Source organism: Panthera pardus, unplaced genomic scaffold (assembly GCF_024362965.1).
Source record: "Panthera pardus isolate Hobbes unplaced genomic scaffold, ASM2436296v1 HiC_scaffold_13, whole genome shotgun sequence".
Classification (NCBI taxonomy): Eukaryota; Metazoa; Chordata; class Mammalia; order Carnivora; family Felidae; genus Panthera; species Panthera pardus.
This window is the reverse complement of record NW_026526688.1, coordinates 91039298-91111386: the sequence shown is the minus strand read 5'-3', so window position 1 is coordinate 91111386 and position 72089 is coordinate 91039298. Positions and strand designations below refer to the sequence as shown.

General features: G+C 34.4%; 1 pseudogene; it reads left to right on the top strand.

The window, feature by feature from the left end:
• Nucleotides 1-35644: 35644 nt before the first annotated feature.
• Nucleotides 35645-67422, top strand: LOC128776454 (exportin-4-like; annotated as a pseudogene).
• Nucleotides 67423-72089: the final 4667 nt, after the last annotated feature.

Below are 72089 nucleotides of genomic sequence, written 5' to 3'. Positions count from 1 at the left end.
GGTTTTCAAAATAAAGATACCTCTTCTTTATCATGATGAGCCAATACCCATTTTCCAGGAAATTGTCAGTTCAGCAGTGGCCTTGAAACTTCATTCTGTTCCATTATTTCTATATGCCCATCATGTACTAGTAAACATCTATTAATAATAAAAATCTCCCCATTTTCCCACATTGAATTCTTGTTAACTTACACTTATACTACTGTTATATATTAAACTCGCTGGGTATTAATTCTATATATACCATACAATATGCAGCACAGTTATTACTACTGCAGATCTGGTGGAAAGTAGGTTAAAGATTTATCAACTTGAGCCAGTGATATCTCATTTAGGCTTCCCACTGTTTACATATTGAAATCAATCTTTGTATTAAGATGATAGGGTAAATCAAGTCTAGATCCAGACTCTGAGTAACATGTTGTTTTTTAGGGGTATCATTATAGGGCAAATAGGATCTACTTGAAATTCTTTTTTGGTAAAGTTATTAACTATGGAAAAGACCAAAACCATTAACTAACTGAAAAGACTCAACATTGTCATACATCAAATGATATCATACCAGGAGCGTCTTTCAATAATCCCTTGATAATTTCACTGAAAAAAATTGAAAATTGAAATGTGATAGTGTTTATGAATGGAGATTAAGTTTCCACATCTTGCTGTTCATCCTGTGTATCATACCCATCATGACTCAGATGGTCTTCCATTTCTTTTTTGCCCCATCCAAGAGATGTACCTGATGCTAAGTCTCCTTGAGGACTTTAGGAGCAAAAGAAGAATTTTCTTTCCCCTACTGCCATACATTAAAACAAGAAGTGAAGGCAGCCAACAGGGGTGGAGTTTGGAAAGGGAGTATTTCACTAAAATAGGAAACACCAAAAAGAAAATATTGAAAATATCCAATAATGGGTTAAAGATCATGAAACCAGCACTATATTCTAATGAATTCAAGGTAACTTGAGACAGTGAAATGTAAATGTTGACTAACCAGTTACATATAGGAGCTGGAAGTTACATAATAGTGTTTTTACTTGAAAAATAAAGTTTAGCATCCTCATAGTTATTACCATCCATGGGACACTGCAGTCAGAGAGCTATTAAGTATCAGGATCATATTCTTACAACAAGCTCATTGAGAAATCCTGTGCAAATGCCTCCAATATATCTCCTATATATCAACTTCTCTTTCCTCCTTCAAAGCACTATCTCAATTCGAGTCACCAGAAATAGCCTCATAGGCTTCTAATTTACACTCATGTCTCCTTTTCCAAGCATAGCTTCATAGTCCTCAAAAAATATGGTTTCTCCAGAAATGGGACCTTATTTATCAAAATCACTGTTTTGATCCAGTCATCTTAAATGCTGTATTTAAAATGCATTGCTACTGTTCGTATGGTATTGCCCAGGCCTTGCATGGGGTGGCCTCAGCCTATATTTTCCACCTCACCTAGTTATACATCCTCCTGTGCTCCATCAATATTGTTTTCAGTGCTTTCTTTGCACCGATCTCCTTCCTCTGCAGGGATTTCTGTGTATCTTGCATACATTAGTCACTCTACCTCCTTCCCATAAAATATGCCCCAGTATAGTTTCATCAAATCAATCATTTTGAGTTACTACTGCATACTCGAAAGTGAATTATACACAGGAAGAAAAAAAGAAGAATAACTAAGATGTAAGTAGCCATTCAAATATGAATAAAAGAGATCGAGTGTAGCCATAAAACAACAACAGCAACAACAACAACAACGAAAACACTTTGGAAAGATATTTCTAATAGTCTAACAAGAAATTATTACATAAGCTATATTTTGGGAGTATTTATTTTTCCACTAAGAAGACATCCGGGAATTAGTGTTTGGTTCTTTCATTTATTTATTTTTGGCTCCCTTATCCAGTTTTATTAATCTCTTAGTCTTTAAGGGGGTGTTATGTATCATATACTATTTTTATTATTATACCTTAATTAAAGATGATCTCTATTTCATCTGATTTACGGCAATCTTTTTTTAAGAGAAATAAAGTGACTGTTACTTTTATAATTATGCCCTTTGTCTGTAGGTAGACAAGTAAAATGATTTCTAGATTACTGTAATCCGCAAAACTAGATGCAACTGAAGAGATTAGATATTTTTTTAAAAATTTGAGCTACTAGTGTGTGTTTCATGAATTTTATCTGTCTAAATGGACACGCGGATTCTTGAACCATTTATGGTTTGCCAATTTGGGAGATTTACAGTTTTCTGAGCTTTTTTGTTAAGTACTAAACGTCTATGCTAATAAGCATTATGAATATGGCCAATTTTCAAGCTAACAGTTCCAGGTATTAAGGCTGAATATATGGAATATAATTCCAGTATACTAGATAGATTAATAATATACAAGTACATGGTAGGGTTCATGGGAGAATTTGTTCAGAAAATTTAAAATATATATCAATTATGATAATATTATATTTAAAATATATACTGATTATAATAATTGGATAGTTTTTATCTATCCCAGAAAAAGCAATATTAGTTATTTACGGCTTCTCCTATACTTTTCTCTATTTTACTATGTATGACCAAAAGCGATAATGTCAAATTTAGTCACTGAAAACAGAAACCACTTATAAGAACTCTAATACATCACTACTCTATATGGTGTTTCTGAGTCTCCTGAGAGTCTAATTATATCTGCCATTTCCATGGTAATTTATAATTGATCGAAATTTTTTTCTATTCTCCAAAGCTGCTCTGCACCATTAAGTGCAGACTTTACAAGATACTGGAGAGACCAGATCTGCTTTTGCTCAGCGTTGCATCCACAGTAACTTGCCTACTAGCCAAAAACATTAAAAATAAGTGGAATTATTTATTTTGCTAATAAATTGCCTATCTGTGATGTACCTATGCAGGCAATCAACAATAGGATAAAAATAAAGTCTAAAAATTATTTATATCTGTACTTCACTACGGATTAATTTTGAACAAAATTTAAAGAAACACCTCTTAATCTTATTGAGCGAAGAAAATTATTGTATAATTTTTATATTTACTTTAGAGATAAATAAATGCTGAAAATATACTTGAAAGTAGCCACTGATTGCCCTTAATAATGATCTTAACCTGTGAATAGGAAAATAATGCCTTCTCAGTCCCAGATTCATGTTTTATGTGAGCTCTTTGTACATTAATCTTTGTTGATGATTTAAAAACTCATAGCTTCATATATATCAGAAATTAGTAATGTATATGTTTATAGACTATTTTGTGATCTCATGTGATAATAAATAGAGTGTCTTTTTTCCAATCACCAAGTATTCAACAGCGTGAACACAGTTTATGAGTCCATTAATAAACATCTCAAGATACTTCTAAATGTCTGAGATAGCCTTGGGCCTTTTATAAATCAACCCATAACACACAGTCTAAAGCACCTTTAGGATATTTAATATGACCATTTAATTAAACATTTAAAAAAAAGAAAGCAAAAAATTTAAACTTATTTCCGTGATAAATATGAGTAAATGAATATACGTATATAAAAATAAAGAAAAAGGAGTTCCAACTACTTTTCCTAATAATCCTGTCCATTGGATATACTAGCTGTCTTTTCAAATAGCATAATACATCTAATTTTCCATTTATATAAGTGGACGTATTATTTTTTAAATTTTTTATTTTTTTAATATTCATTTATTTTTGAGAGAGAGGGCACCAGCAGGGGAGAGGCAGAGAGAGAGAGGGACAGAGAATCTGAAGCGAGGTCTGTGCTGACAGCAGCCAGCCTGATGCAGGGCTTAAATTTAGGAACTGCGAGATCATGACCTGAACTGAAGTCAGACACTTAACTGTCTGAACTACCCAGGCGCCCCTGGACATATTTTTAAAATAAGCTTTGGGTTTCCTTTAAAATGTGAAACCTTATTTCATTGGCATGGCTGTTCTTTTCTACTGCCCTTTACTAACACCAAAGCTTTTTTCAAATTTTATTTTGTATCGGAAAAACTCAGTTCAGACTGGCAGTGATAAATATCCCATTAAAATCTCTAAGCCACGTAAAGATTTTGTTTTGTTTGTTTGTTTTACGTGAAAATTACACAATATAAATCTTCTGCTTAAAATCCTCTAATAGCTTTCCATTGTCTAACAGACTAAATTCCTAATTACTTAAGCTAGCTCTTAAGTATATCTGAACCTCGCCTGCCTTTCATTCTTCCTCCTTTTCCTCTAGCTACATTGGTTTTCATTTAGTCACATTTCAGAGCTTTCCACATACATTTCCCCCTTCTGCCATACTTCATCTGGAGTTTTAAGGTTAATCTGTCATGATGCCATCCAATACTGTCTCTATCTTGCCATTTAATCATTGCCATCAACTGAAAGGGTTAGCATCATGAAGACAAAGACTATCTCTTCTGTTCACCATAATATAGCCAGTGCTTAGCACAATACTAGGAGATAAATATCTATCTATTAAATGAATGAATGTACTAATCTGTAATGTTCGCAGTACACTTAACCTGGTAGCAGCCATGGCAACTTAATTAGCATCTTCATTGCTCTCACAGGTCTAATTCTCTTTTGTGGTCATTTGATAAAGTTCACAAAATCCCTTTGCATATGCTGCCCTGTTTTGATCCTGATAATAGCCTTTGTGAGATCAGTAGTGTTTTCCTTAGTTTTTCAACGTTAGAGTTAAGATCTGAGGGAAGAAGGAGAGGTAAAATGCAATCCCACAGGAAAAGCTAACACCCAAGCATTGTGAGCCTAAATACAGCCATAGTTTCAGTTAACCAACAGAAAATGTGTTTACTATTAGCTTCCTGAATTTGCTTAACATCTGAGACTGAGATATATAGACAGTGACAACTATTTGTAGATTTTGGATTAAATATTTCATAAACTCAACAAAATCAGTTTTCTCGATACACTACTAAATCTATCATTTATTTATTTTTTTTTTTATAAAACTTGCCTGAGCTTCCTCTCCTTTTATTCATGTTACTCTTTTCCCCTAACCATTGCTAATGGCTTGCTAAATTTAATACTGAGAAAAATTATTTTCAGTGATAAGAAGACACTAAAATGAAATTTTTACTGTATCACTTAGAAACTAGGCCATGTTTATTGGTTGTTTGATTGAACAGACTGTTACCACTTAGATATACATATAACTCCATCTTAAGCTCACATTTATTTAAATAAAATGAAATTTAGATGTTGAGATTTTAACTAAACTTCTCCACAAAGTTGCTGCCTTGACATCCATTTTCTGTGGCCAAGCTGCTTACTGGGGAGACTAAACTGACATTAGCCGCTCCTACAAGCACATGCCCTAGATAACAGCTTGAAGTCACAAGTAAATATACGTTCCTGATATGACTCCCTAGGTGCCCTTGTGATCAGCAGTCTCCCTTACAGGCTGAAGGTTTTTCCTTGGTATACCCCTTAGATAAGACCTTCCCCTAAGCTTAGCAAAAGCCCACTGTTTTGGGTTCGAAGTGAATCATTCAACCTTAGCTTGGAAACCCAAAGTACTCAGTCCTCAAACCCTAATAAAGGAATGTGTTCCCAGGTCCCATATTTCTCTTGGCCTACACTCTGCCTTGACTTCCCTGTGGGTGGCCCCTTGAGACCACTGTGTACTTCCTCCAGGACCTGTGAGTGATAAATTTCTCTATTTCAATTCCCTTGTGGTCTTTTGTTGAACATGGCCCACCATCTGACAGCCTGGCCTCTACTTAACACATGTTAATTTAACAAAGTTGAAACTATAGATTATATTAAATTTCTATTATATCTACCCTAATTTATTTCATGCCTATTTATATGGTTAAAATTATTTCCTTTACCAAGTATGACTAGACATGACATTTCACATTAAGAAATTAATGATTTGGGTACAGGCCAAGTTAAATAGAAATTAAAGAGAAAACACTGAATCAGTATTGGATTTATAAATATGTTATGCCAAGTGTACTCATAAGATGAGAGCAATAAATGGAGGTACTTAGAAATGCAATGTATAATGATGACCATACTTGTTCAAATCTAAGATACCCTCAATTGAAAGATGCACCACTTTCACATGTGGGACTACAAAATAGTAATAATAATAATAATAATAATAATAATGATAATGATAATAATGATACTATCAATTAAGCATTGACACCACACCTTAATGATGCATTCTCAAGATGTTTCTCCCTAGGCTAATGTTGCTTTGAAATTTCATTCAGAAGTTTTCAAGGAATTTGTTAGTATTTTCACCTTCAGTTTTATTGCCTAACGTGAGGTATGTCAGTAACAAAATAGACTATGGTTTCAACTACTATTTGTTATCTTCCTTTCTAAGTCAGTCCTATAATCATATTGTTGCTTTGCAAATAAATATGGAATGATAGTTATTGTCCATTGGGATGCATTTTCTTTACTGATACATCAAATTACATTCTACTGATTTTTTCTCATACTTTTACACATACCCAATAATCATTTTCTTGAATGCCCAGTGTCATTTTTTGTAAGACATATGAAGAGCAATTAAATCCAAAATTATGTTACAAAAATTGCTGGTAAAATAATTGAGGTGAAAGGGTATGAAAATATTCTGACTAATATCATATATGTAAAGGAAATTTCAACCGTTACATAATGGTTGCTCATCAAAAGCAATAGTTAGGTATCACCAATTGTACAGGTCCAAAATTCAGAAAATTCAGAGCTATGAGGTAAGGGTAGAGAAAAGAGGGGAAGAGAGACAAAGAGAGAGAGAAAAGTGGGGCTTGAAAAAATTAAACATTATATGATGCTGATGAGTGGACATAAAAGCCAGGGCAATAGTGTTATATTCATATCCCATGATGTTTTTTTTCCTTCTGTGCACTAATGCTTTTAAGTGAAATGTGAATAAAAAAATGGTAGAAATAAATATTTCAGATATTTCTTTTCGTTTTTTATCTACATATGTAGAATAAAAATTCCTTGAATTTGTTGAATACACATAATCACAGACTTATAAACAAATAAATACAAATTTTATAATTAGAGTAATAGCCATAAACAATTATATTACCTTTAGCTTCTGAACAAACTGTCTACATTATAGGTGTAAACACTTGCATAGATTAAAATTCCCATCAGGAAAGATTAGGTAAAAATGTACTATCCGACATGCTGACATATGTTTTTTTTTTCTGAAGGGCAAATATGGTCTTCAAATACGCAAATGCACATTGCTCTGATTACTCTGTTGCATGTTTATTGAAAGAATTTATGAAGCAATTAGGGTAACTTGTTTGTATTATTTAAAATTCAACACATGTGACTAAACTTGATCATATCTTTGATTCTAAACAGATTATTGCCTATTGATAGTGATGACTGTAGAGCTCTAGTTTATGAAGAAGAGTGAATGTTGCACACTATACTTGTTGATTACTTGTGTACATACGTACTTTTTTTTTAGCTTACAAAATCAACTGTTTCAAAAGAGAAGACTTCTTTCATCCTAACTCTGTCTCATAAGTTACACTTATGCATGTCTTTCTGAGAACTACTGACCTGAGTCTCTCTTTCATTAAGTCTTCAGCAACACAGAGTGACTCAAACTTAATATTTAATATCTCTGTCAAATAAGGTCATATCTTATTGCTTATTCTGAAACATGTTAAGTATATTCCATTGCCAAGAAAGGAAATAAAGTCCTGTCTATTAACACACAGGGCAAAATTGCTTTCCTAATGCTTCAAAAAAAATATGATAACACTTAACAAACACTTTAAAAAATAAACCCTTTAGTTCCAAAATACTTATCTTTTATTATTTCCTTTTACAGTATCAGCTTACATACACACTTGCAAAACAATTTTACTTGAATTTGTGTTCACCACCTACAACTATTATTTTGGGGGAAAATTATTCAAACTGTTCTACCCTGATCAGAAATATTAGCAAGCATTGAAAAATGATCCAAAATCAAATAATTTTTGAAAAATATTAACCACAACAGATGGATTCTTTATTGAAAAACTTCGCACATTTAATACTATAATATCAATTCTGAATATCTATAATGGGAATATAATGATGTAACATTTCTGAAAAACATTTGCCCATAAGATCTCTTTTTCACTGACAAACCTCACATACATTTTTTGTCTGTAATGTGGTGTGAAAATGTTAAATATAAGTTATTTCTGAAATATTAAAAATATTTAAAAGTAGATTATACCATTGATCATCTGTAAAATCTAGCCTGAAATTTACAAAGACATTTATAAGCACACTCTGAACAAGAAAGTCGTTTTTTTTTATTACTTTCAATGAGATATTTCCACAGTTCATTTTAAATCTTATTCATTAGTAGGATAAGTCATAATAAATTTCATAAATATTAAATATTTTTTAAAAAGTATGTATAGTAATAAAAACAGAAGAAAACCTGAGAAATTAAGTATATCTCTAAGAATGTTGAGCCAATAGAAAAGTGGCACAACAAAAAAATATAAAAGGACTAGAGAACAAAACTATAATATCCAACATATAAGTTAAAAGGATTTCCAAGAAGAGATAAGTGATAAAGTGAAAAATCATTAAACAAGCAATAATGAATATTTCTGAGTTATATAAAGATTTGAATCTTTACAACAAAAGACAGGCTGGTATCAGGCAGGGTGAATTGAACAAGACCACTATTTTCTGCATATTGCTGAATTTTCAGAAAATCCTCACATCTATCAGAGTTGGGAAAATATAATATACAAATGAAATAAGAATTGGAATGACATGAAACCAGTTATCACACAAACCAAACATTAGAAAAACAATGAACCAAAGATCTTAAAAAAATTATCTTGAACTTTTGAACTCAAAAGTCAATATCCATCAAAAAAAAAGAAAAAACTAAAAAACAACAAAACATGTAAGAATAAGTCAAGATTTCTTGACATGTAAGGCTCAAGTAATTTTAAGTTTATTGATTTATGATTTATTTATTTATTTATTTTTATTTATTTTGAGAGAAAGAGAGAGAGCATGTGAGCAGGAAAGGGACAGAGAGAGGGGGAAAGAGAGAGAGAGAGAAAGAGAGAGAGAGAGAGAGAGAATCCCAAGCGGGCTCTGCACTGTCAGTAGGGAGATCCAACTCTTAAGATCATGACCTGAGCAGAAATCCAGAATTGGATGCTTAACTGAATGAGCCACCAGGCGCTTCTCAAGTAATTAACTTCTAAAGAAGTATAGAGAAGTTGGGGGCGCCTGGGTGGCTCAATCAGTTGGGCGGCTGACTTCGGCTCAGGTCAAGATCTCACAGCTTGTGGGTGAGCCCCGTCGGGCTCTGTGCTGACAGCTGGGAGCCTGCTTCAGATTCTGTGTCTCCTTCTCTCTCTACCCCTCCCACGCTCACCCACTGTCTCTCTCTTTCCCTCTCAAAAATAAATAAATGTTAAAAAAATTTAAAAAAAAAGTATAGAGACATTGAATTACAATGTTGTAAACCTGCAAGTAATGTAACATTATTTGTTAATTATACTCCAAAAAAATTTAAAAATATATATATTTTTCCAACTTTAAATCATATAAAAGTAAATAAATAGGGGTGCCTAGGTGGCTCAGTCAGTTGAGCATCCAACTTTGGCTCAGGTCATAATCTCACAGTTCATGAGTTCGAGCCCCAAATCGGTCTCACTGCTGTCAACACAGAGCCAGTTTCAGATCCTCTGTCCCCCTCTACCCCTCCCCCCCACTTGAGTGCATGCGCACGCTCTCTCTCAAAAATAAACAAACATTTAAAAAATAATAAATAAATAAGGGACACTTTTCATAAGGAGAGAAAAATGGAAAGTAGAATATACATTACTATATAAGTTATAAAAGACAGAAGACATATAAAGAGAATGAAAAGAAAACCCAGGAGGATGACTTTGAAATAATCCTTACAGTAATCATTCTAAGTTAGAACAGGAATGTAATAGACAATTCTACTTTAAAATGAAATATACAATAAAATAAATTGCATTGACTAAATACCCTAGAGTTACATTCTAGAAGATCTTCATAATATGATAAAGAAAGCATGTCTCAGCAAGATAAAAGAAAAAAAAAAGTTAACTGGACTGTCAGTGGAAGGAAAAAGAAGTCATATGACCAAGTTATGGTCCAAATATAAATACTAAATAGCAAGGCTTTTTCAGTGTTGAACATTATAATAAATAAATTAGAATTTAAATTTTGAACTTTTAGATTCAGTTTCTAGAAAACTACAGTAACTGAATCAATTTATAAATAGGGTAATACTGACAATGTAAAAAATAAATAGTGCATTATTATACTTTTAGTCTTTGTCATTATTTCAAATTAACATGACCCACTGAGGGCAGTTGCCAATATTGCTTAAGTAACAATCTTTGTTTGGGGTGACTATTAAAACCACCAACCTAATAAACTTAAGTCCTCTCCAACCACCCCCTTGCCATCTTTCCCCAACCTCTCTGTAAACTCTCTTGGCTTTTGTGACCTACTATAATGTTCATCCATTGTACTAATAATGTACTAATATACTAAATACTTATGATATGCTAGGCAATAGAAAATTTTCATGGCACTTTTAAAACAGATAAAGATAAGTAACAGATTTTTCAATGCAGTGTTGTAAATCCTACAATAGATATAAGCCCATGTTTGACGGGTAGTTTATAGAAGTAGTCGATACCTCTATTCGACAACCTGTATAGAAGTGGTCAGAACTTCTGCTTATAGAAGTAGTCTATAATCGCCATAATCTCCATTAGCTCTCAATGGAAACTTAAATATCAACCCAATCATTTATATATTTCATCCTTATCAGCTTGTATATTCTCTGTGAGTCTCAATTCCCTTCTTTGGAATCCAGGTTAAGATAGCAATTATATAAAGTTTTTATAAAGATGTTATCAGAAAAATGGTACCTACCCTGGTGTCTGGCACAAAGTAGATAATTCAGCAAATACACATTTTTCCTCCACTGCAATCATTAAGCACTTATGATGTATAGGCATACATTGAAGAAAAGCATTATTTGGTATATTATACTATAAAAATAATATATTTTGAGTATGCTGCATTTTTCAAAAGAACACTTTAATATAATTTTGTATTTATTAGTGACAATAAAATTGTGGGGAAGATATTTTTATCCACAGATCTAAGTATAGCATGAGCAGGATGTTTAGAATAACATAAAATACTTTGACATGGTTGGTTAGATTTTTTTATACAATATCTGCATATTTCCAAGTACTAAAGAAAACCGTGACTTAAGTTTGATCATTTTTCGCTGATACAGCATCCTGGCAATTCTATCACTTTTTCAGATTCAGGTTTTTGTCTCCTCTGGGAGGTTAATGGGAGAATGTGTGCACTCCAGTGGTTCCCCTACTTCAGCTGTTTCTCCTGACTATATACTTAGCTCTGGTGCATCTCTGGCCACGAACAAACCAGAATGCCACTGAGTCTCTCTGCAAAAATTATTCAAAATGGAACAGCATTCTGAAACCTCATTTTTAACATATGTCAATAGCAAGTTTTATGAAACAAACTAAACAAAATGAGAAGGCATAATGTTCAAATCATGTTAAGATGTGTATTTATATACATTTTTTTAAATTTCCATAATATAGAAATAAATGATGTTTCTCTTAAGTATGTATCTTAAAACTGTGATGCTTCAACTTCTTCTGCGCCCGACGTGGGGTCAACCTCTTGGCACAGTTGACCTCAGAAGGTAATGACTATATTAGGGATGTCACTGTAATGTTTGGATACTGGTGGTGGAAGAGAAACAACAGAATGAATTCAGATGGGAATATAGACAAATATACAGCTTTCTTTCAGTAATATCTTCTTGTTTTACTTCATGAGAAAATATGCATTTTTATGTGAAAAGAAATAGGTTTTATGCATTTATTAAAACAGTGATGTTATTATTAATACAAAGAGCCTAAATAACTTGTTAGAGATCAAATATATAATATTGACACTTTAACAAATTAAATGTTAATAGGTAAATCCTATTAAGAGGGGGATTTAGGAAATGAGAATGAATGTGTAGGGGAGGACAAATTTTACGGTCCTTTGAGATTCTTCCACTAGACTAAGAATTAAATTGACATGAGACAGATTAACATGAGAAAATAAAATTTAATTTTGCACCAACTGGGAATTCACACAGACATGAAATTCCAAAGACAATCAGGCCAAATGAGGAATACGTTTCATTGTGAACAAAGAAAAGGGATAGGGGTCCAGGACTTCAAAGGGAAGGAATGCAATTCACAGAAAGATGTGAAAGAGTGCATGTTTGATAAACAAATGTTTGCTGAGATGTTCAAAGACAAAGAGACAGAGAAGATGATCAAACAGGCCCTGCTAGGTTCCTCACTATCTACCATAACTAGTTTATATTATAACATAGTTATCTGTGGTAACCTGGTGATGGCTCTCTTCAGGGAGTGGGTCTTTTATTTATATGTTGCTGTTGTGGTTTTGTAAACGTGCCCTCAGGAACAAATATTTCGTAACACTATCCTGTATGTCACACCAAAGCATGAGCAAGAAAAGAAAAAAAAAAAAAAATAGAAAGCAGATTTCTATCAGAATTAAAAATGTTTGTGTACCAAAAGATATTATCCAGAAAGAAAAAAAGACAAGTATACAACAGTTAAATTTTTAAGTTTTTATTTAAATTCCAGTTAGTTAACACACAGTGTAATATTAGCTTCAGGCATACAATACAGTGATTCAACACTTCCATACACCGCCTGGTGCTCATCAGAACAAGTGCTCCCCTTAATCCCCATCACTTATTTAACCCATCCCCCGACCCACATCCCTTCTGGTAAGCATCCGTTTGTTCTCTATAGGTAAGAGCCTATTTTTTATTTTGCCTCTCTTTCTCTCCACCCCCCCCCCCCTTTTTGCTCATCTGTTTGTTTCTTAGTTTTTTTTGGGTAGTTTTGGGGGAGATGTCAAAGTTTCTTTCTGAGCCTTTTAGGCCTTGATTATTTTCAGCTAAGCATAGTCTGCATGCCAGTGTGGCCCTTCTTGGGGCTGCCTGCCCTTGGCCCCCACAAATGGATTCAGAATTTCTTCATTTCTATGGTACACAAGCACAAAACACTCATTTTCCTTTCCTTTTCTGGTGGAGAAAATAATTTTTACATAAGAATAAATGAAGCTATTATTAAAAACATTGTCTGAAATGAGCACTCCAAAATACTATTTAATTATCTATAAACAAAAGAAAAAAAGTGTCAAAACACATCAGTACAAACTATCCCGACTGTGTACTAATGTCAGAATCTGGAAAGTATTTGCACTAAATATAAGACTGGCATGCCAAAAATGATACTTAAATTAAAGGATTTACACATATTTCTCTATAAAACAAAATATAACTTTAAGTCTAGAAAAAGATAAAAAAAAAAGGCCTTGTCATTTCAAATGCTAAAATATAGTGAAAGTAGACCAAAGGCCCTTAAAGATTTTAGGAAATGATGGACTCGCAAAATTCAAAGCTGTATTGAGACAACAATAATTTGAATTGACACAGTGCTGAAAAGTATACATTTTAGAATTTCAGAGCACAGAGAAATATTATACAGACTACTCTTAAGATTTTTCTGGGAAATTGATGTCACCCAGAATTTTATACCTAAATCTCCCTTATTGTTTGAAGGCCACTAAATTACACATTCAGCTATTTAAGACCAAGAGAAGTGAGCAACTTTTCTAACCTTTAAAAAAATGTTAAAATCCTAGAGACTGAGAGAAAATCGAGTCTATAGTAGGCAGTGCCTAAGAAGGTCCCCAATGATCCTTGCTTCCTGGTATTCGTGTCCTCATGCAATCTCTTCCCATTACGTGTATGCAGGTTTTACTGACACACTTCTAATGAAAAGCATATGACAGATATAATGTTATGTCATTTATCAAGATTGGGCTAAAAAAAAAAGACTGTGGCTTCCATATTGGCAATTCTCTAAATCTCCCTTGGAGCATTCATGCTAGGGGAAATAAGGGGTCATTTTGTGAGGATATCTCCAGCTATGGAGAGGCCCAGGATGTATAGTAAAGAAGTGGTGTCCTAAGTCCAAAAGCCTGTAAGGAACAGACACATGCCAATAGCCAAGGGAGTGACTTTGGAAGCCGATTCTTTGGCTACTGTCAGGCTTCCAAGGGTTGCAGCATTGGCCAACAGCTTGACTGCAAAATCATAAGAGATGTTGAGCTAAAGGTACCTGGCTAAGTTACATCCAGATTCCTTGTCCACACACAGTATAGACAATAAATACTTGTTTTAAGCTGTTAAATTTTGGAATAACTTGCTACTCGGCAATAGATGACTAATACAGGGTCCATGAGGGACTCATAACTGTGATTGGTTTTGATGAGAATATTTGGTAGTAAACATTAAAGCTAGTTAAATAACACTAAGTCTGATTTGCTGTTACAACTATAATTAAAGAATTAAGTTTAAATATTTCTCTTACTATACATACTATAATCTTGCCCTGCACCCTATGCTTACAGATTATATGTGGAGATACAGCTTTTAATTACTTAAAAGGTTCTCTCTAGCTTCTGATGATATGAAAATTGAATTCTTTCTACTTTAATGAGCAGTTTTCTTCTTTATACATGTGCTTTGTTCTTGAGAGATTTTCAACTTTACTACTTTTTTTTTTAACACTGTACAAACATATGGGCATATTTATATAACAAACAGGCACATACATATTTATAATGGGACAATACTTCTTATTTTGATTACCTAATCTGAACTTCAAATTTGAGGTTAGCAATAATGACCATTTCGAAAAGTACAGTCTCCATATCTTTTTAAATTAAGGTGTGGTGTAATCATTGAGTATTTTACATGGAAAGATATCAAGCATATTGAATTGCTGCTGTTCTCAGTATAACTCAGTATAATACCACGTTTGTTCAAGGTTATAAGATATACAGTATAAAAATCCAATGGATTTAAGAATTTGTGTGCCAGTGTTCGCCCATAAAATAATAAACTCAAGAAATATAGGCCTACCACAAAACATGTATGACAATAATTCAGCATTACATGGAGTTTCGTGTAATAGCTCAATTTTAGCTTTTTAGAGTGAATTGAGGACTATCATGCAGCACGTAATTATAAGCCTGCACCAAATTAAATTATTTGCTATTTTATAGCAGATAATCACTTGCATAAATGCATTTTTATTAATACCTTCTATGCTTGCTATTCTGTTTAGCATTAAAGAAATTAGAAAAATATTTACTCTTATATGCCTTCTTTGCTATTAAAGAATCACATACTATATAAACATCCATCAGAATTTAATTCATTTTAATTGCTGACATGCATTACATTATGTAAATATACACTAATTGTTTAGCCATTTTATCATTGATAGGCATTTCAGATTTTCCTAGTCTCTAGATATTATGAATAATGCTGCTTTGAAAACTCTTGTACATGAATTTTGGTACCCATTTATAAGCATTGTGCTGTGTGTAAGCCCAGGAGTAAAACCACTAAGTTATAAGATCAGCTTACGTAGTTACTGACAAAAAGATTTCCAAAGTCATTGTATTAATTTCCACTCCCACCAGCATTTATGACACCACTTGATTCTAACCCTTGTCAACATTTGGTGTTGTCAGTTTTATTAATTGTAGGCATTCTTTTGAATACAAGGTAGTGTCTTGTTTTGGTTTTAATTTACACTTACTTCATTATTAATGAGGTTGAAACACTTTCACTTAATTTGTAATTTATTGGGCACTAGGCTTTGTGTCTATGTATATATCTATGGGGTAAGTGGGGAGGAGTGTTATCTTCTTTTCCCAATTGATCTACAGAAATTCTATATGTAACCTTGTTATGTGTTCTTTCTTTTATATGTATTGTTAATACATTCTTTGATTTTGTAACTACTTTAGTCACTCACTTAGTGTTTTGTTGTTGTTGAACAGATTCTTTTAATTCAATGTACTATAGCTTAAAATTCTTTCCCATTATCAATTTTTTTTCCTGTATAAGAAAATTTTGCCTACTCTCAGGTCATGATTAATTTCCAATTTTATCTTTTAGAACAGTGGTTCTCGAAGAGGAATGATTTCACACATATACATACACACCCACCCCTCTGGGTACTTTTGGCAGTATCTGGAGACATTTTTTTACTATCACTACCAGGGATTTGTGCTATTGACATCTAATGTATAGAGCTCAGAGATGATACTATGTATTTATATATATGTATTATATATAATATATATGTATATATACATACATACACACACACATATATCTGGATTTTATGCTATGCTTGGATATTTTTGTTTCCCCTTATGAATATGTAGTCATTTAGTAAGAAGATCATCCTTTCTCCACTTGTCTGAAGTTTCAACTTTGTCTTAAATCAAATGTCTGTATACTAGAAGGGGGCTATCTCTGAACTCCCCAATTTTTTTCTATTTCTCCATTTTTTCCAAGCCTATATCAATGACACTGTCTTCATTTCAATAATTTTATAAAAATATTTTATATGTGGTAGTGTATGCCTCCAAACTTCTTTCACTCCTCCTCCTTCCTTTCTTCCTCCTTCTTTCTTTTCTTCTCCCTTCCTTTCCCCTTCTCCTGCCCCTTCCTTCCTTCTTCTTGTCTTTATTTCTTTGGCATTTTCCTATTACTTGAGTGTGATTGTAACATCAGTCTGTCACTTTGCTCCAAGAAAATTGGGATTGCAATTGGCCTTGCAATGATTTCATAGATCAAATAGGAGAATTTCATATATTTCACTAAGAATCTTTCCATGTATATGGTGTTTACCTTCATTTAAGTCTTCTTCAATGTCTCCCAGAAATGCTTTAGAGTTTTCTTTGTCATGGGCTTGCACTTCTGTTATTCCTATTTACAGATATTTGAAATTTAAAACATTATATTGTAAACATCATAATTTACCTTTGCAGCTATTATTTGTATTTTGTTAGGATATAAAAATATAAATCACTTTTATACTGATTTTATATCTAGTTATCTTAAAAAATACTTAATAATTCTGATAATTCACCTGTAGATTCTTTTTGGTTTTCTTGGTGTACAACCATCAAGACAAGATAGTTAATACTAAAAGTGCTATCCCTTCCTTTCTGAACATCGTCTCTTTTTCTCTTTATTATCTTGTTGTAGCTTTAAAGGTTCTGATCACCATTTCCCCATTTCATGTGGTTTCCCCACACGACCAAGCAATTTAGTTTGGGGAAAAGTGTGAAGTTTCCATGCCCTCTCCAAGCATACATTCTCCCAAAATCTCCACATGCTCACCAACTCACAAGTTCCGTGAACTCCATCCTATTTGATTTTTATGGAGATTTTATTACACAGGCATGGTGGATTAGATCATTGGTCATTGGTGATTGATTCAATGTCTTGCCACGGAAATGCCAAAATTTTAAGAGCTCTACACTAGAAATGGTGAGGAAGACTAAATATATATTTCTCTATATATAACAATATGACATAGCTCTAGTAGAATTCTGAATAGAAATAAGAATGGTCATCTTTGTCTTCTTCTTGCTATCAGGTAGATAGATTTAAGTATTTTTACCATCAATTTAGATATTTGTTAGATTTTCACATTTATTAAATTTTAATTTTTTTCTCTAATTATTATTTACTGTTTATTTTAAATTATAAGTAGATTTAGATTTTATCAATTTATTTAAAAATATCCACTAAAAAGAACATGAAGGATTTTTTTTTTCTATTTAATCTATTAAATGCAATGAACTACATTGAAGTTGTATATAATTAAATGATATTTCTGGACAAAATTGAACTCTTTCATATTATTCTTTTCATATATGATGGATGTCTTTGATAGCTTTAAAAGTATTTGTGAACCTATGTATATAGATTTTTTTTTTGATGTCACATTTGCTGTACAAATTATGCTAGTATGACAGAATGAGTTGAAAATGTTTCATTTTTTTTCTCTTCCATGGTAGGCTTTATGTATACTTGATCTTATTATTACTTCTTCATGTTTGTTTGAAATCATAAGTAAAATTATTTATGAATTCTTTATGAGAAGCTTTTGCTTTAAGTTTCACTTTCTTTGATAGGTATTGATTAACCATAGTATTTTTATTGTCCTGTTTCTCTAGGAATGAACAATTTTATCTAATTTTCAAATTGTAAGTGTTAAGTTGTTCAAAATATCAACTCAATTTTAATGACTATAGTATCTGTAGTAATCGCACTTGTCAGTTTATCAATTTTTTCAGTCTCTAAAGAAACTCTGTTATATATTTATCTTCTATTTTATACATTTCTGGATTTATCTTTATTATGCTCTTTTTCTTGTTTTTTTTTTTTTTGGTTTCATATATCTTTTGTACTTTAACTTATTCATAGAGACACTTAAACAGTGGGTTTTTACACTTTCTTCTTCTATGTATTTAAGGATATAAATTTCTTCTTAAGCACAGTTTATCCAATTTTACTAATTGTTATTGTTATATCTTCTTTGATCCAACAGTTATTTAGAAATGTGTAGCTTCATTTACAAACTTCTAAAAAATTATCATCTTGCGCTTCTTTTCTTCTAAAAATTTATGAACAGTGGGTATATTCTCAAATATTTCAACATAAAAATTGTTGAAATTTCCTATGTAGATTTGGGGGAAACAATATGCATTTGAGTTTAGTATTCTATACATGTCAATTAGGCTTTGAAAGCCAAGAGGAAAATCTAATTATAACTCTTTCTCTAAAATCGATTATGCTCTACACCAATATTTGAAGTGATGAGTACCATGCATAGTTTCTGTTATAACTATTCAATTCTGTCATTGTAGTGTGAAAGCAGGCATAGATGGTATATAAATAAATGAGCATAACTATGTTCCATAAACTTTTACAGAAAGCGCTTTACACAAACTGCTATTTGATTTTCATATACTTTTCATTTTCATAAAACATTATTATTTTGACTTTTTTCCAACATTTAATAATATAAATACCATTCTTGGGGCACCTGGGTAGCTCAGTTGGTTAAGCATCCAACTTCGGCTCAGGTCACGAACTTGCAGTTAGTGAGTTTGAGCTCCGTGTCAGGCTCTGTGCTTACAGCTCAGAGCCTGGAGCCTGATTCTGATTCTGTGTGTGTGTCCCTCTCTCTCTGCCCTCCCCCACTCATGCTCTGTCTTTGTCTCTCTCTCTCGAAAATGAATAAACATACAAAAATTTAAAAATATAAGTACCATTCTTAACTTGTGGGTCATACAAAAATAGATGTTGGCAAGAAAGACACATTGTTTGTAGTTTGCCAATTTCTGATCTATATCCTTACCTACTTTTGTCTGTTCTGTAAAGTACTAGAAAACCAATTTAAAACTTTTATTATGATTTTTGGTTTATCTATTCTTCCTTTAATTTTGTCAGATTTAGCTTCATAAATTTTAAGGCTATATTATAGATACCTAAAAATTTAGACTTATTATATCTTCTTGTTTGGTTGATCCTTTAACATTAGAAAATGCTTCTGTTTAACTTCACTAATGCTTTTGCCTTGTTATGCTCTTCTTATATTACTGTAGCTAAACCACATTCCTTTTGGTTTGTACTTGCACGGACTTTTTTTCTATCCTTTTTAGACTTTCTGTATTCATATTTTAATAGTGTTTTGTAAGTATCATATAGTTGAACTTTGTTTTGTGAAATATAGAGTTTTTATTCCTACCATAGTGCAACTGAGTATTTGCTTGTTTTACATTTAATGTAGATAATGATGCATTTATGTCGGAATTTGAATTTACTACTTTACTATCGTTTTGCTATTTGCACTGGTCGTTTATGTCTCTTTTTTTTTTCCTCTTCTATTATGCCCTTTTTCTCTTCTTCTATTTTCTACATTTTGTGTTATTAAAGTATTTTATCAATCTATACTCTCCTCTTTTACTTTAGGTTATTTTATTCTTCTTTTAGTGGTCATCTTAGAAATCATAAAAAAAAAAAATCTTTGAATTAGAGCAGTCTAACATAAATCAGCATAGCTTTTTAACTTCCCAGACAATGCAGATTCATTAGAAGCTTTAATTCTTATTTCTTTAAAGATATTTATTTTGTTTTCTTTCTTCCATTGTTTCTGCTGAACAGACACTTCTCAATCTTATTGTTGGTCTGTAAACTATGTCTTTTTGTTTGTTTGTTTGTTTGTTTTCATCTGGCTGCTTAGTTTCCCTGTCTTTGGTTTTTTGCATTTTTCTTATGACATGTATAGATATGTTTTCTTTGTATTTATCTCACTTGGGTTTTATTGAGCTTTTTGAATCTGTGGTTTAATGTCTTTCATCACTTTCAGACCATTTGGTCTAGTTCCTTTTCTCATATTGCTACTACCCGTATACTTGCTCCTATCCTTCTGGGTTTCCAAACAAATGTTAATACTATGTTTCTTATATTCAACTTATTTTTTCTGTATTTTACATCCATGTCTCCATTGGAAAATTGTCCATCATTATATATTCTGATACTATAATCTTTTCCACTGTTTCTAATCTATTGTTAAGTCTTTTCTTCAGCTTTTAATTACAGGGACTTTTTTCCCAGTTTAAGAACTATCACTTGAGGGGCACCTGGGTAGGTCAGTCAGTTCAGCATCCAACTCTTGATCTAGGCTCAGGTTATGATCTCACAGTTCATGAGTTTGAGTCCCATGTCAGGTTCTGCACTGACAGTGTGGGGCCTGCCTGGACTGGAGTTCTCTCTCTCTCTCTCTCTCTCACTCTCACTCTCTCTCTCTCCCCCACCTCCAAATAAATAAATAAACTTAAAAAAAAAAGTATTATCACTTGAATTTTTTTTTTAAGTTCAGTCATGAATATTACATATTGACTTCATCTTTTTTTCTTTTCTTCTTCTTCTTCTTTTTTTTTTTTTTTTTTTAAATGTTTATTTTGCGAGAGAGCTTGCACACAAGCTGGGAAGGGGCAGAGAAAGAGGGAGTGAGAGAGAATCCAAAGCAGGTTCCATGCTGTCATCACAGAGCTTGACACAGGGCTCGATTCCATGAACCATGATCTCATGACCTGAGCCAAAACTAAGAGCCAGATACTTACTGACCAAGTCACCCAGGCACCTCAACTCCATTTTCTTTATGTATTAACTACATTTCAAAATAAGTGTTTGATAATTTCAATATTGAGATTATCCGCAAATCTATTTTCTCCTTTATATTTTGTAAATTTGGTCCCATCGTCTACCATTCCTGAAAATTGTTTTATTATATGCTGAGTGTGGTGCATTAAAATGTATAGTTAATTTGAAGCATAGCTGAACTGTCATCTTCCAAAGAGTATTTTTTACTTATGGTGAGCAATTAGAGTAGGGATATATCTCCTATTTCAACCTGAAGTAAAATTGTTTTGAAAGTTGGTATAATTCTTATTTGTGACTGATCCTACTGTGTTTCTATAGGAAACTGTGTTTACTAGGATTTTGAGTAAGACTTTTCTACCTTGGCTAATCTCTAATTTTTATCTAACCAGGATCATGTGCCATTTTATTTATTTTTATTTATTTTTCATCAATTTTTAACATTTATGTATTTTTGAGAAACAGAGAGAGAGAGAGCACAAGCAGGGAAGGAGCAGAGAGCAAGGAAGACACAGAATCTGAAGCAGGCTTCAGTCTCTGAGCTGTCAACACAGAACCTGACAGGGGGCTCAAACCCACAAACTATGAGATCAGGACCTGAGCCAAAGTTGGATGCTTAACTGACGGAGCCACCTGGGCAGCCCTCATATGCCATTACAGCTGTTGTTTCCTGATTGATTCTTACTTTTTTGGATGCTTATGAACTGGATAATGTCTTCAGGAAAAAGATGGTGTAGAAAGTTGGAACCACCTCAATGTACTTCTTTTCTCTCAAAAATCAAGTGCAGCCTGCACTTGAAAGTAGTCATGAACACTAAGTTTGTCTCTGTCTTTAGAGGCTGTTGAGAGCTCAACTAAGTTTCTGAAACCCTGTGTACTACTTGCTATATGTTCAACTTTTTAGCCTCTCATATATTGCCACATTTAACTGAACTTTATGTTCAACATTTAACCTCTAAATGCTATGCCACATTTAATTGACAAGTACCTTGAGAGAAATTGTCACAGTGATGCTGAGCTCACTTCTGTCTGTTTTCTTACTCTTTGGGACCCTGTTTCTCAAGTCTTGACTTGTCTGCTTTCTTCATGCCTAAAACATATGTACTTTGGTAAATTTTTCTGCTGTTGTATTTGTACATGGGAAGAAAGAATGATATTATCTGTTCTTAGAAGTAACCCAATGGTCTTGCCATATAAGTCTACTAGAGTCTACTACACTATTCAACCAACAGATTGAACAGATTTTACAATTCTCAATTTCTTTTGATGGTATAAAAGGAAAACTCCATTAAGAGAAATAATGACAATTTATGGATAAGTTTTTATTTTTTTTAATTAACTTATTTATTTGAGAGAGAGAGAATACACAAGTGAGGAAGGAGCAGAGAGAGAGAGAGGAAGAGAGAGAGAATCCCAAGCAGGCCCCACACAACCAGTGCAGAACCTGATGTGGGGCTTGAATTCACAACCATGAGATCATGACCTGAGCCAAAGTTTGGTGCTTAATGGACTGGGCCACCCACATGCCCCTATGGGCAAGTTTTTAAAACCCATTCTCTAAACTTACTTTTATACTTTCCAGAAAATAAATAAGAAAAGTAAATTTCTATAAATCCTGAGACCAAAGAAAGAAAAACTGACCCTAAAAGGAATCTGGGAGGATTTAAAAATAAGGCAATGCTGGCAGCATTGGCAGCTAAGGAAGCTATCAATGGCTGAAATCTCCTCTACTGGTTCTGTAGGCAGGCTTTCTAGAAGGCAAGCTAATGATTTATGAATACCTACTAGAATTCTTCTGCACCAGTATTGATTATAATTGGGCTAGGACAATCTAGAGACCATGATTGCTCTCTAGTACCAGATAAATATCTTTTTATTCAAGTATGAATGAACAAAACATGTGCCTTGAGGATCATGTGTTAAGGTTTGATATTATTATTATTGTTGTTGTTCCTTCAAAGATGCATACACTATAGGATGTGAAAGTAACCTAACATTTACTCTTTATTTCACCACCACAGAATATAGCTGTGATGAGAAATATCAGCCAATAATTGAATCAACGTGGTCAGAGGCAATAAAAAAGAAATGTGATCCTTTGTAGTATTGCATCAGTATGTAAAAATATGAAACTTGAGAAATATCAACACTATAGAAAAACATTTAAAGTGGCAGGAACATGGAGCATGCCTCAGAACTTTGCATAAACTATCTCCTCTGTGTAGAAATTTCTATGCACAGTTATCCATGTGGCTTACTCCTGTACCTCCTTCAGATTTGCGCTCAAATATCAAAAAGGCCATATTTGAGTATTATAGTAGTCACAGCCACAATATTTTTAGACTCTAACATTTCATAAATGAAAGTGTACCAAATATATACGAGTCTGGAAAGCTTTGAAAAATACAAATAAATAAAGGATGAGAATTAGAAAACAAATACCTTAAGAAAGCATGCATGTAACAACCTCTTTTAGTCTTTCTTATAGCCTTCTCCAACAAACTGAGACTCTATATCTCATGTACTTATAAAAGGAAAACTTTAAAGGCAATTGTAGTTAAGCTTCAGGCTAATACTAATTCTGGGAAACCAGAATTTAAATGAAGTTCAGTGTGCAGAATGGGTACTGTGAGGAGTAAATTGATAATTTAAATTCCAACAAAATTTGTCTCACATTAATTGCAGTGATTTTCTGAATCCAATGTGATCTTTTTAGCAATTCCTCAGTCTAAAAGTAGAATGGGATATTTGGTACATAATAGCACTCCTGTGATGGCTAACTAACTTTTGGAATCTAGCCAATTTGTGATAGGGAGGACACACTTAATAAAAACAACAAAATGTTGCTATTTTCCTTACCCGAGAGAATTAAAGACTTTTGCAAACTTCAAAACCTGGAAGGGGGCGGCTGGGTGGCTCAGTCGGTTAGGTGTCTGTCTGACTATTGATTTCGGCTCAGGTCATGATCTCATGGTTTCTGGGATTGAACATCAGGCTCTGGGCTCACAATGTACCTGCTTGGGATTTTCTCTCTCCCTGTTTCTCTCTGCCCTTCCCTGACTGGCAAACGTGTGCATCCTCTGTCTCTCTCTCTCTCTCTCTTTCTCAAAATAAATAAATAAACATAAAAAAAAAAAAAAACCTTGAAAGATGCCAGCCTTGTGATTCATGGCATATCCTTATTCTCTTAACTACTTCAATTACTGTAAAATACTAATACATCTTTAATAATAAATTACTGTAGACTTATTTAATAAGTCCAACTGTGCCTGCTATTCAGATGTATTCCGCGTATTAGAGCATGTAAATATATGACTTGGCAACTGGTATGATTTTATTGATCTAGCAATTACATTTTCAGTGGAATACAAATTAAAACAGAGTAGCTTGCTTTCACCTGGCAGGATGGCCTCTGAGATATTCTGCTTCTGGGATATTTCAGCCCTCTAGTTCTCTGCCATAATACAGTTTTCAGTTATCTGATTCACCATCCTATAGGATGTCATTACTTCCACTATATTGTTGACATCATGTTGATATCAACATGAATCTGAATCTGCAATAACAATAATAGCACCAACAAATATTTATTGTTAACATATTTAATACACTCAGTTAATTCTTAGTAAAAGCCCAATGAAAGAGTTAACATGATATTCTTATTTTTTTAATTGAGGAGCAAGTGTCACAGGGCTATTAAGTAACTTGCTCCCAATCACATCTAAGGAGTTGAATGGGATTCAGCCCCAGGCCATCTGATGTCAAGCTGGGCATTTATTCACTATGAATAACTACTAGTGAAGGCAGGATTTACAAATTCCAATTATGCCATAATAAAAACACACATGAGAGAAAAAGGAAAGTATGTTTCTTGACAATGTCAGTACTCGCAGTGGTCCTGAGCAAGCGTACTCCTAGTTTTCTGTTACCGTGTGATAAATTAACACAGACCCAAAAGCTTAAAACGACACAAACATTATCTGACAGTTTCCAGAGGTGAGGAGTCTCAGAACAGTTTTTCTGGATCTTCTGCGTAGGATCGCACCAGGCTGAAATCACTGTGATTCTCATCTAAGGCTAGGGGTCATCTTTCGAGCTCACTGTTTTTCAGCAGAAGTCATCTCTTGCAGCTATATGTTTGATGCCCCTGTTTTCTTGCTAGGTGTCAGTAAGTTACCATCGTTAAAGCCTAGAGGCCACCTACAATTCTTGGCCACAGGAGCCTCCAACCTGGCTGTTCTTTTCCTTCAGGCCAGCACACAAGCGTCTGTGAGACGTCCTTCTCTGCATTCAGCTGGGGAAAATGCTCTATCTTTATTTTATAATTTCATTTTTAATGTTTACCCTTTGACTGTTTTCTAGTTTTAAATGGCTCTCCGATTAGGGTAGGCCCATCCTTTTGCCAGAGAATAATAGTGAGATCTTAAAGTCAGAAGTTCCTTCCACACTAAGGGGGATCAATCATAGAGGGGAATTCTGAAGGAATTCTGCACATCGCAGCATGTCTGCAGTTTTTCTCTAAGGTGAAGGTTGTGTTGTTCATTAAACCCACATCCAAAAAAGATGCCCATGGACTTTACCTTGTACTCTGTTATTTGCAAATTGTTCACGATTTACTAAAGCTCAGAGAACAAGGAAGCAATTGACCTGGTGAAGACAAAAGAGTCAGCAGCTCTACTACTCTTTCTTCATGACCTAACAGGTCTATGTTGAAGGAAGTGTTGATGGCAGATCAGTATTGTGTAAAACACACAAATAAGAATGTGATAGCAGGTAATCCTGAAATTTGGATTTAAAAAAAAAAATGGATTTAAAATGGATTTGAATTTTAAAAAAATTATCAATGAATATTCTAATTTTGAAAAACAAAATAAACGATAAAGTAAAAATAATACTTGCCTTTCAGGGAAAACTGAATATGCTGACGTGGGATACCCAAGTAAGGGCATCATGCTCTCAGTGCTTTTTGATCTGCCTAACTATACATTTGGGCATGACCAGAAGTACTCCACCATTATGTGCCAGTGTATATATGAAAGTCCCTACCAGGCTTTGAAGGTACGAGTGAATTATTTGAATGAATAGGTTTATCACACTCTTAGGACACAATCTCCTCTTAAAGGACCTCCCCTCCCCTCAACTTCAAACTATAAGAGATAACTAATAAATGCATGAGCAAAAATTAACAATTACAAATATAAAACATAATATACACATGTTTTATTACTTACATTGGCATTACTCAGAAATAGACAACTTTTACTTTCTCTCTTAAGAGTGACTTGACCATGAATGGAAAAGGAAAATTCTTATAAGAGGAATAATTTTGAATTCTACATTCACTGGGTCTATTTTTTTAATATTTTATTTATTTTTGAAGGAGACAGAGAGCAAGCAGGGGAGGGGCAGAGAGAGAGAGGGAAACACACAATCCAAAGCAGGCTCCAGGCTCTGAGCTGTCAGCATAGAGCCTGATGCAGGACTCCCATGAACTTTGAGATCATGGCCTGAGCTGAGGTTGGACATTTAACCAATTGAGCCACCCAGGTGCCCTTACATTCACTAGGTTTAAAAGGAGTGATGCCTGGAATGAGCATCTATGTTGATTCCTAAGCAATGGCTAATGGTTTGTTTGGGTAACTTGAAGAGAGAAGATTAAATAATTGGTCATTAAACACAATATGGATGAATCTCACAAATATACAATGTTGAGCTAAAGAAGCCAAGCACAAAAAGAAAGAAAGAAAGAAAGAAAAAAAGAAAGAAAGAAAGAAAAGAAAAGGGAAAAAAAAGCCAAATTATGGAAATAGCCCAAGTGTACAGTGACTGATGAATGGATAAACAAGATGTGATACATATATAATATGTGATATGTTATGTACATATAGATGTGTGTGTGTGTGTGTGTGTGTGTGTGTGTGTGTATACTCAATGGTTGTGGTGAATATTGATCAACCATAAAAAGGAAAGAAATCTTTCCATTTCCAACAACATGGATAGAGGTAGAGAGTGTTATACTAAGCAAATTAAGTCAGTCAGAGAAATACCATTTGATCTCACTCATATGTGGAATTTAAGAAACAAAATAAACAAAGGGGAAAAAAAAAGAAGGGAAGGTAAACCAAGAAATAGACTCTTAGACTCTTAACCACGGAGAACAAACTGATGGTTGCTAGAAGGAAGGTGGGTGGGCAAGTAGGTAAAATAGGTGATGGGAATTAAGGAGTGTACTGGCTGTAATGAGCACAGGGTGATGTATGGAAGTGTTGAATCACTATATTGTATGCCTAAAATTAATATAACTGTATGTTAACTAACTGTAATTAAAATAAAAACTTAAAAAATATAAAATTAAAAAGAACTATTTTATTATATTCACAGAGAGTTCAAAACCACACAAAACTAATCTATGTTAAAAGAAAGCAGGAGGGTCACTACTCTTATAGATATAGAAACCGGAAGAAAGTGTACTAGGGGCCTCCTGAAGCATGTGCAATGTTTTATTTTATGTTCTCAGTGCTTCTTGTACAGATGTGTCCAGTTTGTGAAAATTCATTGAGCTGTGCCCCGATGGTTTGTGTAGTTTTATGAATGTATGATATTATCAAATAAAAAGCAAAATAATTTCAGTGAATAAGTAATTAATCTCAAGAAATTTTTTGGAAGAAACCTGTAGTTGGACCTCTAGGAGTGGGCCCAGAACATGAAAATGTATCTATTCTTATTGTAGAATAATATCTTAATAATCAGGTTACGGGATAACAGATTTTTTAGATGTCAGTATCTTCTATGAAGACCAGAATTTGCATAATAAGCTCACGATTAAAATGTGCATGATGGTAGAAAGGAACTTTAAAAACTAGATTTCCTCTTCTCAAGATACCCTAGCACAGACAGTAATGAATGTGCAATTAACAACAAAAGTAATTAAATCTTATACCTCAATATGTCTCCATACTTCAGGTGAATCGCCAGCTATGTGGTAGCTTCCTGGTGCTTACATTAGAAACTTTCCATGGCTTGGGTGGGGGGGGGTGTGGTGTGGTGTGGTGAAGATTTGTTTTTTTTAATCAGATAGAAATTTATTGTAGACGTGGATTTTATTTTCAGACTATAAACATGCTTTCTCAGGGACCTCCAAATTTGGATTAACTAAATGCTTCAAAGATTATTATTATGCCTATTCCATAAGCATTGTCTCCAATTAAGAAATTTACTTGATGGGGCAACCGGGTGGCTCAGTCAGTTGAGCTTCCGACTTCGGCTCAGGTCATGATTTCACGGTCTGTGAGTTAGAGCCCCGCGTTGGGCTCTGTGCTGACAGCTCAGAGCCTGGAGCCTGCTTGGGATGCTGTGTGTCCCTCTCTCTCTGCCCTTCTCCTGTTCATGCTCTATCTCTCTCTGTCTCTCAATAATAAATAAACATTTTAAATAAATAAATAAATAAATAAATAAATAAATAAATAAATAAATAAATGAAATTTACTTGAAATTAAAGAAACAATGCTTTGAAGCCATTTATTCTGCTACTCCAATGACTGAAGCAACTGTCTTTATTAAAAAATTAATGGGGGCGCCTGGGTGGCTCAGTCGGTTAAGCATCCGGCTTCGGCTCAGGTCATGATCTCACAGTCTGTGAGTTTGAGCCCCGCGTCGGGCTCTGTGCTGACAGCGCAGAGCCTGGAGCCTGCTTCAGATTCTGTGTCTCCCTCTCTCTCTGCCCCTCCCCTGCTCATGCTCTGCCTCTCTCTGTCTCAAAAATAAATAAAAACATTTAAAAAAATTAAAAAAAATAAAATAAAATAAAAAAAATAAAAAAAAAATTAATGAAGATTCAGCTATAGTTCCAGGAGAATGACTTATCTGATAGTAGATAAGTAGAATGACTTATCTGATGATCAAGAAGAAGTGGAGATTTTGCTACAGAAATAGGAGTAGAATCCAAGCAATACTCTGGGGTGTTTCCATGTAATAACAGGCCTACTAATAAATATTAGATAAGACAATGTAATAGGACCCACAGAGGCTCCAATAACAAAGGATGGATAACTTAGTTCAATTCACAAGTTAAAAAAATAAAGAAATATGACTTGAGAATATTCTGACCAAAGATAAACTTATATGAAATAGAAATTAGGGAAAAAAATCAGTGACAAGTTTCCTTCCTCTAATCATTTGCAGCATTGTTTATGCTTACTCTATGTCCTTTCTCTTGCTTTTGTCCACTATTAAACATAGGGTGTATTGGCTGAATTTGTCCACAGATCACAGAATATTGAGATACTATAATGATCGAGCAACCAAGAAATAGACATAAGCCAGAGAACACAGGCTTCATCTTTGGAAGTAGCAACCAAAAATCACTTTTGGTTTTTTTTTCCTGTGGTAAATAGAATAAGATTTTTTTTTCGACTGTTGAGACACACTGTGTAAAACAGTAATATTTTAGGCATTATATACACAGAAAAAAGAGTGAGTGAGTATCTGCCTAAGACTGTGGACAGGTAGGGTATGGAAGAGGATTTCTATTGTTTTTGCCTGCTTGTTACCCCTTCTTCTCCTGGAAACAGATCCCAATATCTATGAAAACAGGCAGAGGCAGTATGTGATGCAGACTGGCTCAAAATATCTCCTGCCCCTGACACTCATATAATATGCAATTCTGTGAATATTAATCTATCATAAAGAGGCTGAATATTTATTAAATTACTTTATTTTAAGGCTTCACCCTGGTGAGACTGCCCTTAACTCTGCTGTCATTCCCAGTGTTTCCCTGAGCTACCTTTCCTCAGACATGAATATTTAGCTTTAACTATTTCACTATTCTTCATATAATTCTCTTTCATTTGTTTAAAGTTAGCTGAATCTGAATCTTTCTGTGATCATTGTTAATCTGGGAAACCAAAGAGTGTACATGCTACTAAATTAGAGTAACAGCCACAGCAATGTGATTTTAACATTTTGTATCATTTTTACCAGCAAGTAGTTCGCCAAACATTTAAGAAGGCAAAAGAGTTCTGAGACACACAAATCTCACTGAAAGTTACTTTCTGTTTCACTGAGAGATAAATCAAAATTTGGTGTCACTGATGGTGGTAATTATGTTGCAAAAATTTTGGTCACCAACATCAGAAACTATTTAAAGTACTGAAATATGCAGATATGGTTTAAATATAGTTATTGAGTTAAAGCTATTTTACTAAAGCTTTCTATGAGCCTGGATTAGTGGTTAGAAAAACATAAAGTGATTAATTAAATGAACTAATGTAAAGATGAAAATGTTATTAATATTGCCATTATAGAGGAATGATCGGGTCCATAAATTCTTACTTAGAGGTAAACAAAGTGTTTCTGAAGGTCCACACAGTTATAGGCACATAATAGGTGCTTGATGTATGTTTTCTAATTGTGTGAATGACTTAATAGAAATTAAACCTTGAAGGATATTCTTCCATTGGATATAATAAAAAAAAAATATCTGAGATAAAAGGTTAATTATCTAAAGAAAATTAGATAGAAAAGAAAATATAAATTTAAAAGACAAATAAAAATATTGGGAAAATAGTCATAGGTAATTTAATAAAAATAGATATTTTTAAAAATATAAGATTATATAGTCTTTTCGCCTCTCCAAACATTTACTGAAAAACATGCAAAGGATTTCACGTTATAAAATAGTAAAAAACAATTGATACATATTTTGGAAAATGTTCTGTGTTCTCTGATGTTCTACTAGTGTCAGAACAAGAAAATGCAAATTTAGCCAAAAATTAGATGCTGTCTTAACCACTTTAAGAAATAAAAGTCCCAAATGAGAGTAATAAGAAACCAACATTCTTTTGGAAAGGATTTTAGAGATTTAAGAAGAATCTTTTTTCATTCCCCTCCCCTAGGCCTCTTCTAAGCAGTAGCTAAGTGCAATTCATTCTATTTTCTAAAATCTTTCTCCAATCTCTACTCCTCTCCACTGCCCACAGCTGCCTCTTCAGCTTAGTTTATCATAGCTACCTAAACTCCACAATTACCTTCTATTTTTTCCCTCAGCCTCCAGTCTTATTCCCTTTGATACATTCTCCTCATTCTGCCACAAAGCAAATTAGATCATGCCGCTCTTCTGCTATTGTAATAATACACTCTCTTTTACCTTACTTAAAATCAAACTGATTAATATGTTTTTAAGACACTTCATTTACTTTGGTGTTTCTGTTCCATTACTTATCCAACTTCATTTTCCCTTTTCCCTGTCCTTCAACACCTTCTCCCATTCTAAAACTCCCGAATCTGAGTTCCAGGCACCCCAACTTCCATCTCCCCGTGTTCTAACCTCTTGAACTTGGCCCAGGTTTCTTTTTGCAAACCATGCTTCCTTTAATCTGACTAAACTCTAAGCATCCTAGATATAGATTCAGTTTTGATATCAATCACTTAGCCATTAATACAACTAGTTCCTTTCCAGTAAACTCCTATGGAAACCTACAATTAGCCTATAACAGCAACCTGAATTTGGTTTCATTTAACCCAAATCAAGTGTAGATTTTAAAACTGCATCAAAATTTACTTTGATTTACCATTTAAAAATGATTTGAAAACCCCCCTTTACAGCTTTTAATATTTTTGTTTTCCTTTAGTGATTTCTCTACAAGTCTAATCTTTTCTTATCTGTAGACTTCATGTTACCATCTCTGCTTTTTCTGCTTTTTTGCCTTCTTATGATTTTTCTTTAATTAAAGGCATGCTTTTAAATTTTAAATAATGCTTTTTAGCGTGTAAACAATTTTACCAGGTCATACCCTGAAAATGCCAAATATTTATAGTTTATTCAGAAGCCATAGATATTTTTGACCATATAGTATTTGCAAAGAAACATCTAAACACTCCGTGTCCTTTTCTATGGCATATGTTAACATAATTTTTAAATAAAAAGAGACATTTCATGAGCATCAACTTTTTTACCCAAATATACTGAAAAGATCAAGAACATACTGACATTACATTTTATTGGTATTTATAGAAATGGGTGGCATAATATAAAAATGTAAAACTTGATCTATTTATCATTTTCCCCACTGGATATAATATGACTAGTTTTACTCTAACCTCATTCAGAATAACCATTCATGAAAAGTATCCACAAAAAAGACTGCAATAGAAGATTATCCACATCTATTCTAACATACACAATTTTCTCCCCTTTTCATTTAGCAGGAAAGATTCGACTTAAAGGAGAATGAAATATGACCTCACAGTTCGTTGAGTTCAGCCCTGAAACTGGCTCTGCACTGATGACATTAAGCCTGCTTGGGATTCTGTCTCTCGTTTTCTCAGCCCTCCCCAGCTTGTGCTCTCTCTGTCTCTCTCAAAATAAATAAATAAATTTTAAAAAATAAAATAAAGGACAATGAAATACATCCTTTGTCTGATAAATACAACAAGCTCATATTCTGAGGAACATGAGCTTTTTAAGAACATAAAAGTTTCTTCTGAAATGTTCTATAAGGAATACTATCAGCTGAATTTTTCCCGGAGAGATATCTGTAATATTCTACTTTCATTGAGAGGAATTTTGAATGTTTAAAAAAATATTTAAATAAAAAAAATAAAGAGAAATGCATGGTTAAGATTCCATTCAGATTTAAAATGTTAGGTATTACATAGCAATCCTCTGGTTCAGGATCCATTAGGGAACATGGGTGTGGAGGACGAAGAAAGGGCCATTTAAGATTATCTCCATTTCATAAATAAAGTGATGGAATCTTAACTTTCATCCACCATAGAGTTAGCTAAGTATAGAAACAATATTCAAAACTAGATCTGTCTCGTTCTCTAGTCTGTGATTTAAAACAACATGTACTTCCCACCACCCATTGCACATGTAGTGATTTTATTGTAATATTTGATTTAAAAATCTTATGCATAATATTTTATAACTGTATTACTCTACTATTAAGAGATAGTCAGTGGTTGGCTAATTACTCCAAGTAACATTTAATTATATTAGAATGACTAATAGGGATTCAAAATAAATAATTAATCAAAAATCTCTAACACCGCCCTGCCTAACCAGTGTGTCAGGACATAGTGCTGGGTCACAGGCAGAGGACGAACAAGGAAGTGGAATCCAGGAGGCATCCTCCTGCCTAGGATTTACCTTTTGGTGTTGTATGATAGGGAAATATAGAGATTTGGGACTGGAAAGCCTCTTTGGTAGGAGGGGCACTCAGGGGATTTGGGAAACAGCCTATTGACCAACCGGAGTAGGAGAATTTTAATAGTATAATAAACGATGTGTATTCAAAAAGCGTGCTGAATCTTTATCAGCCTGGTTTTAGGTGTGCTGAGATGCTGATTGTCTCAGTATCTCAGGGCGGTCCAATAAGGCCTGGGTAGTCAGTTGCCTCATCTGCCTGGAACCCCTGTTGTAGTCTCCTCTAGGCACAAGTAGCCTAGGTCGGAAACCTCACTGAGCCATACTAATATTATTTTTCTGTGTCTATCTTAATGGCATAATCTGTGAAGAACTTTTCTAAGTCAAAATAGAAATGTGTCACCCACTACTTTATGCAATCATTACTTTTTAGCTAATTTAAGTAACGTGCTTTATTATATTTATCTGTATTTATAGTATCTTTGCTGCTGTTGTTTATTAACTAGAATATAGTCAGGTGAGGCAAGAAGCTTAGGTTCTAAATTTAGCTTCTGTAAAGTACTTTGTGAATATAGAATATAATATTGATTCCTTTAAAGTTATATATTGCCTCATCAGTAAAAGAATGAGATTGTAAGAGATTTATTCATCCAATTAACAATGATGTGTTGAGTTTTTGCTAACCTTTAAAATATCCTGTTTCTGTGGCGTCAGAAACTTAGATGTTTGGAAAAGAGGAATTGTAAAAGAAAAATTTGAAAAAAAATTCAAAATCATACGTTAACAAATTTCTTTAGGTGAGGTGGATTGTTATTGGAGAAAAACCAATAAAGGAACCCAAGTGCTGAAGTCAAGCACAACTCAGGTTTCAACTTAAGTTTTCACACACAGTCACCAAAACAAGTCATTTCATCTATCTAATCTTCAAATTATTTAGAAGATATTTGCAAATGACATATCAGATAAAAGGTTAATATCCAAAACCTATAAAGAACTTATAAAACTCAACACCCAAAAAACACATAATCCAGCAAAGAAATTGGCAAAAGACATGATTAGACACTTTTCCAAAGACAATATGGCTAACAGACACATGAAAAAATGCTCATCATCACTCATCATCAGGGAAATACAAGTCAAAACCACAATAAGATATCACCTAACACCAATCAAAATGTCTAAAATTAACAACTCAGGCAACAACAGTTGTTGGCGAGGATGCAGAGAAAGAGGAACTCTTTTGCACTGCTGGTGGGAATGCAAAGTGGTGCAGCCACTCTGGAAAAGAGTATGGAGGTCTCTCAAAAAGTTAAAAATAGAACTACCCTTTGACCTAGCAATTTCACTACTAGGTATTTATCCAAGGGGTACAGGTGTGCTGTTTCAAAGGGGCACATGCACCCCAATGTTTATAGCAGCACTATTGACAATAGCCAAAGTATGGAAAGGGCCTAAATGTCCATTGACCAATGAGTGGATAAAGAAGATGTGGTATACACACACACACACACACACACACACACACACACACAAAGGAGTATTACTTGGCAATAAAAAAGAAATGAAATCTTGCCATTTGCAACTATGTGGAACTAGCGGGTATCATGCTAAGTGAAATTAGTCAGAGAAAGAACTATCATATGACTTCACTCATATGTGGAATTTAAGATACAAAACAGGTGAACATAAGGGAATGGAAGCAAAAATAATATAAAACCAGGGAGGGGTACAAAACATAAGAGACTCTTAAATATAGAGAACAAACTGAGGGTTGCTGGAGGGGCTTTGGGTGGTGCAATGGGCTAAATGGGTAAGGGGCATTAAGGAAGGCATTTGTTAGGATGAGCACTGGGTGTTATACATAAGGGATGAGTCACTGGGATCTACTCCTGAAATCATTATTGCAATATATACTAACTTGGATGTAAATTTAAAAATTAAAAAAAAAAAAAAAGAAAAAAGAAAGAAATTGGATTAGAACAGTACATACTGGCCATTGGCCACACCTGGTGCTGTACTACAAGACACCTAGGCTCTCGCCACCCACCAAGAAAGTCTGTTTATGCCGACCGTCTCTGCCCCACAGAACCCGGAGCTCAGGCCGGCCAACATGGCTGTGCAGATGGCACTTATGGCAGCGGGGACAACCTCTGCCAGTGCGAGAGATTTAGTCTGCGTGTGACGGGCTGGCCCTGGCACCTGCTCCCATAATGCGGTGCATGGTGCATCATTAATGACAGACCATCATGGCTCCAGCAAAGCTGTGAAACTCACCAGTTCAGCTCAAGAACCTGGCCAGAGTGCTGATATCACCACCTTCTGCTATCACCACCTTCCCAGGTCAGTAACGAGCAATGTTAGCATACGTAGCACATTTCTGTCGCTTAGGAAATCAGTGTCACAATTTACAGTTTATAAGCATATTTTCATACTTCATTCTTTGGAAGTAACAGCTGAAGAGAGGAGAGGAAAGTTTGTGAAGATTGTAATAGGTGATGAGCTGCCACCTGCCCAAAGTATCTTCTGAGAGACACTAACCTCTTTGTGGTACTAGAGCAAGGTCACTGGATTAAAAAACAAAAACAACGGTGCCTGGGTGGCTCAGTGGGTTAAGCATCTGAGTCTTGATTTCTGTTCAGGTCATGATCTCAGGGTCCTGAGATCCAGCCCCACGTAGGCATCCATGATGAGTAGAGATTCTCTCTCCCCCCTCCAAATAAACACATAAAAGGCATAAAGCAAAATGGACTATGTCCTCTTTCAAGCTGCCACAGCCATACTGGAAGCAATTGTCTGAAAGTGGATTCTTTTGGAAAAAGCTAGCATCGAGTCACTATCAACATTTCTTTTAACCTAGGCCTAACCTCCAAAAGTATGATCGAGAACAGATTCTATTTGCAGTGGCATTAATTGTAAAAGGAGGATTGTTAGATAAATCTGTTAACTACAAAAGCATTTTTCATGAAGTCAGCTAGTTGATTAGTGGCAATCCCACTGTGCAAACTACGGCCCTGTTTTATTCTAATTGCACTATTGAGTGAACACTCAAATTCAAGTAACATGGGCAACATTGAACTGAATATGGGATTACAGAAGAGTTTTTCAGGAAGAAGACGTTGTCACATCTTCATGGTAACTGTTGACATTCTACAGGAGTTCATCAGGTGGGGCAGACTCAGTATTCAGATGTCTTAAGTATTTCAGCAGCAGTTACCTTGTACTCACCAACCAGGCCTTTAGCTGGAACTTTCTCCCTCCAAATTTGGGTATACACTATTAGCTATGTTTGAATCTTCACAAAATGTGTTCTTAAAGCCAACAGAGCCCAGGCAGGAGAGTCTTTTGGACAATAGGGTTTTGAATCTTTTCCTCACAGTACGTGGAAAAATCAAAGATTCAGATATGGCACAAGGTTCTCTGCAGTGCCTTGCACAGTTAACATCTCTTCATGGACCCATGTTCAACCATAAAAGATCCCTAGATGATTGTGGAAGGATTACTGAATGCTATCGATGAAATTGAAATGAAAGATCTGCAAGCTGTGGGATTCTCCAGCATTAATCAGCAACGTGATAACTCCAAATGTCTTAAAGGCCATTCCAAATGAACTTTTCTCCTTTGTTAACTGCCTCAGATACCTCACTTATTCTTTGGATGAAATGCTGCATTAGAAGTTTTGATAAGGATGACATGGTATACATGGAAATTTGTGACAAATTGCTGGAAGGAATACTAGCTAACTTGAATCCAAGATGACAAACATTGCCATAAAGGCTTTTTAAATTCAATATGCAGTTCAAGTTTTTAATTCCTGTATTTGGTGCTACCTAAGAAATTTGACTGCCAGTGGTGTGGAGGAAGAAGAAATAAGTAAATATATCAAAAGAATGATCAAGACCAACTTTCAGATCAGCTGCTAATCAGGCTCTGTGCTGACAGCTCAGAGCCTGGAGTCTGCTTCAGATTCTGTGTCCCCTCTCCCTCTGTCCCTACCCCATTCATGCTCTCTTTTTCTCTCTCACAAAAATAAATAAATAATAATTTAAATAAATGCTCTTGAGTCTGCAAGTGGAGGCTGATTAGCCTTCAAATATGAATAGTTACATAAAAACTTGAACTAGCTAAACCAGACCATATAAACTTTTAAAAGAAGATGTAATAGCTTAGAGTTATCACTTGACGTATTTTATTACTTCTTTCCTTCCCAATAGGTAATTACTCCATTGTAATGTTAAAATTCAGGCTTATAAATGCTGTTTATGAGACTATAAAGAGTTTTTTTTTTTTAATTTTTCTTCCTTTCACTAATCTCTCTTTGTCTTGCAGCCAGCTCAGTCTCTCACCATGAGAAAGAGACAGACGTCAGCAATATGTGGTGAAACAAGATTTAAAAAATAGAATACTCTCTAAAATAAGACAGTTTTAATGTTAATTACTCATAATTACTCAAACTTTTCATTGAAATCCATCCAATGAATTAAAGAATAGTTGGCTTGAAATTAGTGTTTGAAAGTATTCTATCTTGAAAAATATATGGTCATGTATATGTATATTTTTGTAGATTAGATAGGCTATGCCTAAATTTTACCAATACAATTTAACAAAAAAAGTACTAAACTTATTTTCTTATCATAAATTTATACCTAGTTTCTAAGAAGATTCTGTCATGCCACTCTGCTGCCCTTCCCTGCTGGTTACATGAAATTAACAAAATTGATTTGCTGAGATATTTTTCAGATATTCTTCAAAGTCTTCAAGTTGGAGGGGGGTGGTCAATGAGATATGAACACAATTATCATGTGGATTTTAAGCTCCAACACTTACTAGGTATGTGAATTAGATAAGATAAACCCTCTGAACCTCAATTTCTACATTTTAAAAATAGAGAATAAATTTACTGCATAAAGATGTTATGTAGATTACATCAGATGATGTCAGTCCCTCTTACACGGAACCTGGTAGCAAGGACACACTGGAGGTGTTCTTCTCCTGCTCTGTTGTTGAGGATACTAGTGAGTAAATCTGTGTCTAAGAGGGAAGAATGTAGAGGCTTTTATGGGTGGATATTATTACTGCTAGTAATAATAATAATTAGTATTGATTGTATTCTGGATGACAATTGAAGATACTAATGATAGGTGTCAGCCACTTCTCATGTATAACATGAATGGGGTGCTTACACTCCCGTTTAATATTATATACAGAATTAAATTCTTGTACCCATTTGCACTACCCAAATAAATAAGGAATTGATTAAAAGTGGAATGCTAATTAATCCTTGAATTGATAAATATCCTTAGCTTAGATTTATTTAGCTTTCCAAATTAATATGAATTTCCTGGTTGTGTTATCGCCCTTTAAGGACCTGTAGTCCATATTATAAGGAAACAGCATTCCCTGTTCTGGATAATTCTAAAAATGTCAATATCTATTTCTATTCTTTTTAAATCAGGGATTTAAAAAATTACCTCCTCATCAAAGATTTATACAGAGTCCTATGTATCATGGCCCTTTATATTCATTGAAGTTACACAATTCCCTTTACAAATCAGTATTTTAGAAGATATCCTTGACCCCATGATGAGATTTGAAAGTCACTTTTATGTTTTCTGAAAAACACCAGCAATCTGACTATGGATAATTTATTTTGTGTATCAATAGCTCATTCCTTCCTATTGCTGAGTGGCATTTCATTATGGGTATGCCCCCATTTGTTTATCCATTTCCCAGGTGGGGGGCATTTGAGTTGTTTCCAGCTGTTAGTGATTTGAATAAAACTGTTAATCATACAAGTATCTGTGTGAACACAGATTTTTTTCCCCCTTGGATAAATATCCAGAAATGAAATGTCTGGAATGCATACATAATTATATGCTTAGCTTTATAAAAAACTACCACATTATTTTTCCTAATGGTTGTATCATTTTGTATATTGACCAGTTATATATGAGATTTCAAGTCTGAATTATTCCGCCTATGTCCTTAACCCAAACTCCATCCCATTATACCCCTTGAAAATTCCTTCCTATTACAAATAATATAATAAAGCTTGTAGAATAAAATGATCTTATTTTTTTTTTCCTAATTGAACTTAAAAATTTGCTAAAGATGTTCTTCATGTTAAAGGCCTTCTTTAGTACAGGGCCACACACCATCATTTACCTACACCATCAGAATAAACGAGTCAGGCAAGTATGGAGGTGAGGGAGTCAGCATTACTTTGTTAGTGCCACTTCTGAAACTTTACTTCTCTACTCTTATGTAAAAAAATAAAATAAGTAATAATAATAATAATAATAATAATAATAGGAGGAGCCAAGATGGCAGAAAAGCATGGAAGTTTTTTGTGTGTCTCATGTCCATGAAATACAGCCAGACCAACAATAAACCATCCTACACACCTAGAAAACTGATTGGAGGCTTAACACAACAATCTGCACAACCTGAACCACAGAAGTCAGCAGGTACGTGGCGCAGAGAGGTGAACTTGGGGAGAGAGAAGCCGGCGTCAGGCAGGGCCTTTGCAGGCAGAGAAAGGACGGAGACTGGGGCGGGGGAGAATACGGGAAAAGCACCCCTCCCCAAAAGCAGCTGGAGAGAAAGTGGAAAATTGGAAATAGACTCAGGGACTAAACTAAAAAGGGAGAAAGGAGAAAGGAGAGGGCTTAAATTCCATTAAGACTGGAAACAAGGGGAGAGCAAAGGCTGCAACTCCTCAGCTCAATACCTGGCGGTGCTCTGGTGGGAAGGGAGAATCCCCAGAACAGAGTGGGGTCCAGGAGGTTCTCAGGCCACACGGAGAAAAGCGGTTCCACTGCTGGAAGGACATTTGGTAGAGACTGTTGAAGGCGCCTGGTCACAGCAGAACCCAGAGAACAGCCACATTCGCTGGTGCTGGAACAAGGTTGTTACGAGTGAAGCCGGGTGCCAGATGTGTGCGGTGATTTTCCATAATCCCTGAAAAGCTGCTGTTACACTATCTTTCGAACTTTTACCGGGGCGGGCTGTCACCTGGCCGCAGTCTCAGGGCACCGGCAGCAGTAGGGTTCAGCAAGGGTTCCTGGGTGCAGCCGACATTCGTCCATTGCTCAGTGAGACCCTCCCACAGAGGGGCGGAACGGGCCAAAGCAGCAGTCCTTCAGAAGTAAGGGGCCAGGGAAAACAGCCGCATCTGAGACAAAACTCGGGAGAGGTACTACCTGAGTCTTGGTCACAGACAGTGAAAAAGCAGGGAGAGGATAAAAGCTGAAGACAGAGGATGGGTGCGTGATTGCTGATCACAGAGAACAGAGTCCCCATAGGAGAGACAGAGTAACTGAGTGATGCCATTTTCACTTCTACCGCGCATGCGCATACGCACCTACCTGCTCTGCAACAATACACCCCTGTAGCCTAACAGTGCCATCTAGTGGAAAACGGAGCCATTACACTGAGCTCCGCCCAACTGGGCCAACCTCTCTCTTCAAGAACACAAGTCTCACCGCCTACTTAGTTTATGGACTATAAAGTGCTACATCGTCTGACTTCTAGGGGAAAACGAAGCAATTTCAGTTCTATTTCAATCTGTTAGCAGGTCCAGCTATTCAATTTTCTTTCTTAGTTTTTTCTTTTTATCTTTTACAGTATTCTTTTTCTTGAATACAGAAAGAGAAAAAATTCATTTTTGTTTTCAATTTTTATTAAAAATATTTTTTTAGGGGCGCCTGGGTGGCTCAGTCAGTTGGGCGCCTGACTTCAGCTCAGGTCATGATCTCACAGTATGTGAGTTCGAGCCCCGCGTCAGGCTCTGTGCTGACAGCTCAGAGCTCAGAGCCTGCTTCAGATTCTGTGTCTCCCTCTCTCTCTGCCCCTCCCCAGCTTATGTTCTGTCTCTCTCTGTCTCAAAAAATAATAATAATAATAATAATAATAATAATAATAATAAAATAAAAATATTTCTTTTAATTTTTTACTATATTTTTTTTGACTTTTGGGTAATTTTTTTCAAATTCTATCTTACTTCCATCATTCTATTTTAATCTACTTCAGTGAATTCACCTTTTCAAATTTTCAAACTATTTCCTTCTTTTCTTTTTTCTTTTTCTTTTTTCTCTTTTTTGTTTCTTTCCTTTTTCTTAAATGCAGAAAGCGAAAAACTTCATTTTTACCTTCAATTTCTATAAAGATATTTTTCTTTAATTTTTTCACTATATTTTTGGCTTTTACGTAATTTTTTTCAAATTCTATTTTAATTCCATCATTTTATTTTTGTCAAATTCAGTGTATTCACTTTTTCAAATTTTCAAATGATTTCTTTTTTTTCTCTTTTTTCTCTTTTTTGTTTCTTTTCTTTTTCTTGAATACAGAAAGAGAAAAAAATCATTTTTATTTTTAATTTTCATTAAAATATTTTTCTTTAATTTTATTCCAACTATATTGTTTACTTTTGTGTAATTTTTTTCAAATTCTATTTCACTCCCATCGTCTCATTTCAGTCTATTTCAATGTATTCATTTTTTCAAATTCTCAAATGATTTCCTCCCCACCCCTTTTTTTCCTCTAATTTGTCAAACCACTTTCAACCCAGACCAAAACACACTTAGGATTTAGCATCATTTATTAGATTTTTTGTGTGTGTGTGTTTTTGATTTTTTAATTTTAATATTTTTTTAATATTTTTTAATTTTAAGGTTTCTACCTCACTAATTCCTTTTCTCACTTCAAAATGACAAAATGAAGGAATTCACCCCAAAAGAAAGAGCACAAAGAAACAACAGCCAGGTGTTTAACCAACACAGACACAAGCAAGATGTCTGAACCAGAATTTAGAATCATGATAATAAGAATGTTAGCTGGAGTCAAAAACTGATTAGAATCCCTTTCTGTAGAGATAAAAGAAGTAAAAAATAGCCAGAATGAAATGACAAATGCTATAACTGAGCTGCAATCATGGATGGATGCAGCGGCGGCAAGGATGCAGATGAGGCAGAACAGAGAATCAGCGACATAGACGACAAACTTACAGAGAATATGAAGCAGAAAAAAAGAGGGAGATGAAGGCAAAAGAGCACAATTTAAGAATGAGAGAAATCAGTGACTCATTAAAAAGGAACAATATCAGAATCATAGGGGTGCCAGAAGAGGAAGAGAGAGAAATAGGGGTAGAAGGGTTATGTGAGCAAATCACAGCAGGAAACTTTCCTAACTTGGGGAAAGACACAGACATCAAAATCCAGGAAGCACAGAGGACCCCCATTAGATTCAACAAAAACCGACCATCAACAAGGCATATCATAGCCAAATTCACAAAATACTCAGGCCAGGAGAGAATCCTGAAAGCAGCAAAAGAAAAAAAAAAAAGTCCCTAACCTACAAGGGAAGACAGATCAGGTTTGCAGCAGACCTAGCCACAGAAACTTGGCAGGCCAGAAAGGAGTGGCAGGATATATTCAATGCGATGAATCAGAAAAATATGCAGCCAAGAATTTCTTTATCCAGCAAGGCTGTCATTCAAAATAGAAGGAGAGACAAAAAGTTTCCCAGACAAACAAAAATTAAAGGAGTTTGTGACTACTAAACCAGCCCCGCAACAAATTTTAAGGGGGGCCCTCTGAGGGGAGAAAAGATGAAAAAAAAATATATATATATATATCAAAAGCAACAAAGATTCGAAAGGACCAGAGAAAACCACCAGAAACTCCAACTCTACAAGCATCATAATGGAAATAAATTCCTATCTTTCAGTACTCATTTTAAATGTCAGTGGACTCAATGCTCCAATCAAAAGACATAGAGTAACAGAATGGATAAGAAAACAAGATCCATATATATACTGTTTACAAGAGACCCACTTTAGACCTAAAGACACCTTCAGATGGAAAATAAGGGGATGGATAGCCATCTATCATGCTAATGGTCAACAAAAGAAAGCTGGAGTAGCCATACTTATATCAGACAATCTAGACTTTAAAATAAAGACTGTATCAAGAGATGCAGAAGGGCATTATGTCATAATCAAGGGGTCTATCCACCAAGACCTAACAATTGTAAACATTTACAATGTGGGAGCACCCAAATATATAAATCAATGAATCACAAACATAAAGAAACTCATCGATAGTAATACCATAATAATAGGAGACTTCAACACCCCACTCACAACAATGGACAGATCATCTAATCAAAAATCCACAAAGAAACAATGGCTTTGAATGACACACTGGACCATATGGACTTAACAGATATATTCAGAACATTTCATCCTAAAGCAGCAGAATATACATTCTTCTCCAGTGCACATGGAACGTTCTCCAGAATAGATCATATACTGGGACACAAATCAGCCCTAAGTAAGTACAAAAAGATCAAGATTATACTATGCATATTTTCAGACCACAACTCTATGAAACTCAAAATTAACCACAAGAAAAAAATTTGGACAGGTAACAAATACTCGGAGAATGAAGAACATCCTATTAAAGAATGAATGGCTAACCAAGAAGTTAAGGAGGAAATTAAAAAGTATATGGAAGTCAATGAAAATGATAACACCACAACCCAAAACCTCTGGCACGCAGCAAAGACAGTCATAAGAGGAAAGTATATAGCAATCCAGGCCTTCCTAAAGAAGAAAGAAAGATCTCAGATACACAACCTAACCTTACACCTTAAGGAGCTGGAAAAAGAACAGCAAATAAAACCCCAAACCAACAGAAGACAGGAAATAATAAAGATCAGAGCAGAAATTAATGCTATTGAAACCAAAACCAAAAACAAACAAAAAAATAAAATAAAACAAACAAACAAACGAAAAAACCCAGTAGAACAGATCAATGAAACCAGAAGCTGGTTCTTTGAAAGAATTCACAAAATTGATAAACCACTAGCCCGTTTGATCAAGAAGAAAAAGGAAAGGACCCAAATAAATAAAATCAAGAATGAAAGAGGAGAGATCATAACCAACACAGCAGAAATACAAACAATAATAAGAGAATATTATGAGCAATTATATACCAATAAAATGGGCAATCTGGAAAAATGGACAAATTCCTAGCAACATATACACTACCAAAACTGAAACAGAAACAAATAGAAAATTTGAACAGACCCACAACCAGTAAAGAAATCAAATTAGTAATCAAAAATCTCCCAAAAAACAAGAGTCCAGGGCCAGATGATTTTCCAGGAGAATTGTACCAAACATTTAAGGAAGAGTTAACACCTATTCTCTTGAAGGTGTTTCAAAAAATAGAAATGGAAGGAAAACTTCCAAACTCTTTCTATGAAGCCAGCATTACCCTGATTCCAAAACCAGACAGAGACACCACTAAAAAGGAGAACTACACACCAATTTCCCTGATGAACATGGATGCAAAAATACTCAACAAAATATTAGGCAACTGGCTCCAACATTACATTAAAAAAATTATTCACCAAGACCAAGTGGGATTTATACCTGGGATGCAGGGCTGGTTCAATATCCGCAAAAAAATTAACGTGATTCATCACATCAAGAAAAGAAAGGACGAGAACCATATGGCCCTCTCAATAGATGCAGAGAAAGCATTTGACAAAATACAGTATCCTTTCTTGATAAAAACCCTCAAGAAGGTAGGGATAGAAGAAAAATTCCTCGAGATCATTGAATGATGCAATGCTAATATCCTCCTCAATGGGGAAAAAAATGACAGCTTTCCCCCTAAGGTCAGGAACAAGACAGGGATGTCCACTCTCGCCACTGTTATTCAACATAGTTTTGGAAGTCTTAGCCTCTGCCATAAGACAACACAAAGAAATAAAAGGCATCCAAATCGTCCAGGAGGAGTTCAAACTTTCACTCTTCTCAGATGACATGATACTCTATATGGAAAACCCAAAAGATTCCACAAAAAAATTGCTAGAATTCATTCATGAATTTAGCAAAGTTGCAGGATACAAAATCAATGAACAGAAATCGGTTGCATTCCAATACACCAACAATTAAGTGACAGAAAGAAAAATCAAGGAATCGATCCCATTAACAATTGCACCAAAAACGATAAAATACCTAGGAATAAATCTAACCAAAGAGGTGAAAAATCTATACACTGAAAACTATAGAAAGCTTATGAAAGAAATTGAAGAAGACACAAAAAAATGGAAAAAGATTTAATGCTCCTGGATAGGAAGAAGAAATATTGTTAAAATGTCGACACTACCCAAAGCAATGTACATATTCGATGCAATCCCTATCAAAATAACACCAGAATTCTTCACAGAGCTAGAACAAATAATCCTAAAATTGGTATGGAACCAGAAAAGACCTGGAATAGCCAAAGCAATCTTGAAAAAGAAAACCAAAGCAGGAGGCATCACAATCCCAGACTTCAAGCTGTACTACAAAGCTGTAATCCTCAAATCAGTATTGTACTGGCACAAGAACAGACACTCAGATCAATGGAACAGAATAGAGAACCCAGAAATGAACCCACAAACGTATGGCCAACTAATCTTTGACAAAACAAGAAAGACTATCCAATGGAATAAAGACAGTCTCTTCAGCAAGTGGTGCTGGGAAAACTGGACAGCGACATGCAGAAGAATGAACCTGGACCACATTCTTACACCATACACAAAAATAAACTCAAAATGGATGAAAGACCTCAATGTAAGAAAGGAAGCCATCAAAATCCTTGAGAAAGCAGGCAAAAACCTCTTTGATCTTGCCCACAGCAACTTCTTACTCAACATGTCTCTGGAGGCAAGGGAAACAAAAGCAAAAATAAACTACTGGGACCTCATCAAAATAAAAAGCTTTTGCGCAGGAAGGAAACAATCAGCAAAACTAAAAGGCAACCGACTGAATGGGAGAAGATATTTGCAAATGACATATCAGATAAAGGGTTAGTATCCAAAATCTACAAAGAACTTATCAAACTCAACACCCAAAAAAACAAATAATCCAGTGAAGAAATGGGCAAAAGACATGAATAGACACTTCTCCAAAGAAGACATCCGGATGGCCAACCGACACATGAAAAAATGCTCAACATCACTCATCATCAGGGAAATCAAAACCACAATGAGATACCACCTTACACCGGTCAGAATGGCTAATATTAAGAACTCAGGCAACAACAGATGTTGGCAAGGATGTGGAGAAAGAGGATCTCTTTTGCACTGTTGGTGGGAATGCAAGCTGGTCAGCCACTCTGGAAAAGAGTATGGAGGTTTCTCAAAAAACTAAAAATAGAACTATCCTACCACCCAGCAATTGCACTACTAGGCATTTACCCACGGGATAAATGAAAGAAATTTATTTTCGAAAAGACACATGCACCCCCATGTTTACAGCAGCACTATCAACAATAGCCAAAGTATGGAAAGAGCCCAAATGTCCATCGATGGATGAATGGATAAAGAAGTGGTATATCTATACAATGGAGTATTACTTGGAAATCAAAAAGAATGAAATCTTGCCATTTGCAGCTATGTGGATGGAACTGGAGGGTATTATGCTAAGTGAAATTAGTCAGAGAAAGACAAAAATCATATGACTTCACTCATATGAGGACTTTAAGAGACAAAACAGATTAACATAAGGGAAGGGAAACAAAAATAATATAAAAACATGGAGGGGGACAAAAGAGAAGAGACTCATAAATATGGAGAACAAACTGAGGGTTACTTGAGGGGTTGTGGGAGGAGGGATGGGCTAAATGGGTAAGGGGCACTAAGGAATCTACTCCTGAAATCATTGTTGCACTATATGCTAACTAATTTGGATGTAAATTTTTAAAAAATAAAAAATAAAACAAGTAAAAAAAAATAATGTTTTTGAAGGTCATCTCGGTTAGTCTATTCCAGTAATGTCTTGCCTCCTAATCATTTTTCCACAATAATCAGAGTCCTCGACATTTATCTCCTCCTTTCCTTTTTTTTCCTGAGTTATAACACCATAATTTCAATGATGGTCATTAATGTTAGTCATCAAGTATTTTGTTCTCTCTTCTTTCTGTGCACATGTTAGGATAACATGCAAGTTCCCCTGTTCTAGCAGAAGAGTTGTGAGCAGAAGTGATCTGTCATTTCCTAGTCAGATAATTTAATTGCCAATTTGTGATACTCTAGCGTATTCTTTCCTACTAGTATGTCAACAAGCAATAATTGAATTTATGGTTAAAAAAATTAAAATAATGGTTACTGCTTCAGCTAGATTCCTAAATGGTTATGAAAAATTGAGCACATAAGCAGACTTGTCAAGGACTAGTAGTATGAGTGAAATGTAAACCTTTGTTGTTTTAAGCCACTGAACTATATCTATTGATAACTCAGCATAAGTTGTCCTATCCAGCCACTGATTAATGTAGATATTGTTATGTAATGTATAAAAGAAGAACTAACATATGTAGTATTGGTTTATAAATTGGCTGCAGGTGGTGAGCAACTCTTAGGCTAAGCTAGAAGGATGGCAATACCTATCATACAGTGGCAAAACAGTGAAATTCTTACCTATGATAGGAAATGTATTTTATGAACTCATAAATCTAGACAAGAGGTTGGTAAACAAATGCTAGTATGTGTTGGCTATAGCTGTTAAATTACTACAAGAAAGAGATGATCTTAAAAATCTTTCTATGGTAGCAAACAGAACTTCTACTAACCCATAAGAGTCATACATGATCAGGGAATAAAATTTTATTATTTTAAATCACTGAGATACTGAGGTTGCCGGCCCCCTCTACTTATGCCTATTCTGATCAGCATACTTGAAAAACTCAATGTCTAATTAGATAATCCAATCACAATTGTCTTCATTCAGAAAGTCATTCTTGGCCTTACACTGCTCCTTTTTATAAACTATATTTACTTTACCTATGAAATCTTAAGCTTTATCTTTGTTTTCCTGCTAAACATAATTTTACTCTTTTGAAGGATTATATTTCTAAACATTCATATTGTAGAATTCTGTGCTATCAGTAAAATTGTCTTTAAATTCTGTTGAGTTAGTCTATTATTTCTCTGAAATTCCCAGCCCTGGTCTATCACTGAAATAATAAAAACTTCCAATCTTGGCCCTTGTAAAAGTCTTTATTTTTTTTCATTGTTCACATTTGTCTGTCTCCTGCTCTGTATCCCCACCAGCATGACAATGACAAAATTGAATTTAGCTCAAGCCCCATGATCCTGGAAAACATTATAATTAAATAAACCCCCTTTCCCACACCTTTGTTTTCCAGGAATGGATTACAGCAAGGTATCATTCTTCCCTATATGACTTAAGTAAAACCCAAGAATATTTCATTTGTTTACCTGTGAGAAGGCCAGATGCAGGCCCTACAAAATGCCATTCTTTGCCTCATAAATGATTAATTGAATTGTTCAGACTCAGTGACTAATCTGGATAAAATATCTGCTATTTTGACTTGACCAAACTTCAGCTAAGTTTCTTTCCTACTTCCTGCTGCCTGGACTTTTACCCCTGCTCCCCACCCTGAGTAGGCATATAACCCCTTCTCAACAGCTCCTCCAGAACAGAAACCTATCTCTGGGGAAAACATTCCCTAATCAACTATCTGATTGGATCACGTATTTATCCCACTTAACCATACCCATTCTTTCTAATCTTTTTCAACCCTCCCTCTTTAAAAAAGTCCTTTTTGCCTTACATTTGAGATATTTGTTGATCCTGTGGTCAGTGTGTTCTTCCTATTAGAATAGTTCTCCTCCCCCTTGGACCCTGCAATAAACCTTTTAAGTAGTTTTTTCTCATTTACGTCCTGATTTATGTTTTGACACAAAATACACCTTTGGCAAAATTATCACAGTTTCTGAAGTGTTATGTCATATATCAAGGTAATGTAAACATTATCACCAAATATAAAGGAATTCTTATGAAAAATTTAAATTCTCAAATTTAGTATGCCATGTCCCCATAGAGGTTCTCTGATATTACCCCTGCTTAGCCTGGTAACAGCAAATTTTGATAATACATTTTTTTAATTCTTTTATTCCAGATTCATTGTCCTTTCCTTTCCTCAGTGGCACAACCCTACAATCACATTTGCCTATAGAATTTTGTCTATACTATTATCTATGCTAGGAATGTTGCCCCCACATTCTTCACTATCTCATTTTCCTTTTCAAACGAAACACTCAATTTGGAAGTCAGTTCTTCAGAGAAACCTTCCTCAGACCTGCACATCTGTTTGCAGTCACTTTTTTATACTACCTCATTACTAAATACTTCTCCCACCAAGCCCTGAATTGTAATTGTGTCTTACTTGACAGGTGGAATGGTCATTCCTTTCAGGGGGGAAATTACTAAAAGATAATGCTGATAATAATGCATTCTGCAAAGCCTGAGTTATTCAACCTAGAGTGCCCTTATAAGGAAAACAGTGGAAAAGTCCAGAGTGGTTTGACATTATCAGTCTGGTCAACTCCTATGTGCCCCAATAATATGTGTTCAAGATAAGCCCCATTTCCTATGGATTTGCTCCTAATCTCCTGGAGAGAATACAATTGATTCTAATAACAATTTACACAGGCAGCAAAGTACAAATCTATATCAAGGGGAAATGCTCCTAAAGGCAATCACATGTGAAAGATGTTACCTATTACCAGGCACACAATAAAGAAATCTTTTTATATTATTATGCAGAACAGATAGACCCCTATTGAATGTTCCTGAATAGGATCTTGATTTTAACTTTGAACAGAGAAGGCCTACTGAAATGTTTGATTCAAACAAGAGATCCCTTTACTCCAAAGGTGAATTCAAGCAATGCAGAGAGGTTACAGTGCTTTTTCACCCACTTCTTCTCTCTTTTTAAATGAATCTTTTCCTCAACAAAACTTAAAAATGTTGACAAACTTTAAACCTTTGTCTTAAGCTCTCTTCTATTTGCATTATTTCCTAGTGTGATCCTATTCATAACCATGTGTTTTAGTAAACAATGACTCTTACATTTATTTATTTTTTATTTTTTTTTAACACTTATTTATTTTTGAGAGAGCATGAGCAGGGGAGGGGTAGAGAGAGAGGGAGATACAGAATCTGAAGCAGGCTTCAGGCTCTGAATTATCAGCACAGAACCTGATGCAGGGCTCAAACCCACAAACTGTGAGATCATGACCTGAGCCAAAGTCAGAGGCTTATCCGATTGAGCCTACGAGGCACCCTTAGACTCTTACATTTAAAACATAAACTAACAACTCTGTTTAAGTAAGTTTTATAAGTATTGAGGGATGAATGTATTTAAATCAAAATTGTACATTCATATCCTCAGTATCTTTCTTTCTTAGTAATTTGCATAAAGACAAATAGCACGAAAGGCCCAACTGCACAAAAGTCTTTGAGCAGAAAGAGACCCAAAATTTTGGATCTGAAGCTTTTATATCTGGTGGTTAGGATCCATAGGAAATATTATACATAATTATGAATATAAAAGTTAGACATAAAAGATAGTATTTGTTTGCAATGAGAAGGTAATTGCCACAAATTCCAAATGTAAAGAAGTTGATGGATACTACGAACACCATTCCAAAACATCGTATGTCATCAGGGCAAGAAGCATCAGATGCACATACATTCAAATAATTTGGATGCCCAAAACAAGTGATGTTGGACTCCAACATAAAAATTCTCTATTGTACTGAGAGATTAAATATACAAAAGGACAAAAGTCAGACTACCTGTCTGTATCTATCATCTATATTTGTATCTATATCTATGTCTATCTATATCATCTATATCTATGTCTATCTACATCTACATCTACATCTATATCTATATCTATATCTATATCTATATCTATATCTATCTATATCTGTAACTCTAACCCATAATCTTCAGCAATGAACCCAGGAAGTCAACCTACTATCTATAATAATCAGAATAGGGAGTCAGACTACTATAGCCAACAGCCATTCCCAGAGGCTAACATACAATCCTTGTATTATTTGGTCCCACACAACTGGGTTTTGATTTATAACTGAAAGCTCCTCTAAGTTTTGCTTCCTTTTCCAACTTAGGCACTGGGGAAAGCCAAATATTGATTTTACTAATCACATAGGATGTCTTGCTTCTATTAAGCTTCTCCATGCCAACGGCTGTCAGTCAGTGCACATCCTAAGTCTTCTTTACATCCTACTATAAAGTCTTTCCCACCCTCTGCCTGTCTTTGAATCTCTGCCAAACTCAAGAACGGTGGCTGTCATGAGCACACTATGAAGGCGCACACATGATCTGTATCTTTCTACAATGTCAGCTTTATTCAGTCATGAAGCAAGGTTAACATAATTATAAAGCAGATTCAGGATTCCAAACTCAATTACATTTCACCACGTGTTTAAACTTGGCTTCTCACACATCACACAAAGCAAAGCACAAGACAAGTTCCACAACACAAACAAGATAGAACAGGGGGTAGGAAGAGGGGGTAGGAGGTTAATGCAAAGTCAGTCTATGAGCATTAGTTGAGATAAGGCCTTGGTCTGGTCTAGATCGGCTCTCGGCACTTACTGTTTATTATGTTTAAGCAGTGGAGGATCTCTGTTCTGTTCACAGATCAACTGGGCAGATTCAGAGCCTTCAGTGGCAGCTGCCTTTTTGATGTGGTCAGAGGTGAAGGAGTCAGTGTCAAGAAAGTCTGACAGTTTGCTCCAAAATTCCTCCCATTATAAAGGGATTTAATCAGTCTTGAGGCTTCGCCGACCTCCTCTGTTTCTGCTGGTTATCAGTTGTGAGTGTCATCAGGCAGGGCTGGCTTCAGAGATATCTGGTCTTAGCTTCTTGGATGCTTGCATCTCTGCTTGACATAAATTACTGCTTGACATGAGTGACTTCATCTTGCTTTCCACAGTGGTTGACTCCCTTGCTATAGCAATCTTTGAATAAACAGCCCATGCTGTTCTCCTTTAAGAGGTCTGGGTTTATTTTTACAATACTGCTTCGAGTTCCCTAAAAACACAGGAATTCTAAAAAAAAAAGTTCAATTTCATGATTTTAATAAAGATTTATTAAATTTTCAATTCATTCATTGCAATAGCAAGTTCTTTTTCTGGCAGGTAAAAATTCCACTTTGACTTCTTCATATATATCTTCATATTTTTCTGTTGATTGTAAGGCTTTTCCACTCACTATCTTCTGACTCTGTTCATCACAACCTTTTGTTTGTTTGTTTGTTTTTCTTTACAAAGGTATACCTCCTGTGCACAATGCTAGGTGACTTAGCACAGTGGAAGGTAGAGTATTCCTAGAAGTCTTTTCTACATGAGGACAACCAGTGATAAATATATGTGTAAGTAGCATTAGGCTATAACCAAACTAAATATATCTCTTACTCATTTTCCTTGAAGCTTGATCTCTAAGAAAAAAAAAAAAAGGCTTTTATCATTCCAATACCACCATTCACTAAGAGGAAATCTGACAGAGAAAAAATAAGAGAGTGGAAAGTGATAGTAGATTTAGCTAACATGTTATTGTTAAAATATCTTATTTTTTGCAAATGTTACACAAACTTACAGACACATTGCTAGGACTCTTCCCCAAACCTTGGAACATGCCCATGAAAGAAAGGACCCTAAGGCATAAATCTCATTACTTTCACGATAATTACATCTCTGATATACCATAGTTATATGAACTTTTGACTTTCTTTCCCCTACTCCCATACAATTATGGTTAGTCTGTCAAAGAAGATCCTCACAGATCAAAATGGAAAGTTCAGAAGACCAATGCCCCTTTGAGCAGAAGACTGGAGACAGTTTTGTGGGAAGAGCAGACAGAGAAGACAAACTCTGAGGTAGTGCATTAGCTTACAACTGGACTGGGAACTAGAAGTAAGAAATTTCTGCAGGAGATTGTGCTCCAGAGCTCTGAGGGTTTATATATTCATCTTACAGGTTCAATGCTGGGTTTTTCTTTGCAGTGTTCTTCCTTCATTTTAATGCCAAGTGGTCAATGCCATAATAGCTATGTAACTTGTACTTTGGAGAACTAAGAGAGATTTATATCTTCCTCGGAGAAAAGTTAGTGAAGGGCATTATGGTTTTTCTTGCCTCACCTCATGAAGCTAGCACATTGGGTCACTGTTCCTATGTCTCTAAGAAGTAACTAAAACCAATGGAAGAGTGTTTGGTAGTGTTGAGGCAAAAAAGAACAGGAGAAGCAGAGAAAAGAAACAGAAAATGACAAGAGAGACAAAGACACAGGGGAGAACATGGCAAGAGAGCAGGTGAAAAATCTCTCCTGATGTTACTTCATAACATTTTATGAAGTATTCTAGGGAAACAAGAAATCACTACCCAAGGGAATATGCCAATTCATAATTATAGTATTAGTTAAGTTTATTATTGATAAAAGAAATCATGGTGCATGTATGTAGGTGGTCACTACGTGAGTAAAAATTCATAAAGGATTTTCAGTACTATTTTTCTGTAAGTAAAGCTACTGTTGGGACACCTGAGTGGCTCAGTCAGTTAAGCATTTGACTCTTGATTTTGGCTTAGGTCATGATCTCATGGATTCATGAGATCAAGCCCCATGTCAGGCTCTGTGCTGATGGCACGGAGCCTGCTTGGGATTCTCTCTCTCTCTCCCTCTCTCTCTCTCTGCCCTTCTCTGATCACTCTCTGTCTCTCTCTCAAAAAGTAAATAAATAACTTTAAAAGTGTTTAAAAAAAAATAATGCTACCGTTAAGCTTTAGCAAGCAGTAAGAAGTTACTCAATTTGCATCAATACATACATTAAGCCTACTTTGATAACTTGTTTTATATAAATTTTTATCAGTACCTCCTATGGTTGTCCCTGACAACATTTACTTGACTGTACACATGATTAGTCACATTCTTCAGCAATCCCCAGTTAGGTTAGGTTAAAATTAATTTCCTACACATTACTATATTCTACCACAGTGACTAGCAGTGCTTGGGAACTTCTTAAAAATGAAACTTTGAGGTTCCCATCTCAGACCTACTATAGCAAAATTCTTAGAGTGGAGCCCAGCTATAGGGTTGGCCAAAACTCAAGTGATTCTGTCACGTTCTTAAGTCTTGTTTACCATAACTATTCACCCAGAGGTATTTAACTACTATCTTTATTACTGTATCATTTTAACAAATGTCACGCTATAGCCAACATGATTTCCCACCATGACAATCTAGTCATATCACTAACCTGAGGGCTCTAAGCATAATCTTCCCACCAGGTTACACTTCCTTGTCATTGATGCAATAATGCATGGAAACAAAAATAAGTGTGCAAACTAAAGAGACAAATTATACTTTTTCTTTAAGTCAACTGAAAAAAAAGCATATTTGGTAAAAGAGTTTCTGTATTATATTTGATTTAAATTTAAAATTATAATACAGATGTATTTTCATTATAGTCACATATTCATACTTTAAAGTATTTTTAAATAAGAGTATTTTATCCTTGGTTCGCAAATGGATTTAAATACCATATTATATGGCCTTATGAGCTCAGGGCAAAACAAAACCAAGTTCAGTGTATGCTTAAGTGTAATGGGGAACCTCCAATGATGAAGCAGAAGGCATATGGGAATACTTTAGGGAAAAGAAAGGAAAGTCCCTTCTAAAGTGTTACTCTTGAATATCTCACCAGAGTTAATAACTCAAATTTACATTGTCATTATCTAGTAAAGTTTTTACCATGATATGTTCAACAATAATGGTTCTCCACACAAATTTCCTTTTGAAAAACAAAGGCAAATTTCCTTTTGAAAAGTAAACCTTTATCTCAGGTCTCAAATAATTTAAACAGATAAGTTGTTCTAGAAAATTCCAGTAAACCATCCAACATATATTTAATTTGAGATTCAGAAGGAAAATGAAAGAGAATGTTAGAAGTGACAATATATGAAGATATATTGACTGAACATACCCCAAAGCTGAAGAAAGACACTAATCCACAAATTCCAGAGTTTTCTGAAAATTCCAGGTAGGATCAGGGAAAAAAAAAAATCTGGGCCTAGACAAATATTGAAAAAATGCAAACCATCAGAGAAAACAAAACCAGAAAATAGTCAATGAGCAATAATTAGAAAAAGTGAATTGCTTTTAAAGGAGCAACTACCAGACTAATAGTTATCTCCTCAACAACAACTGAAGCCAGAAGACAGTAGAGTGGTGTCTTTTAACGGGCTAGAGATCAAGATGTTAACTTAGAAATCTATAGCAAGGAAAATGCAGTTTGTATTTGTGTTTGCCATTGGAGGATCTCAGGAGCAGAATATGTACTGGCTGAGAAATATGAAATGCAGAAAGAAATAAAGACCTTTCTTGAACTGTTCTGGCTACTATAAGAAACAATCATAGGCTTGGTGGCTTAAGCAACAAAGATATATTTCTTACAGTTTTGGAAGCTTAAAAGTCCAAGATCATGGTGCTAGTAGATTCAGGATCTGGTGAGAATGTGCTTCCTGGTTTATAGACCTATCTTCTTCCTGGGGCCTCATATGGAGGAAGAGATAAGAAGGTCTCTTTTATAAAGGCTTTAATCCCATTCTTAAGGGTTCCACCCTCATAACTTAATTACTTCTCAAAGGCCCCACCCCCTAATACCATCACACTGGGGGTTAGGATTTTAGCATGACTTTGGGGGGAGACACAAAAATTTAGTCCGTAATACTCAACCTTTATGCCTAGAATTCAAGCAGTTTACTAGGTATCCTGAAAAAGCTTCCAGTAGTCATTATCTTCCATTGAACCTGAATTTTTCATTCTTAAACTACCTCCACAGCCTAGACTCCCATTGTCTTTGGGTAATCAACATCAGCACTCTTGATGTGCGTTTATGCTCTGAGCAAACATGTTCACCAATATATGACTCATAATTTTGACTCCCAATGATCAGGTACAGAATGCAGTTTGTTTACCTTTAGGAAACCTTCCTCTCTTATAATTTATTTCCTAATCACCGAATTATCTCCCAAAGACCCCCAACTCCTAATACCATCATATTGAGGATTAGGATTTCAACATATGATTTAGGGGAGGGGAGCAAATATTCACTTCATAAAAAGACCCAATAAACTTACAAGTGTATAGCTAAGTCTCTTAAGCACTGATTTTATAAAACAATAAAAAATAATGTTTCATGGGTGTAGTAGAATAAGTTAGAATTTAAATATTTGAAACCAGTAGCATATAATTTCAAAAAAGATCTTGGTTTGCATTGAAATACTCTGAAATATTTGTATTCAAATAAATGTATAAGATGATAAAAAATTAAGATAACATAAAAGATCAATTGGGCAAATAGGAAAGACAGAATAGCATTGTATGCTTAAGTCCAAATTTATGTCACTATCATAAATATATGTGGAAATTTTTCAAAAGAGAAAATAAAAGCAAAAAAGTTACATACTATTAAGAAACATTTATTAAACTGGAAGATACGTAAAGTGTGAAAGTAAAATTACACAAAAAATACACCAAGAAACTATGAATCATAGCATTACCATGAGACAAAATAAAGTATAAGATAACAGAATTACTATCAAGAATTATCACGTAATAAAAAACAATGCAACATAAAATTAAGACAGTTCTAAACTTGTATGGACTAATAATATAGATTAAAATATAAACAGCAAAAGATATTAGAAATACAAGATTTAGACAAAGTCTTAGTTCTTATTAAAGAAATAGATACATTCCTTAAGTTATTGTTTAAGCAGATAAAAAAAAGTCATTAAATATGAACAACTCTATGCCCACAAATTTGTTAACTTAGATAAAATGGACCAATTCCTTGAAAGGCACAGTTTATCAAAAATCACACAAGAAGAAATAGACAAGTTGAACAAGCTTGTATCTGTTAAAAAAGTAAGTCAATAATTAATGACCTTCCAAAACAGAAAATATCAGTCCTATGTGGGTTCACTAGTGAATTTTTCCAAACATTTAAGGAAGAAATTATACCAATTCTTTATAATCTTTTTCAAAAGATAGAAGGATAGGGAATACTTCCTAACCTATTCTATGAAGTGAGCATTATCTTAATACCAAAACTAGGAATACCTCTCATGACCATACATATAAAACTCCTCATCAAAATACTAACAAATCAAATCTAACAATGTATAAGAAGAATTATACACCAAGGAACAAAAAGACTAGCCATAGACTGGGAGAAAGTATTTGCAAAAGATACATCTGAAAAAGGATTGTCATTCAAAGTTTGTTAAGTAGTATCAAAAGTCAACAATCAAGAAACAAGCAACCTGATTAGAAAATGGGTCTCACAAATCTTAACAGACACTTCACAAAACACATGGATTTGACAAATAATCATATGAAAAAATGCTCAACATATGTCATCAGGGAGATGCAAATGAAAACAAAAATGAGATACCACTGTATACCTATTAGTGTGACCAATATCTGGAACACTGACAACATCAAATGTTGGAGAGGATATGGAGCAACAGGAACTTTCATTCATTGCTGGTGTGAATGAAAAATGGTACTGTCACTTTGGAAGAGAGTTTGGTGGTTTCTAGAAAAATAAGCATAGGCTTACCATATGATCCAACAATCATGCTCATTGGCATTTGCCAAAAAAAACCAATTGAAAGCCAATGTCCACAAAAACAAAACAAAACAAAACAAAACAAAACAAAAACCATGTACCTGGATGTTTATAGCAGCTTTATTCATAAGTGCCCAAACTTGGAAACAATCGAGATGCCCTTTAGTAGGTGAGTGCATAAAGTGTGATATGTTCACAAAATGGAATATTATTCAGCTAATATTCCATTCAGCAGGCGGTATATGGGAAATCTCTGTACCTTTTGTTGTGAACCTAAATGACTTTAAAAAAAAAGTATATTAAAAAATCACTAAGGATGTATACAGTCTGAATAACATAAATAACAAGCCCAATCTAAGGTACCAGCATAAAATACAGAATGAATAGCTTCAGAAGACACTCTTATTTACAAAGAGAACATTTTAGAATATTGACAACATATAGGATCATAAAACAAACTCAACAGATGCCAAAGGGCTGAAATCATAGATTTTATTCTCAACTTCAATATAATTAAGCAAAATATCAGTTCTACTCATATCCCATCCCTAAGGAACACATAACAATGCTTGGAGATTAAGATCCACACTTGAGGAATTGATCTAAATACATTCTCTCTTTTCTCCTTTCAACTTAAAATATTGCATAAACGGAACAGAAATACAAATACAGGATTTGGGTTTTTATGATCTTTGTTCTTTTTCTTTGTTTTTATAATTTCATTTTTTTAAGTTTTTTTTTTTTTAATTTACCTCAAGTATAGATATTTTACATGTGCTTCTTGTCTCATTTTGTCTTTAACTTAATTCTTATTAATTAAAATAGTTTTATTCTTTGATTTAAAAGATTATAGGTTTGTAAACAAAGCATAATATAATTGAAAAGAGATTTTTGTAAAAATATTTAATCATGAAATCAGTAATCTTTCTGAATTGATAAAAAATTACATAAAGTATCTTTATACTTTGTTTTTCTCCTTCTAAAAAAAGTAAGTTATTTTCTTTGAATGTGCTTTTTTTTAAAAGTAACATTAGCCCTTTCTTTTTTCTTAAGCTTTAGCCATATGCCATTAATTCTCATTGAGGCTAGTTTTTAGCCAGGATCATATTAAAGTATTGATTTTAGATGTTATCTTATTATCTTGCCAGATGGTATGAGAGTGAAATCTCATCTTGGGATCCTAAGAAATGAAATAACCTACTTTCCAGAAATAGAAGGCTGTTGCATGAGAACACTCTTTATAGATGTTTAATTTCTAATGATGTTAAAACATGAAAAACAAAATGTAGTTGAACTCTACTGAAAGTTAAGTATTTTAAATATGTCCCTGTCAAAAACTACATGATAAGGTTGAAATGACATTGCAGCTACTCATTATAGCATCAGAAGTTTAAAACCATAAGTAGTACTATTTTACCATGAAATAACAAAGTCAGACTACTAGTTGAAACTGGCATTTGGCTTGAAACCCCTTCTGTGTTTTTTTTTTTTGTTTATTTTTTTTAACTTTTAACTCAGTACACAGAAATTAAGATACAGATATGACCCAGAATTTGTACAGAATTTTCATTCGCTGGAAGGAAGGAGTTGACCATTCACTAAAACAACAGCAAACCAACCTTTTAATAAGAGGAGAATTAAAAAGTACATCTTTCCCTTGTGAATTTATAGCCACAGATTAGTGTATCAAGGACTAACGCTAACTAAAAATTAGGTTTTTCACTTAAAGGAATGCACCTCTGCTCTTCCTGTATTTTAAAATTCTGAACAGTAAAGGTGAAGAAGAAGGAGTAACCCATAATCGCTTCTTGCATTCATGGGAATAAGGTCTCAAAGCAAAATGATAAAGGTGGTTAGCAGCAGGTTTGGAGTGATCATTTTTAATTTTTAATTTTTACTTGTATTTTTGAGTGTAGTTGACAGGCAACATTACATTAGTTTTGAGTGTAAACCAGTGATTCAACAAATCTCTATGATGCTATGCTTACCACAAATGTAGCTACCATCTGTTACCATACAATGCTATGATAATACAATTGACTATATTATATGCTGTACCTTTTATTCCCATGACTTATCCCTTTTATCACTGGAAGCCTGTTTTTCCCACTTCTCTTCACCCATTTTGCCCATCTACCCACCCGTCTTCCCTCTGGAACCATCGGTTTGTTCTCTGTGTTGATAGGTCTGATTATGTTTTCGGGGTGTTCATTTTTTAACAGTTTCAATTATGAGAGAATAAAAAAATCCACTTATGTAAGGCAGAGACACTCTAATAGCTTACATCCATCCCCCCCCCAAATTCTTATCAGATACCAGGGAGTGTCCAACTCTTGGATTAAATTAATATATTTACTTGTCACAAAAAACTTATGAGTCAAATGCTATTGCTATCACTGGTTTGCAGAAGGGAAAGTATGTGGAGTTTACATAACTTGCCCAAAATCTCACAAGTAATAGGAATTCTTGTTAAATACTGAGGATTAAATGTCTTTTTTGCAGATCAAATGGTTCTCCGACAATAAACCTGATGTAGAAATATAGCCAGCATCCAAGTGGACAGAGCATAGAACTATGGAAATATAGACAGCATCCAAGTGGACAGAGCAAAACACTTTTTTGGCAAAAAGTGTGTCTGAATAGAAAAATAAGCACTTATGAAGGGAAAAAGATTTTTAATCTGAATATCCAAAAATAGAGAGTCTCTCTGGAAACGTATACAACAGAAAAACACTTTAAAAAATTAGTAGCATGGGGCGCCTGGGTGGCGCAGTCGGTTAAGCGTCCGACTTCAGCCAGGTCACGATCTCGCGGTCTGTGAGTTCGAGCCCCGCGTCAGGCTCTGGGTTGATGGCTCCGAGCCTGGAGCCTGCTTCCGATTCTGTGTCTCCATCTCTCTCTGCCCCTCCCCCGTTCATGCTCTGTCTCTCTCTGTCCCAAAAATAAATAAAAAACGTTGAAAAAAAAATTAAAAAAAAAAAATTAGTAGCATCTACAATATATAGAGAACATCTACAGCTCAACGCCAAAAAGAATAAATAATCAAATTAAAAAGTAAGTGAAGGATCTGAATAGACATTTTTCCAAAGACATATAGATAGGAAACACAAACGCAAAAAGATGCTCAGCATCACTAATCATTAGGGAAATGTAAATTAAAACCACAAGGAGATATCACCTTATACCTGTCAGAATGGCTACAATAAAAAAAGACAATAACAAGTGTGGGTGAGGATGTGGAAAAAAAAAGGAACCAACTCTCTTACACTGTTGATGGGGATGCAAAGTACAGTAGCCACCGTGGAAAACTGTATGGAGGTTCCTCAAAAAATTAAAAATAGAATTACTATATGATACAGTAATCCCACTACTAGGTTTTTACACAAAGAATCTAAAAACACTAATTTAAAAAGATATATGTACCCCTAGGTTTATTGCAACATTATTTACAATAGCCAAGATATGGAAGCAACCCAAGGGTCCACTGATAGGTAACTGGATAAAAAACATGTGGGGTATATACTCTATGGGATATTATTCAGCCATAAAAAAAAGAATGAAACCTTTCCACTTGCAACAATATGGATGCTCTAAAGGGTAAGTGAAAAAAATCAGTCAGAGAAAGGCAAGTACCACATGATTTCACTCATATGTGGAATTTAAGAAACAAAACAAATGAACAAATAAAAAATGAAATAAACAAAAACAGACTGTTAAATACAAAATGTTAAATACAGACTGTTAAGAACAAACTGATGGTTGCCAGAGAGCAGATAAGTCAGAGGATAGGTGCAATAGACAAAGGAGATTAAGAGTATGCTTATCTTTTTTTTAAATTTTGTATTTAATGTTTATTCATTTTTTGAGAGACCAAGAGAGACAGAGTGTGAGCGGTGGAGGGGCAGAGAGAAAGGGAGACACAGAATCCGAAGCAAACTCCAGGCTCTGAACTGAGAGCACAGAGCCCCACACGGGGCTTGAATTCAGGGACCGTGAGTTCATGACCTGAGCCGAAGTTGGACACCTAACTGACTGAGTCACCCAGACGCCTCAAGAATACACTTATCTTGCTGAGCACTGAGAAATGTGTAGAACCATTGAACTATTATATTGTGCACCTGAATTGTATGTTAAGATTGTATGTTAATTATACTTGAATAAATAAATTAATGGCATCTATCTGTTGGTGCAAGAAAATATAGTCTTTTCAAAACAGCACAAAGATCATGAAAAAATATCAAAATTTTATAAGCATATTTGTAATTGTTTACTAGAAAATGTTGTAACTTAATAACAATATATAATTTACTGCTGCATTTAACTGTGACATTTTAAATAATTTCCCCAATGCAATTCCATTATTAGCATTCTTTATTTTTTTACAGCTTACAAGCAATCACAACACTGATGGTTTTGGATGATACTCTCCATGTATAACACACCACACTTTTTTTTTTTTTTTAAATCTGGGTTAATTATTTTTAAGCTGATGAATTTTGGTATTCTATTTTTGACAGTTATTTCAAAAGAGTATTATTAATTAAATCAAAAGACACATAAATCCTAAATAATCAATCCTTTAAAAATACTAATAACTTTGAATGTAATACCCATGGCAGTTATCTGTTAACAAGATTATTCTAATAGACATTATTTAGATAAACAAGTAAATATTATCACTCATAGTTTTCCCTCTCTAATATGCTCCCATATTATATACTCTTGGACTTAATAATCAGAGACCTCCTCACTCACCTGTATAATTTTCAATACATTTCTTGATCATTCTTAGCTTGAGCTTTCTTATCTCTAAAATACGTGCACTTCTTAAGTTACTTGGCTGTAATAATCACTGAGTGATGTAATGGAAGTTATTCGATCATTACTTTGGAGACCCTCGACTTAGCTCTCCCCAAAGAAGCAATGATGCATTCTTAAATTGCTCTGTGTGAGGGAAGTGTTGGATTTTCCTGAGAGGAATTTCTACAAAGTAAAAACTTGTTACATATGTAAAAAATGAGTGTGCTTCTCACAGGATTTTATTAGGCTTAAGGAAAAGCCTTCCTACCAGAGGTAAGAACGGCAAAAGTTGACAGAGAATTCAATCTTGTTATACTATATGAATATAAACTAAAGGATAAGATAGGCTTTAGAATTAATGCAGGTTGGAATCTGTTATTTTATATCAAAAGAAGATGAGCTAATGAAAACAATAATGTTAGTAAGCACTTACTATATGTCAACAAATATATAATCTCATTTTGCCCTCAAACAAATAAAAAGCATGAAGAGGTATGGTTGTTAGTCCACTTTTGCACCTGATGAAATTGAGGCACAAAAAGGTAAAAAAAAAAAAAAAAAAAAAAAATGCCCTTGAAAACACAACCAGTAAGTGGTAGAGTATAATTTAAATGTCTTTATTCAGTTTGCACTTCCATAATTGGCTGAATAATCAACAATGAAATACCTAGAAAAAGAAAGACGGACAGTGTCCAGGAAGTCATCAACAGGAAGGCATCAACAACATGAGTGTGATATCAACTTACTCAAGAATGAGAGTAAGTCAGGGGCGCCTGGGTGGCGCAGTCGGTTAAGCGTCCGACTTCAGCCAGGTCACGATCTCGCGGTCCATGAGTTCGAGCCCCGCGTCAGGCTCTGGGCTGATGGCTCGGAGCCTGGAGCCTGTTTCTGATTCTGTGTCTCCCTCTCTCTCTGCCCCTCCCCCGTTCATGCTCTGTCTCTCTCTGCCCCAAAAATAAATAAAAAATGTTGAAAAAAAAATTAAAAAAAAAAAAAAAGAATGAGATAAGTCATCAATAATTGGGAGGGAGTGACTATGTGGGAAGTCAGGGTAGTTGGAATTCAGGTAATTTAAATCATTTTTTCTTCCTGATGATCAAGGAAAAGATAACAGTATTCTTGATGAGAAAACATAATATAATAAAAGAGAGATGAGGTCAAATCTGGATGGCAAAGAAATGTGAATACAATTGACAATAATGGGGTAATCATAAAACAACAATAACCTAGGGGTTGAGCAATAAAGAATAAAGGAGAGTTTGGGGTCAAAAAGGGAAATCTAAATATCTTCCCCTCATACCAATTCTCTATCCCTAAAGCTTACTCATCTATTTCCTGCTCATGCTTTAAATCTCAGGTTAAATGTCACATTTCCAGATTAGATTCCCTTGCAACTGGTTCTGTTGAATATTTGTTTCTTTAGTAACCTTACCACAGCTGTAATTAAATAAGCTTTTTGTAATTAGGCAAACCTTTGTGTAATTACATATTATTAAAAATTTCTTCTTTTCCAGGCTAGATTGTATGTTCCCTGGGGACCGAGTTATCAATTGCATATTGTGATATCATGTTTCTTATCCCAGGGCTTGGCATGTGGTATATCTCAAAAAGTTATTTTTGATGAAAAACGGAAAGATCATATAAGAAAGATAGAGGATAAAAAAAAAACACTTAAATAGCTGCCAGATAATAACATCTACTATTTATTGGATGCTTTCTCTGAATTTGGCATTCTTTTCACAAGTCTGTAAACTAGGTGCTGTTGTTATTTTTGCCATGCAGACTAGGAAACAAGTGAAGTAGTCATTCATCACAGGCAGTTTGTTCACAGACAATGGCCTTTGAGCCACTGTGAAGTATTGGTTCTGAGACATGCAGCTCTAAAGGAGAATGGTCATCTCTCCCAGGCACTCTGTGCCAGTGTGGAGTTAGATTTTATTCTGTCTGTCCAGGGCAACCGCTATATATATATATATATATATATATATATATATATATATATATAGTGTGTGTGTGTGTGTGTGTGTGATACAGTGTGTGTGCGTGTGTGTGTGTGTATGTATATATATATATATATATATATATATGGGGTGGCATTATTCAATTTGCAAAATAGGAATATGTTATTCTAGTTAACATTTCGTGGAGAATTAGTTAGCTTTTGTATTATAGTAGTTTTGTGGCTATGTTGAAAACTGGTTGAATATACAAATACTGACATATCAAGACTGGCAATTTCTTATACAGACATACGTAAGAGATATTGTGGATTAGTTACAGACCACCACAATAAGGTGAATATCACAGTAAAGCAAGTCAAATCAATTTTTTTGTTGTTTCCCAGTTCCTATAAAAGTTACGCTCATACAATACTGTAGTCTATTAAGTGTGTAATAGCATTATGTCAAAAAAATACATACTTTTTAAAATACATTTATTTCTAAAAAATACTAACCATTGTCTGAGCTTTCAAATTTTTCTGGTGAAGGGTCTTGTCTCAATGGTGACTGACCAGGGTGGTGGTTGCTGAAGATTGGAACGTCTGTGGCAATTTTTAAAAATAAGACAACAATGAAGTTTGCCGCATTGATTGATCCTTCCTTTCATGAACAATTTCTCTGGAGCATGTGATGCTATTTGATAGCATTTTATCCACAGTGGAACTCCTTTCAAAATTGGAGTCAATCCTCTCAAACCCCTGCTGCTGCTTTATCAACTAAGTTTATCTAATTTCTAAGCCCTTTGTTGTTATTTCAACAATCTTCACAGCATCTTCACCAGGAATAGATTCCCTTTCAAGAAACCACTTTCTTTGCTCATCCATAAGAAGCAAATACTCATCTATTACAGTTTATCATGATATTGCAGAGATTCAAATGTAATAATAATGAAAAACCTTGAATTATTGCAAGAATTACCAAATGGGACACAGAGACATCAAGTGATCAAATGCTGTGGGAAAAACAGCACCGACAGACATGCTTGAAACAGAATTATCTCAAGCCTTCAATGTAAAAATGCATTATTTGCAAAGCACAATAAAGGAAAGCAAAATAAAATGAGGTATACCTCTAGATGCTATTGGCATTCAGATGTATGTCTGAAATTATGAAGACATTTCTGGATTGGGACTAGCACTTTGAATCTTCAGCATATATATTGAAGTTGAGCCTTGAAGGAAAAGAAGCTTATGCAAAATTAGTCTGTGAAGAGGTAAGAAAAAGGAAGCATCCGTATCAAATACTAAAAATCAAATGAAAAGAAGTAAAATGAAATAACATAATATAAATAACATAAAAAAGCAGAAGAAATTTAATTGGAAAAGGGACTTAATAGAATCAAGGGAAGCTTGAAAAAAATAAAAGAAGAAAGTGTGTTTTCTCAGAAGCAAAAAGAAGAGAGTTGTTCGAGGAAAAACTGAACACACGGATGTGCAAATAGATTGCGATGAGAATAATGTGAAAACATCCACCTATCAAGTCAAAGGGAAGTAGTAAAACTCTTGGGAGATATTTAAACTTTTAAGGTTAAAATAGTTGTAAAAACATGGCAAGAGTAGTGGGTGTAAATTGTTCACTTTATTTTTATTAAAAACGCTTAGATGATATATTTACACCTTTTAAAATTAAAAATAGAGTAGGTCAGGGAGCCTGGGTAGCTCAGTAGGTCGTGCTTCCGACTTTGGCTCAGGTCATGTTCACTCGGTTCATGAATTTGAGCCCCATGCCGGGCTTTGCACTGATAGTACAGACCCCGCTTTGGATTCTCTGTTTCGCTCTCTCTCTCTCTCTCTGCCCTACCCCTGCTGTGCTCTCTCTCTCTCTCTCTCTCAAATAAATAAACATTAAAAAATTTAAAAAAAAATAATAAAAATAGAGAAGGTCAAGAAATGGACTCAAAAGATTAGTTGGACTTGAAAGCAAGAGCTAATTTTTTGTTAACCTTGACAATGGCAATTTGAATACTTTAGTTGGGAGCAGAAGGCACGCCTCGGTGGGTGGAGGAGTGATGTGAAGGTGAAGAATGAAACCTCACTGGTGGAGATAACTTTCAAAAAGTTGGATGTTAGGTGGGGAAGAATGCAGAAAGCAAAATATAAAATTTCCTAAAATTAGTGAGATATTTGGGTTTCTATTTATCCCTGAATATTACAGGCATGGAGCGGGGGAAAAAATCCTTTGTTTGGGAAACACAGTTTCCAAAGCTAATTATCAATTAATTCGTCAATCTATTTGCCTAATTGCCAAGGAATATTGAAAATTATTGTAGTGTTTCTACACTATATGCTATTCTGTGTAAAGTGAGAATCAATGCATCTTACTTGTAAGAAAGGATGAAAAAAAAAACTTATGTTTACTACTTAATTTCCATCAGTGTGATGTTGGAAGGAATTAAAAACTTTTTCATGTACCCACTTGGGTTCAGTGATTGGGGCCTTTGAATTAACTGTCAAAATTCAAAGGACATATTAACAAGAGAAAACACAAAGTTTATTCATGTCCATGTGAGTGTACAAAGAAGTGGCTCCCTGGACAGCTAGAGATAATGGTTGATTTATCATCTTAATAAGAAGGGGGGTTGAGACTTCAAGGGAAGTGAAATAGCAGGAAACTAATGAGTAATAATGGGGGAGAACCAAGTGGAAGGTATGGAAAATTTTGTGTACGTAATTTCTCATGCAGGTACCAGTGTCCCGTCCCCTTTCTGGCTGTAAACCTCCTGGAGAAAGAATTTATGATAGCTCTTTTAGAGGCTTGTTTAAGTTAGCAAAAGGATTTGTATATATGTGTGTGTGTATGGCTGCTATTTCTTCAGATGTTTCATCTTAAAATAATCTTCATACTACTTTTGTGGGCCCAAGTGGATCCCATCACTGATGCTTAATTGTTTAATATCAAGTTTGTGCCTTTTTAATTTTATTTTTTCTCATACAATGTAATAAATGCAAAAAAATTAAGACAGCCAAACACCATTTATTTATACAAATTTTAAAGTCTTCAATGATTTCTCATTTTATTTATAATTAATTTTATTCCTTTTTGTACTCGTTTAGGTGGAACACACTTTGACTACAAACATATAATGGTCTTGATTCTTGCTTGTACCATTTTCAGGGTGTATGTTCCAGTTACAAAAAGCAATGAGTGGTAATATGCACTTCATGTGTTAATGTGTATTGTTTAACTTATTATTTCTGTCTGCATTAGCATTCCTGTCAAATCTTTCTCCAGGAACAGTTATACGAAACAATCTACGAAAAGAAAAATCTGCCATTTGTTCACTAGTTATTCCATTGAAACATTTTGATAGTTGTACTTAGCTTTAGGCCTTTCTTATATTTACATTCATGTTTGTGATTAAAAGACTCAGCCATGAGGGGCACCTGGTGACTCAGTTGATTAAATGTCAGACTTCGGCTCAGGTCATGATCTCACGGTTTGTGAGTTAGAGCCCCGCGTCAGGCTCTGTGCTGACAGCTCAGAGCCTTGAGTTTGCTTCGGATTCTGTCTCTCCCTCTCTCTCTTAGCTTGTGCCCTGTCTCTCTCTCTAAAAAATAAATGAACATTAAAAAGTTTTAAAAAAAAGTTTCAAATATGAGATCATTATGTAAAGGTTCAAATTCTGGCTTTAATTTCATGGTATAAATTTTGATAACTCATTTCATCACTGGTTGCTTCAGAATCTTCATCTGTAAAATCATGACCATAATAGTACCTATCTCATAGCATTATTATGAGGATTAAATGAGACGGTTTATATACAACAGGATAGTTCTTGGCAATGGTAAACACTTAATAAGCATTAAACATTATTAATCATCAAACATTAGGCATAATTAGGGGTGCCAGGGTGGGTCAGTTGGTTAAGTGTCCAACTTTGGCTCAGTTCCTGATCTTGCAGTTTGTGGTTCGAGCCCCACATCGGACTTTGTGTTGACAGTTCAGAACCTGGAGCCTGCTTCGGATTCTGTGTCTCCCTCTCTCTCTCTGTCTGCACCTCCTCCACTAGTGCTCTCTCTCTCTTTCATAGATAAACATTAAAAAAAATTAAAAATGGACATAATTAATAAACATTAGACATTATTATATCATGTAAATTATTAGCTCTTAAAAACTACCTCATTTTCTTTTATTTTTTATCCTCTTGGACAATCATATAAGGCCATTAAAAGTTATTAAAAGATTAATCATGATCTACTAAGGAATTTAGCCATATAAGAAACTTGTCAAATTCTTAACTTTGAAGAAATAGTGTAATTAGCAAAAAATTTTGAGAATCATAAAATGTATCAAATTATAAGCTCAAATTCTGGTAAATTTATAAATAATATATTCCAATTCTACATGTTTTTTAAAAAGTGTTTCCCAAATAATTACAGAAATCAATAAATTTTCAATACGTCAAAGTTTTAGAATAACAACATGGCATAATTGAGAGAAATTAAATATATTACAATGTTAATTACGTTTTGATTCTGCTAATTTACTTAATCCAATTATTTATAGAATCCCTGTAAAGAAATGTGGAATTATATTGATAGACGGAAGATTTAAGTGTAACTTTTTCCTATAGGTAAAGAGGTAGTTTTCAAAGTAAATTATGCTTTGAAAGTTTCTCAAGGTATCTGCCTTAAAATAATTAGAGATTATCATCAACTCAAATATCATCAACTAATCTTAAAGTATGTGCTTTCTAATGAAACATGTTGAGGTAATAACAAATTATTTTTTATTATTGTTTTATTCTTAAAGTTCTTTTGTAGTAACATATTTTAAAATAATAAAATAATGTTTTTTATAAGATATGTGTAAGTCACATCGTATTTTCTGAAACTAGATCAAGATTATTACACAAGAGTATGCACAAAGAATTGCCTAAAATTGTAATGTAATACATTTAAGTAGCATGTATTAATTATTTTCTGGTAATGAAATACTGAATGAAGTGTAGGTTTATGGATTTAATTTTTTTTTAAATTTTGGTGATAACAATAGTATTGAAACACGTAATATAGAAACTTAAAATGTTAAAAGTTAGAAAAATTTTTGTGAGTTATAGGTTAAAAAAGACTCTTTTGACAATTAAAAAATAATTATTTGGTACTAATCAGTGAAATCTACAAAACCATACAGCATCTACATCATGTTTATTTGAGAGTTTGCTAATATTTAGAAGAAAGGATGTTTTTTAAATTAACAGAAAGATTGTGGAAAGTTTGGAAAATGTGTGAAAAATTTAGGCTCTCTTTCTTACTTTAAATTCTATAAAATAATGGATTGTTGTTTGTTTAGTATTTTTAAACTGGGGGAGGGAAGCTAAATTGTTTTCTTGCTATTTTTGTTAAATGTGCTTAGTACTTATATCTAACCTGTAGAGATGAAGGAGTAAGCAATGATTATAGAATATAATTGTAACCTTATGTCATTTTTACTTCAACAGCAGTAGCTTGTTGATGTTTATTTTTTTCCAACAGAAGTTGTTCTTTGGGGAGATTTGGTAGTATTTTTTTTTTAATTCTATTTAAGTAATATTAAAATCCTATTGAAATAACATTAGCATGAAACTTTAATAAGACTTGATATAACTCTATTAGCAAAAGGAATCTTAGTTTGAGCACATACAGCTAGATGCATCAGCTGCTTCAAAGTAATAAATCATGTCGAGATATGAAAAACATGGAACATAATATGATGTTAAATTTCATACATATGTGTGTACTAAATTTCCATAATCAATCATCTCAAATAAAGTGTGGTTTTAGAATATAGCTTAAAGCTGACAAGCTAAAAAAAAGTTTTTTGTTTATTTTCAAAACGTAATACATAAATTTACAGTATCTTGGGAATTTTTTTTTACGATTGTCTTACAAATTAGAGCATAGTGAATGCTAACTATAAAACTCTCTAGAGGTGAATACTCACATTTGCTAAAGATTTCCATGATAGTGATTAATTTTTAGACAAAAAGCATCCCAGAATTCTTCAAACTCATGAAAATCCTGATCATAGAGTGTGATAATAGACATAACCAGGCACAAAGGCATATAGAAGTGTAACAATCTATAAAACCTTTATTAATATTTATATTCATAAATTGAAGCAATTTAGAAGTACTATAAAGTCTTCAAAATATATAATACTGCTAATAATTAAGTGTTAAACAAAACTTTATTAACTGGTAAGATAAGAAAAAAATCATACTTTTACAGATAATACTAGGTTTATGTTCAAGGTTCAAGCCTTTAACATAATGATATTGCTGAAGAAGTTTGGTAAAGTATAATTCAAATTAATGAGTCAGGTTAGAAAAAAAGCCATATAAATAGAAGGAGTCAAGTTTTCCATTCCAACTTAGGGAAAAAAATATTATAATTATTTTTCTGAATGCAAAAGAGACTACCTTTGTTATACATTTTTTCATAAGGACATTTTAGAAAGAATAGCACAATTTTCGGTATATATTCTACAAGTTTCTAAAAGTTTCTGGGGGAGAACAGAGAATATGAAGGAAGACATAGCTGCCAAATTTCATTTAAGATGGTTACTACACTTGTTTTTAAAAAGACACATGGATGTTGGGGCATCTGGGTGGCTCAGTTGGTTAAGCGTCCTACTTTGGTTGAGGCCACAGTCTCACAGTTTGTGAGTTTGATTCCCGCATTGGGCCCTGTGGATTCTCTGCCCCTACCCTGCTCACTTTTGCTCGCTCTCTAAAAAATAAATAAGCACTTAAATATTTTTTTTAATTTTTTAAAATCTTTATTTATTTTTGAGAGAGAGAGAGAAACAGAGCGTGAGCAGAGGAGGAACAGAGAGAGAAAGAGACACACAATCCGAAGCAGCCTCCAGGCTCCGAGATGCAAACACAGAGCCTGATGCAGGGCTTGAACTCACGAACCACGAGATCATGACCTGAGCCCAAGCCAGACGCTTAACCAACTGAGCCACCCAGGCATCCCTAAATTTTTTTTTAAGACATAAGGATGTTGACAAATAATATTTTGGAGAACAGGAAATTTCAAAGTTAAAAAGTAAAAGTCAAACAACAAGATTATTTGTCTGGAGAAAGAAGAATAAATGATTCTTCTGAATAGAATAAAAGGTGAAACAGGACAAAACAACCAACCAAACAAAAACCGTGAACTGGAAACAGGCTCAAAGTCTCTGAAAATTAAGAGAAATGAAAATAAATATGGTCTTTAAGACAGTTTTGAGGGGCATCTGGGTGGCTCAGTTGGCTGAGTGTCCGACTTCAGCTCAGGACATGATCTCTCAGTTCGTGGGTTCGAGCCCCACATCAGACTCTGTGCTGACAGCTCAGAGCCTGGAGCCCGCTTCAGATTCTGACTCCCTCTCTGTCTGCCCCTCCCCCACTAGCTGTGTCTGTCTCTCAAAAATGAATAAACATTTAAAAAATTACAAAAAAGTTTTGAA